General features: G+C 39.4%; 1 protein-coding gene across 5 annotated transcripts; it reads right to left on the bottom strand.

Moving 5' to 3' along the window:
• Window positions 1-17,431: 17,431 nt before the first annotated feature.
• Window positions 17,432-48,335, bottom strand: VSTM2A (V-set and transmembrane domain containing 2A). Of its 5 annotated transcripts, none has more exons than XM_032244186.1 (5): window positions 47,803-48,327; window positions 45,813-45,979; window positions 43,756-43,806; window positions 40,629-40,965; window positions 17,432-19,910 (listed from the first exon to the last, which is right to left on the bottom strand). In XM_032244186.1, the coding sequence occupies exons 1-5, from the start codon at window positions 47,879-47,881 to the stop codon at window positions 19,822-19,824; spliced, it is 723 nt and encodes a 240-aa protein (XP_032100077.1). In that variant the 5' UTR covers window positions 47,882-48,327; the 3' UTR covers window positions 17,432-19,821. The 5 variants fall into 5 exon arrangements, with proteins under 5 accessions (XP_032100077.1, XP_032100078.1, XP_032100080.1 ...); XM_032244187.1 differs by having other exon boundaries at window positions 17,432-20,032; XM_032244189.1 differs by lacking the exon at window positions 17,432-19,910 and adding an exon at window positions 20,070-20,092 and having other exon boundaries at window positions 47,803-48,326.
• Window positions 48,336-72,089: the final 23,754 nt, after the last annotated feature.

Raw genomic sequence — 72,089 nt, forward strand, 5'->3', positions numbered from 1 at the left:
AGAGTTACGTATTTTAAATTCTGATTCTACCATACTGTCTTGGTGACACTGAGTCACTAAGATTCTAGTATACTCTCTTGGTGACATTGAGTCACAGGTTCACATTACTTAACCTCTTTGAATCTAAGTTTCTTCCTTCAAGAGAGAAAATTGCAGTGACTACTTCACGTTTATGAAAATAAAATAACTTAATGTGTGTAAATATCAGAAATGTGGTTGGCACATCGTGAGTGCTTGATAATATTAGTTATCATATTTTGTGTAAAATTTCATGTTTCATATTTTTGAAAACATTTTATAATGTTGTAAACACATGTCTTTTTGCCCATCCCCATAATGCTTTGATTATAGAAACTTTGAATGGATATATGGATTATTTTTTCTTTGTTTGTCTTGGAATAAACTGAGAAGTGGTTACAAATAATTTAAGGCTTTATATATTATTACCTTTATTTAAAACATAGGAGTAGCACACATATCTGATTGGTTTTGTGATCACACAAATCCTCTTCATTAAATCCCACTGTCTTAAGTTCATTTGTTTTTCAATGTATTATGCATGAGTTTTCTCTTTTTGCAAAATAAGAACTAAAGAGAGGGCTGTATCAAGACCTACTACCCGCTTTCAGGGTAGGAGTATTGGTCTCAGCCCTCTGACATCCACCCTGGTCCTTTGTGAGTTTCATCCCCAATCTGTAGCTGTTGAACAAGCAAAGTGGCAAAGTAAGTGTCTAGGGATTCTCCTAGTTCTGCTGGACTAAAATCAGATCGTTCTTCAGTGTTATCTGGCTTATTTATTGATGTTGAAGAGATGGTGGCATCAATGAAAAACCCTAATTCCCAAATTGCTTGGACATCAAACTTCCTGTCCTCCCTGAACTCATCCTCTGATTGGGAGGGTACGTTTCTCTGCTGCCCCACAGAAGCGACAGCTCAGCCGAGGATGGCTGCTCCTTCCCCCGAGGAATAGCCACGGTAGAGCGGCAGCCCGGTGGGATGGAGCCTCCTCTGTTTTGAGTGTGCTAGACTCCCAAGGACAATTCTAAATCCAGCTTCCACGATGTCGTAATTACTATAAAACTCTTACAAATTCTAGCAATACACTTACTGTCAATCTTAGCTTTAAAAAATGAAATGAATTTTCATCAGTCTTCCTAGGCCTTATTTCGGAATTTTCTAATGAGACTTCAGTTTAATTGAAGCACAATTGGTAATCTTACTCAAAACCCAAAGGCACTGTACTTTGAGGAAGAACGTTTCTAAGAATTCTTAAACACCCTGAATCTTTTGCAAGTTTGCTGCTTCTTCTGATGTCTTGAAGGCTATTTTAATTGGTAGGTGGGAGGGCATGAATAATCATCCATTTCACACAAACCTTGGTTTCATCCCTAGTAGGGACTCTGCCATCATTTTGTTTAACATTGTTGTTCCATAGTTTGTAAAAACATTAAGCCCAAACAGCTTTCATTATTTGCCATGGCAACACAGTAAGAGGTTGAATCTGGTATTTTTAATCCCAGTGCTCCTGAGCTGTCTTTCATGTGCAGATAATAAAATGACACTTCTAATTTTTTATTAGCACTTCAGAAACTTCTTCACATACATTATCTTATTTGCTTCTTGCAGCTGCCATATGAGATAGGCAGAGCAGAACTCATAATTCCCCCTGACAGATGAGGAAATTGGGGTTCAGGGAGGTTAAGTGGCTCATCACGGCCACGCCACTTCTCTGGCGGAAGGCATCATTTTTATGGAAAGGAGTGTGGAGTAGGGGGAAGACACCGGCTTACAAAACAGTATCTTCGAATCCTGTCTTTTCCTGTCTTTTAAATTCCCTGAAATCTGTGTTTGTAAATGAGACACTTAAAATGAAACACACCAAATTACAGAAACATCTTAACTGCAAACCCCTGAAGCAATTGGAAGCTTCTGATAATGAACGTGATGAACCCGGAGTGGGTAAGTCAGGCAGGGTGGACCAGGCCAGCCAAGAGGACAGGCGGCAAGGCAGGGAGGGGTGAAATTCTGGCAATGACATGGAAAGGTAGCTTTCTTGACGATTACAGCCACGTCCCACACAGGTTTCGGTCATTGATGGTCCGCAAATAGGACGGTGGTCCCTGATGATTATAATGCAGCTGAAAAATCTCTATTTCCTAACGGCTTAGCCTTCCCAGTGTTGCAGCACACGTATTCCCCAGGCATTTGTGGTGACTCTGGTCTAAACAAACTGCTGTGCTGCCCGCCGGTCCTAGGGAAGTCCAGCAGCACGATGATGTACAGTACCTAATACTTGATCGTAATAAACGATTATGTTACTGGTTTATATATTTACTATACTATACTTTTTATTGTTATTGTCATTTTGTTTTTTTTGAGATGGAGTCTCACTTTGTTGCCCAGGCTGGAGTGCAGTGGTGTGATCTCTGCTCACCGCAACCTCTGCCTCCCAGGTTCAAGCAATTCTCCCGCCTCAGCCTCCCAAGTAGCTGGGATTACAGGCATGCGCCACCACACCCAGCTAATTTTTGCATTTTTAGTAGAGACGGGGTTTCATCATGTTGGCCAGACTGGTCTCTACTCCTGACCTCAGGTGATCCACCCGCCTGGGCCTCCCAAAGTGCTGGGATTACAGGCGTGGGCCACCACACCTGAGTATTGTTATTTTAGAATAGAGTGTACTTCTGCTTATTAAAAAAAAGTTAGCTGTAAAACAGCCTCAGGCCGGTCTTCCGGGAGGTATCTCTAGAAGAAAGCATTGCTATCATAGGCAATGACAGCCCTCTGGGTGTTATTACCCCTGAAGACTCTCCAGTGGAACAAGATATGGCAGATACTGTGGGAAAAGGTTGTAATGTCCGAAACATGAAGGTGAAAAACAGTGATATTAATGATCCCGATCCTGTGTAGGCCTAGGTTAATGCATGTGCTTCTAAGACATTAAAATTTAAGAAGTAAAAATTACAAAAAATTTAAATAGAAAAAGGTTATAGAACAAGGATATAAAAAAATGCTATGTAATATATGTATATGTATACATAAAACCTATGTAATGTGTATTTTAAGGTGTTATTATAAAAGGGTTAAAAAATTTAAGTTTGTAATGAAAAAGTAAAGTTATTATTGAAAAAGTATTTCTTTGTGAATTGAATGTGGCCTAATTACACAATGTGCAGAAAGTCTACAGCAGTGCACAGTCGTGTCCAAGGCCTTTCCATTCACTCCTGACTCAATCCTTCACTGCACAGAGCAACTTCCAGGCCTGCAAGTGGTGAGTGCCCTACGCTGCTGTACCATGTTTTATTGTTCATACTACATTTTTATTGTACCTTTTCTATGCTTAGATATGTTTATATACAAAAATACCTACGATTATGCTGTAACTACCTACAGTATTCAGGAGAGTCACATGCTGTGCAGGTTTGTCACCTAGGAGCAATGGGCTATACCATATAACCTAGGTGTATATTGGGCTGTACCAGCTAGGTTTGAGCAAAGTACATTGTTCATACAATGATGAAACGGCCCCAGGATGCATTTCTCAGAATATGTCTCCATTTAAGCGTTGCATGACTGTATTTGTGATTCTTTCCTCTGTTGAAACACTTAACCTGCCTATATAACTGATGAAAGACCTACCACGTTTTTTTGTGTTGAAGAATATGTAGACCTTATTGTTTTGGACATTGCAACCTTTTCCCATCGTATCTGCCACTTCTTGAAAAGAATTGGATAAATAGCTTTTGTTTTTTTTGTGTGTGAACAGACATTTTAAAAATAGCCGAGATGCATCATCCCGAGGCTTGAATGATGTGTTTCTGGGTTGTGTCACTAATGACAGCTTTGGGGTGTGGTCAGTAGGGTTTTTGTTGAACCAGAGAGTATCTGGTTCAGTATGGGATAGGGTGAATCCAGGTCATCGAGACTTCTAATTACCTATTTACATAATTTATGTTACAAAGGGGAGCTATTGAAAAGTGTTGAGCAAAATTACACTATGCATTCACTGGATGAGTTCATTGGTTACTAACTGGATTTAACAAACTAAGTGACTTCAAAATTTGAAACTATTTACATTATGTGGTTTGCATATTATTATAATTGTGTACCTATTTCTTAATTTGTTAGATGTTTATAATAAATATGTAAGTATTATAAAGAATATTTAGGTTAATGCCCTGTGGCAATAGTTCATGAAACCATTCAATATGTACATTCCCTACTGTATAGTTTGGGAAAACAAGACAGGACCTACAATGAATTAGAATGCATCAGCATTCATTTCGGATTCTAGTTTTGCCGAGATTAATGGTGACATCAGTAACTTCACCTCTTCTAGTTTTCCTATCAATATATTAGTATTTTGATTTTAGAGATTTTCGATGGAATTCTTCCCTGTAATGCTTTACGACTGGTCTCCTGGGGCCGTCTTTGCTGCTGACTAGTGCTAAGTTTTCTGCAATTTTATCTTTTCTTTCCCAATGCCCATACCCACTCTTCTCAATTTTTTGAGTGTCTCTTTTCTACCCTCTCCTTCCCTGAAAGAGCATAAAAGATAAAAGAGAAAGAAGCAAGGCGATCAAATTAATATGTAACCAAAAGAGGCATCATTGTCATCTAAAAGCATATAGTCATGTTTCTACAGCTAGGTATAATTTTAGAAGCTTGTATAAATCATTTTCATTCACTACCTGAAACCATGGATAATAAAATGCAAAGTTCCACCACAATAAACATCTAAAATGATGTGACAGTGCAGTTCATTCCAACTATGCTGTTGCTATAATAAAGGGAACAGGTATGTGTTAATGCTGGGAATATGAGAATGTGTGCTGTTGCTGCCAATTTAAAAATGAAGTAAGGCTCTTATTAAACATTTGATGCACTCCTGTCTTGGAATATTAAATTATTTTAGGCATGTCAGCCTCATCCATAACTGTCACTGAAGCAAACACAATCATAAAACAGATTCTTTAAGAAAAATCTGCATGAGGTTCAGGGGAAAATGAGCTTAGATTCAAGGCAACCAGTGGTGCATCTAACATGTTTTGATATTCTCAGAAATTTGAAATATAAGTCAGACACAAAAAGGTTTGACTATCTTTCTGATTCCTGAAATTCTGTGAGATGCCCAAAGGCTGGTGATGTATGCAGAGTAAGAACGCTCAGAATTCTCTCAGGCTAAACCAATGAAGTTAGGCATTTTTCACATGCAGCTCAATCCAGAAGTTTTCATTCTTTCCTTTATATTTATTTTCTTTTGCCTCCATCCTCCCTTGTTTCCTCTTTCTTTCTTTATATGCATGTATTGTATTTCTACTCCATTTCAACTCCAAGAGCCTACACTACTGCTAGAGAGATACTTTAGAGGGACTTATGAAATGTACCACTGGCTTCCACCCATAGATCTGTGATTCACATTTTCAAACCTTTGATGACATGCAGGCAGAATGAAATCTTGTAGCAAAAATTCCTAACTTAGCATCATGTAGAAAAAGTGTAAGATGTACTTTAAGGGCTCATTGCTTCCATTATAGTTTCCTTTGCAAAATCAACATAATCATAACATTTTTAGTAGCATAAGGTTTAGTGTGTATTTTGCAACTTGGTGTGTGAAGAGACAATTATTGTTTGCCTTGATTTTTAGTTGAAGATATTGACTTCATAATTACTTAGTGACATTGGCATTTGACACTAAAGACATAAAAACCATAAAAAACAATAGCAAAGTGATTGCCACAAGCCTGTCCCAGTCCTTGACCTCAATCATGCTGAGTGGTTAGAGTGTCTCACATTTTTTTTGAAACACAGTAAAGTGTGTTGACATATTTTACAGCATCAGAGTCACGTTTAAAAAAAAGATTAATAGCTTTTGTTTTTTAGAGCAGTTTTAGGTTTGCAGAAAATTGAGCAGATAGTACAGAGGGCTCTAACACATCCTCCTTCTCCTCTACTGTTTTCTCTGGTTATTACCATCGTGCACCGATATATATTTGTAAATACTGATGAACTAATATTGATATATAATTATTCATTAAAGTCTGTAGTTTACATTAGGGTTCACACTTTGTCTTGCGTAGTTCTAAAAGTGTACAATGCCATATACTCACTATTACAGTATCATATAGAATAGTTCCACTGCACCAAAGCCCCTGTGCTTCACCTCCTCATATTTCCCCTGTACACATGAATTCCTGGCAACCGCCAATCCTTGTAAGTCCCTATAGTTTTGCTTTTCCAGAATGTCATATAGTTGGAATAATATAGTAAGCATCCTTTTCAGATTGACTTATTTCATGAGTAATATGTATTTAAGGTTCTCCCATGTCTTTTTTGTGACTTGATATCACATTTCTTTTAGTTAACAGGCTTTAAAAAATTCATACGTAATATTTTCCATATATATGGGGTACATGTATTTGTTACATGCATGGAATGTGTAATGGTCAAGTCAGGATATTTGAGGTGTCCAGCTAGCACCTTGAGTAGTTATCATCTCTATGCATTGGGAATATTTCAAGTCCTCTCTTCTAGCTACTTTGAAATATGCAAGACATTCCTGCCAACTATAGCGATTCTATTTTGCTATGTAACGTTAGAACTCATATCCTTTATCTAACTGTATGTTTGTACACACTGATCAACCTCTCTTCATCGCCCCCACCCACACACCCTTTCCAACCTCTGGCATCCATCATTCTCTGTATACCCATGAGATTATCTTTTTTAGTGCCCACATCTAAGAACATGCTATATTTGCCTTTCTAGCTTATTTCACTTAACGTAATGACCTCAAGTTCCTATGTTACTGCACATCACATTATCTCCTTCTTTTTATGGAAATACTATTCCCTTGTGTATACAGACCACATTTTCTTTGTCCACTTTTTGGTCGATGGACACTTAGGGTTGATTCTTTATCTTTGCAGTTTTGAATAGTGCTGTAATACGCATGTGAGTGCAAGTATCCCTTTTGTATACTGATTTTTAGGTTCACAGTAAAACTGAGTGGAAAATCCAGAGATTTTCCATATGCCACCTGCTGCCCCACTACCAACATCCCGTACCAAATTGATGAACCTACATTGACACACTATTAGCAGCTAAAGGCCATGCTTTACATTAGGGTTCACACTTGGTGCTGTCCCTTCTGTGGGTGCTGACAAACCAGAATGTCATGTGTCCACCATGATAGTGTCCTACACAGTAGTTTGACTACACAAAAATCCCTAGTGTTTCACTTATTCATCCCAGCCTCCCCCCAACTCTTGGCAACAACTGATCTTTTTATTGTCTCCACAGTTTTGCTTTTGCCAGCATGTCATATTTGATATCAACAGTATGTGGTCTTTTTAGATTGGTGTCTTTCACTTAGTAATATGCATTTAAGTTTCTTCCATGTTTTTTCATGACTTGATAGCTCATTTCTTTTTAATGCTGAATAATATTTGATTGCTTGCAAACCACGGTTTATTCACCTACTGAAGGACACCTTGGTTGTTTCCAATTTGGGCAATCATTAATAAAGCTGCTATAAACACCTTTGTGCAGGGTTTTGTGGATGAAGTTTTCAACTCTGGTCGGTTTCTTGCAAAACAAACAACTCACCCCATATTATCTAAGGAGCATAATTGTTGGATCATATGGGACAAGTATGTTAGTTTTTTAAGAAACTGCTAAATTGCCTTCCCAAGAGGATGTACCGTGTTGCATTCCTACCTGCATTGAATGAAAATTCCTGTTGCTCCACATCTTCACAAGCATTTGGTGGTGTCAGTGTTTTGGGCTGAGATATTCTCATAGTTGTGTAGTGGATGCCACTGTTTTAATTTGGAATTCCCCAGTGGTGTATGATGCTGAGCATGCTTTCACAGGTTTTGTTGCCGTTGGCGTATTTTCTTTGGTAAGATGACTGTTCTGATGCTTTACCCATTTTTAAAATGAGTAATTTTTAAGAGGTTTTTTTTTTTGTATATTTGGGATACAACTCTTTTATCAGATATGTTTTGAAAATATTTTCTCTGCACATGTGGCTTGTTTTTACATTCTCTTCATAGTGTCTTTCACAGAACAGAAGCTTTTAATTTTAATGAAGTTAAAATTAAACATATCAATTTTTTTCTTTCAAGGAGTATGTTTTTTGTATTGCATCTAAAAACAAATTGCCAAATCCAGGGTGATTTTCCCTAAGTTTTCTTCTAAGAGTTTTATACTTATAGTTCTACAGGTCTTACACTGAGATCCACTTTGACTTATTTTTTGTGAAAGATGTAAGGTCTAGGTCTAGATTCTTTTTTTTTTTTGATAGTTGAGTGTCTGGTTATCCCAGCACCATGGGTAAAAAGACTATACTTGCTCTGAAGAATTGCCTTTACTCTTTTGTCAGAGGTCAATTGGCTATAAATGTGTGGCTCTATTTTTGAGTTCTCTTTTCCACTCCATTGATTGATGTGTCTATTTTGTTAATAGCTTTATAGTGAGTCTTGGAGTTGGGTAGTGTCGGTCCTCCACCCCTGCCCTGCTTCAGTGCTGCAGTAGGTTGAGCCATCCCTTTATAATTTGCATTATGCTTCCCCATTGTGGATTTGCCCACCATATCAGAAGAGAAACTGCATGCAGAATTACACCAAAATGGAAGTGCGGACCCTTCCATGAAGTGATCTTGTCGTCAAGAGAAACTGCAGAAGGAAATGTTTATTTTCATCTGCCTTGCGCTGGATGCTGAGCAAGTCACTTTGGGAAACCTGAGGAAAAACAGGTTAAAGTGAATGTTTCCGAATTATTCATTCTCAGGCAGGCGCTTGATAGTTTTGCTGTATGTGTGTATAAGTTCCTGGAGGCAGTCTTTCCCACCAAAAACTACCATCACATGATACAGCAATAAAAATGGCAGAATGCTGATATTTAGATAAAGTTTAAATAGATAATTCAAGCGAGAGAAAAATATCTTCACAACAATTTTTAACATTAAGGAATAAAATTAAAAGCGCTGAAAGGTTTTAGAAAAAATTGGATCAACCCTGAGATAAAATTCAGATTGTCTTCAGACATTTTCTTTATAACTCCAAATAGAGATCACATAGGCAATAAATGTCTGCAGAGTATTGAGTGGATGGAAAAAGCTCTTACTGTCTATATCCTCATTACATTTATAGTTTCAAATGTACTGGCATAGATTTCTATATTCTCTTATAATTTTCATTTGCCCTGTCTATATCACTTCTGTATTCCTTTCTTCCTATTTTAAATATTTGTTTTCTTTTGTCTGGTAACTGTATGTGTCTTTAGCCCATTTTCCAACTAGTTAGTTCTTTTCTTATTTATAATCTCCTTAATATTAGAAATAATTCACTTTTCTGTGTGTTTCCTTTTATCTTTTTTTCAAGTTGTTGTCTTTCAATATTTTACTAACAGAAATTTTATGTTTTGACATAGTTTATTACTTTCCCTTTTAATTGCTTATTTCCAGTGCTTCATGCTTAGAAGTTTTTTCCCCCACCAATTTCTAATGTCTTGATTTTCCATGTAATTGTCTAATCTTTTAGAATGTTCATGGGTTTGTGGTGAATAGGGACTATTCAACTGCCTTTTCAATCAAATCATAATTACTGATTGAATACCCCACTTTCCCAGTTCCTGTCCATCTTACCTTTATAATGTATTATTATTTAAATACACTCAAGCACTTTCTGGACCATTTGTTGTGTTTCATTCATCTTCCTGTCAATTTTTGGACCTGTACCACAATATTTTAATTATTATAGTTTCATTATCTTGGTGGTTAACTCTCCATTCATTTATCTTTAAAAATATTCTTTGGTTATTTTCCTTCATTTCTTCTGGAAGATCAAGTTTAAAGTAATTTGGCAAAATTCCAAAAAAGAAAAAAATCCACAAAAACTTGATCTTCCAGAAGAAATGAAGGAAAATAGCCAATATATCTAGGATATATTTGGAGATGCCTGACTTTGGGAAAGATAGTTATTTTTATAGAGACTCATTCTGAAACTGTGCATAATTTTCCAATAATTAATCTTCCTTTGTGCCCTCAGTATTTTGCTTTGTTTTGTTTTCTTCATTTCGGTATGGCATATTTCTTGTCACTGCTATTCTTGTTAAGTTTATGTGTGTGTGTTCTCATTGTGAATACATTTCCATGTCCGTTATGTTTTTCTAACTCAGAGGAAAATGCTGTTTTGTATATTACTAGTTTATCTTTTCTCATACTAGTCAATTACTAGCCCTAAAAAGTCAAAAAGTCAGTTTACCCTGTTGTGCTTTTCAGCAGATAATCGTATCACATTCCAATTGTAATGATTATAGCCTTTTCAGTTTTCGTTTCTCATTTCTCCTTTGTGCTTGCTAGATTATTAGATCAGTATTAAATATTAAACATTCATAGCAGGGATTCTGGTTGTTCCTAAGCTTAACAGAAGTGTTTGTAGTGTTTAAATGTTAAAAATGTGGTTTCTTGTTAGTTTTAAATAGATTTCATTTGTTTTATTGAGAAAGTATCTTTCAATTTCAAGTTTATAAGGTTATTTTAAAAGTATTTTAAACTGTATTGTCTTACCTTGTTTCATCTTATCTTACAAGGTTAGATCTTGTACTATCTTACCTTATTTCATCTTATCTTAAATGAATCTATACACATGGGCTCAATGCCTGGGGCTCCCCTACAGGGGCTGCTTCAGTTGCTGCAACCATTGAGTGACCGACTTGCTGATTGAAACCGCCGCTGGGACCCCCACAAGGCAGCATTCCCAGGATGCTCTGGTATTCTGTTGGTGAGGTTGGATTCTCTCCATCATAGAGGGAGTGGCCCTTTGCTTGGGAACACACAGGCTTTCTCCATGTGGGTTTTCCTCTCTATGGTCATGCTTTTGTCGGCAGTTTCATCCCAACATTGGCTCTGATTAATATGCTTATTGGACAGAGGACATGTGTCGAAGGACTCATGCCCAGAGGACTCACCATGCCACATCTAGCCTCCCAGAAGCAGCTAACCTGATGAAACAAATGGCCTGGTCTCGGGAAGACTTAGTTATGCCCTAGTTGGAACCAACATCCAGAAAAAAAGTGGCACTGTCCTAAAAATAGTATATGATTTGAATCAGCATGTGATATGGGATGCCGGCTTTTCCAAAGCTTGAATACATGGGTCTAGAAATCAAGGACCAAGTGGGAGTGTTTCCGCCACTGTTACACAAGACTTCTCACTCACAGATTTTTTTTTTTTTTTTTAATTTTCTTCCTTCATCAAGCTCTACTAGCTTCAGTTCCCCAGGAAGCATGCCTCTACCTGGTGAATGCAATAGTTTCATTGAACTGAAAGTGGAGATTACTCCCTGCCATTTTGAGTTTTCCATGCCACTGAATATGCTGTAGAGTATCATGACATGTAACTTATATTCTTGTGTAATTCTTCATGTTTCATCTCTTGTAAATCTTAAAGTTTTTCTTCCACTTTTTTCTTGAATTTATCACCCAGAGTTTTACTTCTGTTGCTATTATTTGTCTAATAACTTTCTCATATCTGTTCTTTAAAGTTTTTCCATTATATAGTTCATTATTTTTTTCTTTATTATTTCTTCTTATCCTGTGGTTCATTTAAATGGTAATTGTTACCTCCTTAGGTTGAGAACATAATTTATACAATTTCTTTCTTGTTTGGAAATAAAATCTTCAAGAGCATCTATTTTTCTCAAATTCAGTTTTATATGTACAAAGCATTAATTACTCTTTGTTTTAGTTTGTTCAGGCTGTTGAAAATAAGAATACCATAGGCTGGGTGACTTAACAAACACTGACTTCCCACAGTTCTGCAGACTGGGAAGTTCGCAGATTTGCTGAGGGTCTGCTTTCGGTTCATAGGTTCATAGTCGGCCGCCTTCTCACTGTCCTCACATGGTCGAAAAGAAAGAGGCAGCTCTCTGGTTCTCTTTTATAAGAGCAATAATCCCATTTAACAGACTCCACCCCTATGACCTAATTTATTTCCCAAAGGTGTCAGCTCCAAATACCCTCACTTTAGAATTACAATTTCAATTTATGAATTGATGATACATGAATATTCAGTCTGTCATGGTATTAGTATAATTGCTTTCTTTTATTTTTACTGAGGCTGAAGATTTTAATGTATTGGCTATTTTTTTTTTGAAAAATTATGATTTTCTCAAATTTTAAATTACTGAGTTATTTTTCTGTTTATCTAAATAAGATTTTTAAAATTAATATGTGAAAATGCTGATTTTTGACAATTATGTATGTTGGTGTTTTCCCCTTAGTTTTATATTTTTTGATGTTGAATCTTTGCCTACTTAAAATTTAGGTGCTGTGCTATCATTTACACTTCTCTCACTTAGATTTTATTTTGCTAGATTTTTTTCAAATTGTCCATCAATTATTCATTCATAATGCTGTAAATAGCCCTAATATGTTTATTTTCTTTACTGCCCAGTCTTCCTTTTTGTGAACATACCACTTGCTTATATATTCTACTATTAATGGTCATTTGTGTTCTTCCCAGTTGTGGATTAGTAAAATGCTTCTAAGAACAGTTTTGCATGGGAGATAGATGTGGAGTAATGGGCACCATTGTCTTGTTCCTCATTTCTGATTATAAAAGAAAATATATCCCATGTGTCACAATTAAGAATAATGTTTGCTAAAATTTTTTAGAAATACCCTTACCAGGGTAAAGATGGATGCTTTTCTATTCCTATAGTTTTCTGATCATGATTGGATATTGAACTTCATCAAATGCCTTTCCCTCATGTAATGAGATCTATGCATGCTTTTTTCTTTTATGCTGTGAATGGTTGCTGTAGTAGGAACTTTCAAGCCCGTATCTGCCTGAGCGCTTCAATATGTTCAAGCAAATCTCCAGCTGCCACCATCTGCAGTTCTCCTCCTGAAGACTGTCCTGGAAGCTGCAGAAGGCTGTTCTCTCTCTGCACAAAGCAGGCTTGAAGTGCCTGGGTGTCAACCCCCAACTTTCTTTTTTCCCTACCAGGGCCGGCACCCACAACCAATGACTGAGAGGTGTTGGTATTGATATATTTCAGCTTCTCCTCTGGCTGGGGATCACCCTGAGATGTGCATTTCATGCTGTCTGAAACCTCTGCAGGATTAAACTCTGTTTGCTTGCAGTGATAGCTAGTTTGATAACATATTCTGTTAATTTTTTTTTTAATCTTATTTTCTCCTCTTCTACTGGTGATTCCTGAAACTCCTAAATAAATTGATTAAACTCAAATTCTTGTCTTGTGTCTGTTTCTGGGGAAATCCAATATAGACTGTCGAGCATTTTATTGTTGGTTTTTCCAACTTTGGAGTCCTAGAATAAACCATGTATATTTCATGTGATATATTAGATATTGCTGGGTTTGTTTTGCCATTATTCTGTGGATGATTTTTGCAACTCCATCCATGAGTTACATTAACCTGTAATGGCATTTTCTCTCCCACTGTAATTGTCAGACCTTCTAGCAAGGTAATGCTTGCCTTATAAAATGTATTGGAGAGCATTCCTTGTCTTTCTACTGACTGCAATAGTTGGTGAAAGACTGGAATTGTTACTCCTCGAATGTTTAAAGATATCTCTGGAGCCATCCATGGCTTCATGTATTTTATAAAGTTTTTCCATCCTGTGGAGCGTGTATATAAATACAGAAAAGACTATAAGGTGCTGCTTCTTCCTGATCTTCAGATCTTATCAACAGGACATCCTAGGGGATGGTCAGACTGACTAAACTGCGGCTCAGATCTGGAAAGTCAATGCAACTTGGAGGCAAAATTATAACGTAAAGGTACTTCCACCCCTCCCAGGTAAAAAAAAACAAAAATAAATAGAAAACAGCAAAAAAACAAGCCAGGCACCTCTTTTTAAAATTATAACTGCAATAAGGTAGATAATTACCAAACTGTGGACTATAGGACAGGAGCCACGAACTGTGTTAGTTTGCTCCAGTAAGTAGACCACATGAGGACCAGCAGCAACCACTGTGCTTAGCCCAGAAGCAAGCCTCCGATGGCCCAGAGTGAGGACTCCGCTGCCCTGGGTACTACCAAAGAAAGAGGGAGATCCACGTTTCCTCCAGGGACAAGACATTGTTTTTTACTGACTATTTTGGTACAAAGGAGAAATTCCCGGGCCCATCATAAAATTATAGCGTTTACAGGACAGAGAACCAACACAGACTTTCTTCTGGCTTTAAGAAATACCTTTCGACTTGCTTCCATCTTTAGGGTATACCTTTCAACTGTATTATTAGAAGCTGCAGAAATGTTACATGTAGTATAGCGGTTACATAGTTCTTAAGGACTCTAAATATTCTATTAATCACCTGCCCCCTTAAATCTTTGACTAAGGCACCCTAGTGACCCCAAGATGTAGCATTAGTTCTGAGCCATTGTCTGATAACACAGCGAGGTGTATTTCTTTTTCTCTGATATTCTCCAAAGGGCCTCTCTTTGTGGGAGGCTGAGAGTAATACTCCCAGTACACACAAGGAGTATTATCATTGGGGCCAGTGGACTCTTCAGTGATGGTGCTCTAGGTTTATGAACTCTGCTGGTGGGTTTGGATTGGGGGTGTGACTTTATTGTGGTGGCCAAAAACTCTGCTTTCAAGAACTGGAGAACCATTCTTATGAGGTCATACAAATCAAGTGTGTCTTCAAGAAGGTGGTGCTTCTCTTTTCTCCCTAGAAACCCCATGGGCCATGCACCATTCCAACTTGCAGACTAGTGATTGCTCAGCACCGCTCCGAAGTCCTCTGCTGGCTCTCTGGGTACTGTGGACAGCATGGATGGACTCATGGGCTGCCATGCTACTCTCCGATGCATTTCTCAAGCTTTGAAGAAGGAAATGTCTTCTGGAAGACCTCATGAGTTGTCACTAGGGTTTGGGGATAACTCAAAATAGGAAGGGAGTTCAGGATGATAAACCAGAAAAGAAAGACAATAACCCAAAACAACACACAAAAACCACAGACATGAAAAGCAGCCCCACCACCTCCCAATGCCAACAAGAGTCACAGCCACTTTTAGCAGGGGACGAATAATACATTCTTTTTCTTCTTTGAAACATTTCTGACTTCCTGGCTTTTAATAACACAGTAAGAGTGTAGAATTCAAGTTATCATTTTCTGTGATATATTCTCATTTAATTATGTTTGCTACTGGTATTCTATCTTGGAATAAATACATCTGTGATTTTTATTTCAAATTGTAGATTGCAAAACCAATTTAATGTTTTGTGTCAAGCATCAACAAAAAAAGAAACAGAACAAAATAGGAAATATTATAATGCACTGCATACACAAAATAAGGGTATTGTTTTGTTTCTTTTCACATACAGTGAGATACAATAAAATACTGAACCATTCTTTAGATTTAACACAATCTGGTGGACAGTTTATATTATGCCTATTTATTTTCAGCCTCACCTTTGATTCCTATCTCAGCTGGAGCATAAAGCCAATGTATAGTTCAAGAAGAGTGCATACATGCTATTCTCTGAGCTTTAACTACCTCAAAATGGTCTATTTCTTTAACAATGAAAACATAACTAAGTATGAAATGATTTTATCACAATATTTCTCCCCTGACAACACTGTAATCCATGGTCCTCTGGGATTTATATTGTAAGATCTCATTTTTTGAATGTCTGATAATGTGTGTGTGTGTGTGTGTGTGTGTGTGTGTGTGTACAGGTGGTAGCTCCCTTCCCTCCCTTGCCTTTTTAATTACACTGCTTTGCCAGAACCTGTCTAGGAGTCAGTCTCTTCTTTCTGTCCACCTGTCCTTGCAATGTCTATACTCATGCTTTTATTTTAAATTGCATTTGGAGTTATTGCAACAAGTTCAGTGCCACCTCCACTCAAAGCGGTCCTAATCTTTCACTCTTTCCTTTTGCTCCGCAAAATGATCAGTTGTAAATTAGCACTAGAAAGTCAAATTACAGTCTCTCATGCCTCCCTGTCATGTCAATACAAAGGGGCAGCCTGGGTGGAAGACTCAATGCTGCGCCCCTAGGAGTCTTGCTAACAAGTTCATTAAACACCAGAAGAGGTGACGCTGGGGAGAGAGCCTCCGTCCTGACTTCGGAACAGTCGTTCACATTGGAATTTTCACACGCTCCTGCCCTGCCCTGCGCTCTTTCCTTGGCGTGGAGTTGTCTGAGGTGCCCTTGCCTGATAACCCTGCCTCTTGCCACTCTCTCCACATTTAATGCTCTTGTCCTCTTTCTCGTCCTTGAGCAAGCCTAGATGGACTTCGCCTCTGGGGTTTTGCACAAGTTCTTCCCTCTCCCTGGAAGGCTATGCTCCCAGATCTCTTGCCTGGCTTACTATTATTCAGATTTGCATAAATGTCACCTCCTCAGAGCAGCCTCCTCTGACCTCCTAGTCACACTCCTATATATCATCCTACTGATTTTCTTTGAATTTCTCAACACCTTACGTGTTCTTGCTTTTGAATGTTTACTGTCTGTCCCTCCCTAGATCTATGGAAGAGCCTTATCTATTTCGTTGCTGAAGCCCTGAAGTCTTCACACTCCTAAAACACTGAGTGCTCCCTTAATTAGTGAGTAGTCCTGAAAATAAAATTATCTGGGCCTTATATTTGAAATTATGTGCACACATGTTTTTTGGCTTCATAGTCTTAACTCCAAAATACAATAATCAGAGTTTTATATTTTATCTTAGACAGGTTAACTTACCTCCTACAATTATTTTTTCATATACAAACTAAATTATGTTTAATATTTTCACTTAAAAATATAAGATAAATAACAGAACCACTTCTTTGAATGGAATCTACGTATCCATTGCAAAATTCCATTACTAGTCCTGAAAATTCAACCAACATCATCTGATATCATTAGTCCAGGCTGTTTATAACAAATGACAACCATTTTTTTTTCTGAACTTAAAAATGTGTTTTCTTTGTTCTGCCCCCACACGCACCCACATGTATACCTTCTTAAATTATATTCAAGAACTTTAGGGCAAACCAGTTCAAAATTATAATTATCAGGTCTTGTTAGGTGCTCAAAATCATCTAAACATTCTTCTTTTAGTCCAGCAAATTATAATCAAATCACTTAGAATCAGTGAATTGATTGGCCTTATGAAGGACCATCTCCATAAAACAGATATGCAGAAATATACATAGAATTTCAGTGGGTTCATGAACTCCACAAAGCTTATTTACAAACCCCAATTAGCAGCTTCTGTTTTAAATAATTTTTATCTTTTTTTATTTTATCCTCATGTGTTTTCATTTACAAGCAATTTTTAAGTCTTTAAGAAAGAACAAAATCATTCAACTTAAATTCAAGTAAACAATTTTAATATTTTAGGATTCTCTCTTATGATAAACATTATATAACCTTGGAAACAAGGTTGAGAATGTCTGATAACTTATTTTTAAATCTTTATTCATATTCATAGTCATGTTTATTTACAAAGTTATAGTTCCAGAGACAAAATGTAAGGTTAAAATCTCTGAAAGGGCTCCTTAATTTGTTTTAGTTTCTGTTCCAATTTTTAAGGTTCCATATTAACTTCTTGAGTATGAGGCAAATCGTGCACCATGTTCTTTCTCAAAGTGGCCAGTGAGTTGGACTCTTGGTGGCACAGTGACAGATAAATCTTCATTATTTTGGACACTGAGAGAATGATCCTAGTGAGCTCATCCCGAACGAGCATACATCTTTGATTATGAGCATGGTAAACATCGCTGATATAGGTACAAGTCTGTATTGCTTTAGAAACGGCCAATCTCATGACCAAAATTTTGAGTAAAAGTACATCACGGGTCGATTTTTCCCAACTTGACTGAATTTAAAACAGTATACTTACTTATGTTTTAATGTATGCAATCTTTAAGGCTCAGATAAACTTAATAGATGATGTCTATCTTACCATTACTTTATGTATTTTTAAGTATTACGTTTTGAAAGAAAATACATTTCTAGGTTAATAAAATAGTGCAATCAAAACCTTTATTATATTTTTCTCATTAAAGTGAAATAATAATAAACCAATTGAATGAGAAAAATGGCAATAAAAGATTTAGCATGAAATATTATTCCTCGGGTAATGTCAAGAATATTATGAAAATATACACTTGCTTATAACTGAATCAAAGAAAATGAATGCATTTACCTTTGAAAAGCAGAGGTACTGATTGCCTTCAAGCTTCGGGTTATAGGGCCTTAGGCTGGGAGCTGATGGCCCCATATGGCTGATCTTCGGGTTTTGTAATGAGAGAAAATGGAAGAATCTCTCTGGAAGGAAAACTTAGGTCATTTATCTCTCAGGCTTATCTATTCCATAACGTATATGGAACACTTTAATAGTTCTGCCTATCTTTCTTTGCCAGAGTAGAAAACAGGTTCAAAATAAAATAGTCTGAATTATCATAAAGCCAAAAATAAGAATGGAATATTTAAAATTATAATTCAGTTAACCAGTGAAAACTGAACACATTAATCTTCTTTAGTTGAGGAACTGCCGTCATCTTTTGCATATTATATTTAGCCAACAACCAAATTTTAATTTTTAATTAGGAGACATTAAAATATAATTAGCAGCAAAGAACAGAATGACAAAGGTACGGAAATTCATAAAGGTCAAAGGAAGCAGCATTTTTAGCCATAGCAAGAAATGCTCTAACATGAATTTAGGGAATTACGGTGAGTGCTTCACCTTCCCCACATTCACCTCCAAGGCAAATTTTCTAGAAGCAACATTTCTTTTTGACAAGAGTAATAATGATAATAATACAGAAATAGCTGTCAAAACCAGTGAGTGTACATTCTTCAGAGTCAAGAGACTCTCAAACTTCAGTAAACACCACGTATAAAGGAACATAGCAAATTCCAACTTAGCACAGACATAACAAAATTAATTCAGACTAATACAATTTTGAATATGCACTTTCCAGAATGAAGCAGAGGACAACAAAGGTCGTCTGCAGCTGTCAGACCTGTGGAAGTGAAACAATGTGTTACAAAATCCACGCAGTATATGAATCATCAAGGAAAAACAAATGCTTTGTCAAAATAGGTTGGTCAGTGGCCCAACACATAGATATTCTTAAGTATATATTTATATATATAATGATAAAAATCAGCTTGCATGAGGGTAGCAGTACATCTACTTTGAAGTTATAGCACAGATACTATAAGCAATTTACAGAATTTGTCAGGTTTGCATATACAGGAATTGCAAAATGAATTAAAATACATTGAAATATAGAACACTCAAAATGTATTTCTATAAACCTCTTAGGATTGACGGAGATTGGCCATAACCAGCACTTGCCACCATTGAATAAGAACTGTAATCAAGGAAAAGAAGAAAAATCCAAGAAAAAAGTGGAAAAAAAAAAAAAAATTCTCCTGTCATTCCTGATTTAAGGTCATGTCCTTTTTGTTGACTTGCAGTGTTGATAGTTTGTTCTTGCCCCTGAAAGGGGGTTTTGTTTGATGATAGTTTCTGTTCTGTAGCCTTTTGATCTCTGTTTGCTTCCTGAAGATACTGGGTCCTTTAGTAGGAAATCAGTGGTATCCATAGTAAATATTCCCTATCCCGATGACATTCGGGCCAACCCTTGAGCAGTCAGTGAGTGACTTTAGTCGCCGAAAGAAAAGGGAAAAAAATAGATCTTGCTATTAGAAAATGTCCTATCACTTCACACTAATTCTCTTAAAATAAAAGATCAGTGTTTTGCCAAAGAAAATATCAACAAAGCGTGTGATAGCCTCTTCATTTATGCTTCCGAAGCAGGCGCTCCTTGTGTAGTGAATTAAAGTACAGTGGGTGCAGGGTGGTGCTTGGAGTTTAGGGTCAACTTTGCTGTCCGCTCCGTAGATTTTACAGGCCATTTGCTCTTTGCTTTAAGAAGAGAAAGTGATATTGGAAAAAAGTCAGCACTTTAGATTAAAGCAAAGCACCCTTCACAAAGCCACAAACAAGAAGCAGGACAGAAAGTCCATGGCTTGTAGCTATCCTCGCACCTGCGGAAGAAGTTATAAGATATTCGCTCATCTTGAAGATTTCCAACGCTCCTTATTAGGCTGTTTTAAACACATACACATATATATTTAATTAGCTCGCCAGCTTGGCTCTGGTGCTCATGAATGTCTTGGCATGCACTGCAAACAACAACACATACAAAGGATTTCAGTCCCAGGAAGTTGGTGTTGTTTTGTCTGTTTTCAAACAATGCTATCCCACGGCTGGGAACACTGAGAGGGGTAAATCCAGGTACTTTTCCCCCAAGTAATTCCTTGAGGATCATTCCCTAAAGTCATCTGGTTCTTCCTATATTGGTACCTAAAAACACATCCCTGTTTTTCCGACTGCATGACCATAAATCCACAGGGGATATGACACAACCTGAAAACAGCAGGCTTCTCAATGAGGGGGGAGCTTGTTCAAGGGTGGGTGCATTTGGGCATTTACTTTTAGAGTGAGGATTTTTTTTTTTTAATCCTTGAAATATGGGAGACAGTTAGTGCTACTGGAAACTCCTGAAAGAGCTCCAAGACTATCTCAGGGAAGAAACTGTAGTTTTGCATTTTTTTCTTCATAGATTTTATTCAATAAGCTGCTAGCTACAATTGACATACTGTGTACCTTTATCAGTAAAGAACAAAAATGTGATGAGGATCAAAGCATTTTCTTCTTTCATTTTTAACAGGAGAAAGCTTAAATGTGTTTGAAGGGGGTAAGCGTGGGAAAATGTAACCTTTTCAATACTTCATCTAAATCATGTTTGGGTCCACATTGACAATGACGAAAATTGTGGCAGAACCCCTTGTTCTCTAAAAGTCACTGTATGTAGCATAAATATTTGGCTCTTCCAAGGTAGCCTTTTAATAAGCCTTTACATTACTGTATTTCTGCTAGGTTACTTTGCCTTACTGGTAGGTAGGCTATATATTTACCAAAATACAGTATCTCCTTACAGAAATCTAGTGACTGGAGGAAGACCCAGAGGTTAGTAATGGGGCTCTGTAGAGTAATCCTCTATTCAGGGTGAGTGACAAGTTTCAAAAAATGCAAAAGTGATAGTTCAGTCCACGTGCAGTTCTAAGTACAGAGATCATGCAAGGAAAATGCACACAATCTATGTAGAACCACATATGTGGTTCTATGTAGAATCAGAGCTGTCCAAAATTAAACATGTATTCTCACTATCTTTTGAAGAGAAATTCTTTGACAGGGATTCATTTGATCAAAAAAAAAAAAAAAGAAAGAAAAATAAATTATTAAATGCTTCCCTAAATAGGCAATAGTCCTCAATTTCACACAAAGTATGTCTGGTATCAAATACAAGTTTTAAAATATTAATACAACTTGGTAAAATAATTCACTCTTTAAAAAGTATTTTGTGAAATAATGGTTTTCTTTTCATCATGGGTATTGCAGATTGGCTCGGATTTGTTGAAACTGCACCACAATTTATGTCGTCCCTTTCTTAATTAATCAACCCTTCATAGGACAGGCCTGACCCCATTAGCCTAATGAGATATTAAAGAATCAGCTGCTTCATTTTGACCCAGCATTCCCTCTCATACTATATCCAGCATGTGCAAGTTAAAGTGTAATTTACATGAGTATTGTAACTAAAAAGAAACCCAATTACACAGTGTAAAGAATATTTTGAAGCTACTAAAATTTTGAACTTCCATCAGATATGTAATATACTATTGCAGAATGGTACTTTTGTTTTCAGATTGTAATCATTCAGCTACTCTAGGTGCATGCATTTACTAGCATATTTTTAATTAAATACAATTTATTTTGCCAGAAAAAATTACAAAGATTTTTCCTATGTAGTAAATTCTAAAGCAAATCTGTGTTGTCATCAAATCACTGATTGTTTTTCTCCTTTCTGTTTTTTATTTATGTCTTGAATGAAAACATATGTACTTCTTTATCTTTGCAGGCCTAAAGCCTTTTAGAAGTGAAATCTGAGAATCTAAAATGCTATAATTTCTCCTGTGTAATTTTAACAAATAATCATCACAGTCATTTTCATTCGGATTTATATTAATTGCATAATGGCATTACTGCTTAGCAAACAGGTTATGGTTTGTTGTATGGAAATATTAGCTTTGATGTAACAAGTCCACCTTGGCTACTCTGTGCTCATTTTACAGGTAGAAATGCTTGATTTTGTGAAATACTCAGAGCCGGGATTGCCGTCAGGATCCCTGAGTTCTGATTTCCTCTGCTGCCACTCACTTTGAGATCTTAAATGAGATACGTTTCCCCCATTAGTCCTCCAATGAGCATAATAACTGTGTAGAATTGTTTTATACTTGTCATATTATTAGTATGCCAGGTATTGTGTTGTGAAAGGATTTCCTACTTTGTTTTATTTGGTTTCTTTCGTTCTCTGCTGAAGCCAAGCAGAGTAATCTGTTATTCCCTTAACACAATCACACATATAAGCAACAATTGCCCTCAGATAATGGCCTGTCCATTTCTCTGTTCCTAGCAGCTAGTTGTAATCTCCCTCTCCTCTGAACTTCAGCAGTATTTTCTTTTGCTAGTTCTTTACCAGGCCTACATGGTGTGTAACTCATATCATATTTGTATCTTATTTCACTGATGATGCTATTATCTCATAATAGCAAGGGGTAAAACTTTTTTTGCAATTTAAAAAATTACTTTCAATGTGTAAAATAAGGTCTCGAGAGTTTTAAAACTTTACCCCCAAGACAAAATACTCTGTGAAGAAGAAAGGAAGATGCTATTATCTAAATTATGTGAAGAAAATTTACAGGCAGCGGGCCTAGATGAAGGGGGTGTAATAGGACTTAGAGGTTTCTCTTGGACACAGAATGCCACTTCATTACGTCCTTCGATATCTATTTAATTATGACGCCTTTCATTGGCTTCGTTTTTATGCTTAAAGATTTTCATATCGCTCTCGCGAGTATAATTCCCCGTCTTTGCAAGGCAGAGGAGGTGTCTTCTCCATTTTGTAAATGGGAGCGTCTAAGAAGTCTTAGAAGTCTAAGCAAGGCAGAAGCTTGGCTTCCATTTCTCACCCCTTTCGCTTCCTCATGCAACTGTGGTGTGGGCCTCGCCTCCCCTGAGATGCAGCAGGCAAGCATTTCTCAAGAGAGCGTGACAAATGAAAGCCTGGCCAAGGAGAAATGTGAAAAAGCCTTCCAGATATTGATTTCACTATTGTTATGATTTCAGGGAATAACAGAAATTCCATATATTTCATTACAAAAAGGAAGCAACATTAAAACAATCCAAACATACAGCCTCAGCAGTCAGGTGGAAACGGTGGCTGTCCTCCCCTCCAGCGGACCGCCTGTTGCCGGCCAGAGAGGGCCACTGCCTGGAGAGGCCAGGGCCTGCTTGGCGTCACTGCCACTTCTGGATGGAGAGTCTGCAGCACCAGCTCCCGTGCCCGCCCCTCCCCCCCCGTGCCCCTCTCCTGTGTCTGCCAGGTGGAAGTGCCCAGCTGCCTTTCAGCACCTTCCTTTTCGGTTTACACGTCCGTCTGTGCTACCATTGCTTCCCTGCGTCTCGCAGTCACCAGGCTGGGAGACAGCAGGCATGCTGACCAGTGCTGCCTCCCTCCGCGTGCCCACACTGTGCCCTTTGCAACGGCTGAAACTATTGCGGACCTGCCAGGTGCCAGGCAACATGCAGTAGGCACTGTGCCTCCATCATCTTAGTTAATCTTCACAACAACCCTGTGTGGCAAATATGCAGATCAGGAACACGTAACCCAGCAACGTGAAGTAACTCATCCTAACAGAGAGTGATGCAAAGACACAGAAATGAAGAAACAGCAACGGAATGCATTGGCACCAAGCAGAGATCTGCTGCGTTTTGAACCCCCCTGAGGCAAGCAGCCTGCTCCAATACCTCGCGTTTGTTAAATCAAGATGTGCAGCTATCATTTGAATGTATATTCATCTTTTCAGAGGAAGTGCAGCGCACATAACACAGTTCACATATAACATACTTCATACCTGATATAAAACTTAACTTTTCCCCAATGCTGCACTGATAAATATTGGATATGAAAACATTATCAGGCTCTTGGTTTTTCTAAGCATTAGTAAAACATAAAACTTGTTTATCCTTTGTAATGCACCAAATGTCTTATGATATAACAATATTTTGAAGTTTTCACAGCATAGACTTTGACAGCTTACAAAGGTTCTTCTGAATTCATTTAAATATTCATTTAATACCTGGCTTGAATATTATTCTAACATTCCTTCTTCTTTCCAAAAACCTCTTTTCCAAGCTTTTTGTTCAAATTTGGTAGTCTGGGCCCAAGAAAGGTGTCGTTGATGGGTCAAAGTGCCATCATCAGTTTTGTGACAGGCAGGGAATGAGAACTGGAGCTCTGGGCTCTAGGAAAGATCCCAGGAGGGGATGTGGGTATTTAATTCAAAGTGCAGGGTGGAGAAAACTAAATAAACAACTTATTCCAAGTACATTTGACCCGTTCTCCAAATACCCACTTTCTCTTGGCTTTGAGTATTTTCTGATGGGTTAATGTCCTACGTAAATACAACTCTACTTGGCTTATATATGGGGCATGTTCAGCATTTCCAGAGCATCGGTCTGCAGCATTAGGCATGATTCCTGATTGCTTTTTCTCTTCCTTCTCTTCCTGTTTGGGCATCTAATGGAATCAAAAGGAGCAAGAAAAAAGAAAAAAAGAAAACTATTTTCTCCCCCACCCACAACCTCACTGTGGCTACAAGGTCTGAGTCCAGAATCCTCATTTTATAAAAGTGAGTATTAGTAAGGCTCACAGCAACACACCTAAAAATGGAAGTTCTCCTATAGTAAAAGTAGCAAGAGTCACATACTTTTCTTTCTGTGAAGAAGTCCAGCTTATGAAGAACTGAGTGTCCATTACAGCTCTTCGAGCAGACGGGCCCCTTCAACATATTTCTCTTTTATTACAGATGCCAGCTTCAGAAAAGAAAATCGCTGTGTGAGAAAAACTGCGCTAGCTTCTAATGCAATGTTTATTCAAGTTTGCACATACTAAATCACTATTTAAGGGGAAAGGTCAAATAACAGAATGATTTTATCCCATAATTTTTTGAGAAGAATATCTTTTTATTAGAATGCTTATGTGTCCAGTGCCAATTTCTTCCAGAAATCTGGTTTTTAAAAGAAATGTGCTTCACTTTGACCTAATACATTAATTCCCTATTTAATGTGCCCCGTCATGCTGGTAGCAGCTGTTTACATTTCCTTTCTTGCTTTCCTTCAGTCAGCAAATTTACAGCTCTGTTCTAGTTATGAGGGCTCTTACTATAGCTAAGGGAGAGTGAGCTTGTCCATGAACTCAGGTCTACAGGACAGGGCGCATGGGTGCCACTCCATTCACCAGAGACCCTTCCTGACTCCCCTGCTGCTTCGAACCCTGCTCTGCAGCTGTTGGGCCTTTCTACCTCCACAGCTACTGAAGAGTGGACACCCGTAAGCAACATCACTGCCTTCCTCCTTCCAGGGCCACGGCACATCTGAAAACAGCACATTTTCGTGGGAGCACACCCATCTGAGTCAGAACTGATCTTGTGCAGATGGGATGATGGTTATGACAGAACTACTAATAACTTTGAACTCCTATGATTTCTTTACCTCTGGCTATGATCCCAGGAGGTAACCATCATCATTTTACTGAGAAGAAACTGAAACTAAAGGGGCTTATGGATTATGTAACTTGTTGGAGTTTATTCAACTAGTAGGTGGTGAAGCTGAGACTCAAATCCGGTCTGTGCTTGACTCTAGAGCTCAGATGGTACAAATAAATTTGTATCATAATTTAATCTGGCAAGTCTTTATATCTGAAACCTTTATACTTTCCCAATTCTGCCTATGAAAAATACATAGTGATATAAATGGCTTTGGCAAAATGCAAAGGAAAACAATATAAATTGGTGGAAAAGCAAAAAGAATGCTTTCCAAGAATGAAATTCGAATACCACATATATTTAACAACTGCTTTAATGCATAAATAAGAATGATTGATAATTAACACTACATTTACTGGCATATAAACAAATGTTGCTAAAATGCTGGAAACTATTCAGTCACAGAGTTTAAAAATGCTTCCTGCCTGTCTGCTTTCATTATTCATTAGCATTCTCTTTATTCATCGTGCATAGGTAGTTATTAATCAAGGATTTATTTGAATGATCGCAAATTCCACATTAGGGATTTCACATGTGGTTTTGTTGCCCTGATCATGAATGGTGCTGAATTTGACTAAGGGTTTCAGAAAGTGCATTCAAATAGGGGAATGTAATAGAGACGACTGGCACCCACGTGCCCTGGCGTCCTTTCAGCAGCTGTGCCCCCAGAGCCCTTCCCCGCCACAGTGAGGACAGCTTGCCCTGAATTAGGAGGCCGACAGAAGGGCACGGCAGCTAGCATTATTGACCACTAACGGAAAAGGGCAGAGAAAAGCGTTTGCATAACTCGTGAGATGAGAAAACAGGGGAAGGTTTGGCTGAACCTTTGAGAAATCGCTCACCAGTTGGTGAAATAAAGAAGTCTCTCTCCTCATCCACACCCTCTTTGCATGTTGCTATAGACTCCCATCGCCAATACTGTCAGAGAGAAACCTCTCATCAAAGCAGGAAAAACATCTCCTATTTTTAAAGAAATGGCAACTGAGGAACTCAGAGTGGAAAAGTAGAAGAAAAAGAAAGGGAAGGAAAGACACATAGCTGCAAATATGAGATTTCAATTCCCACATATCTTCTTATGTAAAGTGAAAAATAAAGACACAGCCATGATTTATAAATACAGAAACAAAAAACTAGATTTTATGGTTCATGAATGTCTGACTTTGAGAAAGGAATTATCGGCGGACCTAATGTCAATAGGACCTACAAAAGCATAAATCATATGGCTTCAGAAGACACACCTGTTTTAACACAAGAAAAATGTCTTAAGATTTTACCCATGTTTTTTCCAAGTTTGAGCTAATGGCTTCATCGTTTTCCTTAATCTAGCTATTGCAAATTTTCTGAATTAGAATGATTTATTAATTATCTTCATTAGTAGAAGCTGTCTTCTTGGCTATCTGCATGAAGTAATTAGAAATATTTGAAGCAAGACTTTAAAAATTCATATCTCATTTATCAAGATATACAAATAAAAAGACAGAAGTCAGTCACTGCTGGGATTTGTTCATCAAACTTCCCAGGCATAATTTGTCATTAAATGTTATTTTAAATAAATTATCATCACGAGTGTACAATGAAGGATGGTCCAAGGGCTGTTTTTAAATTTTTTCTGACCATGCACATAGGCAGTCTGAGCTTGTTTTCTTAAACGTTCACTAAATTACATTAAAATTCATGTATATTCTTAGCAGTGGTATTATCTTCAGAAGTCTTTCTCACTATACATAAACCAAAATGTAATTTTCTATCCCTAAACAGTTAACTCAAAGTACATGCTAAACACAGTGGGAGGTGCTGCAACAACACTCAAAGTATCAAGACACAATTCCTATCTTCACAGCCCTTACAATATTTTCAGATACTCTGAAACACAGTAAGCTTTTAAATTCTAAAGTTTTTTTTTCTAATTAGTGGTTGCTTAACCCCTAAATGTAGGATTTTTCGAATTAACTATTTACAATGCTAGAAGTTAGAAAATTGACTTCATGGCATAAGAATTTGTTTAATCAGAAAAAATAAAGATAAAAGACTATATACATGGCTGAAGAACAAACTCCTCAAGGTGTGTCTGTGATAGAAGCCATCAAAATCAACCAAGAAAAACACTGATCTCAAAACAGGGCCCTTCACTGCAGGGCCTTTACATTTTAAAATTTGAAGCATCTCACTGCATTATTTCACTTCATTAAAATGTTTGTCTGTGAAGATAATAGTACAATTGCTTCACTTAAATTCATCTTTTAAATTTTCTCTACAGCTTCATGGAATAAGAAATCAAGAATAAGAAACTCCTAGATTTCACTATTCGCCTTTATTCAAGCACTGTTCCACCTATATCAGGTATGTTTTATACCTATAGGATTCTGAATTCATGCAAAAATGCTCTCTCAGAGTCTGTTTTGAAGCAGTCGCATTAAGTAAAACATCCTCGTTTATAAATCATCCTGTGTCCTGATTTCCCGTGATACTCCCCATGACAATGCATTACTCCTCACTTTGATCTCTCTTGGAATTGGAGGTTGTGTGAGTCATCTCATTGAAAGGAAAAGTGATTGCATGATATTTATTTACTTGTACGGGTTTATTTAATCAATATAAATTCATTAAGATCACACCTATCTGCTTAGAAAAACAAGACTAACTTGATGGTCAGATTCCCCACTCAGCCTCCAGAAAATAAGATATAATAAAATACAATGTTCCTAATTTCAATGCTACTAGAAATTTCTGAGTACACTATTTTTACAGCAGTACTTTAGGTACATATATGTACATGTGTAGATGTTTTTAAGATTTTGTCATAAACTCTATAGTTATACACCATTATTTTATTTTACTTCTATTTGTTGAAATATTTTGAGAGTGATCCAAGCTGGCTGATCACTAGCAGCTCAGGATTGTAGCTCCCAGTGAAAGCGCAGAGAACGAGAGGATGCCACACTTTCAGATGAATTTTTGTTGCTCACGCACCAGGAGATTCCCAGCGGAGGAGCCCCATGGGTCGCCAGCACGACTCTTGTGGCTGGCAAGGCGGTTTTCCTGCTGCCTTGGTGCAGCAGTTCTTGTGCAGGGTCAGAAAAGCACCATCAATCATAACGCCGCTGTTTTGGCCGGTGCAGTGGGCTGCTCAGATTTTAGCTGGGAATCAACAAGTTGGACGTCCACTCAGAAACCCAATTATAAAGACGGTAATTATAAAGACCACAGATGTATAAATCTATAAAGAAGGGAAGAAAACAGCCTAAAAAGGCTGAGAATACCCAAAATCAGAACGCCTCTTCCTCTACAGGGGATCACAGTTCCTCATCAGCAACGGAACAAGGCCTGATGGAGAAAGACTGTGTTCCATTAACAGAAGCAGGCTTCAAAAGGTGGTTGATAAGAAACTTCTATGAATTAAAAAAACTTGTTCTAACCCAATGCAAAGAAACTAAGAACTTTAAAAAAAGGTTTGACGAAATGTTAACAAAAAACACAATTTAGAGAGGATTATAAGTGAATTAATGGAGCTGAAAAACACAACACGAGAACTTCACGAAGTATGCACAAATTTTAACAACCGAATCGATCAAGCAGAAGAAAAGAGATCAGAAGTCGAAGACCAACTTAATGAAATAAAATGAGAAGACAAGATTAGAGAAAAAAGGATAAAAAGGAACGAGCAAAGTCTCCAAAAAATATGGGACTATGTGAAAAGACCTAACTACGCTTGATAGGTGTACCTGAATGTGACGAAGAGAATCAATCCAAACTGGACAATATGCTTCAGGATATTATTCAGGAAAACTTTCCCAACCTAGCAAGGCAGGACAATATTTAACTCCAGGTAATACAGAGAACACCACAAAGATATTCTTCAAGAAGACCAACCTCAAGGCACATAATCGCCAGATTCACCAGGGTTGAAATGAAAGAGAAAATACTGAGGGCAGCCAGAGAGAAAGGCCAGGTTACCCCTAAAAGGAAGCCTATCAGACTCACAGCAGATCTCTCAGCAGAAACCCTACAAGCTAGAAGAGAGTGGGGGCCAATATTCAACGTCCTTAAAGAAAAGAACTTTCAGCCCAGAATTCTACATCCAGCCAAACTAAGCTTCATAAGCGAAGGAAAAATAAAATCTTTTGTGAACAAGCAAGCACTCAGAGATTTCATCACCACCAGGCCTGCTTTACAAGAGCTTCTGAAAGAACCACTACACATAGAAAGGAACAACCAGTAACAGCCTTTCTAAAAAATACCAAAAAGTAAAAAGCATCAACATAATCAAGAATTTACATCAACTAATAGGCAAAACAGCCAGCTAATATTAAATGGCAGTATTAAACTCACATATATTATTATTAATTCTAAATTTAAATCGACTAAATCCCCCAATCCAAAGACACAGACAGGCAAAAAAAGCCAAAACCCATCGGTATGCTGCATCCAGACCTGTCTCACATGCAAGGATACACAAAGACTCAAAACAAAGGGATGGAGAAAGATTTACCAGCCAAATGGAGAGAAAAATAAATAAATAAATAAAAAGCAGGAGTTGCTTTAAAGCAACAAAGATCAAAAGAAGCAAAGAAGGATATTACATAATGATAAAAGGATCAATGCAACAAGAAGAGCTAAAGATCCTAAATATATACGCACCCAGTACAGGAATACCCAGATATATAAGACTTATAAAGAGACTTAGACTCCCACACAATAATAGCGGGAGTCTTCAACATAAATATTAGACAGATCAATGAGACAGAAAATTAACAACGATATCTAGGATTTGAACTCAGATCCAGAACAAGTAAACTTAATTAACATTTATAGAACTCTCCACTTTAAATACACAAAATATACACTCTTATCAGTACCACATCACATCTATTTACAGGTTTCAGTGAAATATTGGTTGGCTGCTTGTTTGTTATTTTCTTCCTTCATTTTTTTTTTCATGTCTCTATTATCAAACTAAATTATAGGCATACGCATTTTTAGACTGCATTCTAGCCCAGGCAATAAAGCAACACCCCCGTTCTCTCTCCCTCTTCCTCTTTCTCTTTCTTCCTCTCCTTCATTCTTTTTTTTCTTTCTTTTTTTTTTTTTAGAAAAAAAAAAAGAAATATTTTATGTGTTTGCTAATTTATTTTCTCTTGCATAAGACAACTATTTACGGTTATTTAATAGGAAAAAATTTAAATTTTCTTTTTCTGTTTATAATCGAGTAATACATTATCATTGTACAAATGTTATAAACAAGTAAAACAATAAAAAATTAGAAAGCATAGCTTACTTATATTGACTTCTGCTGGACATTTTCATTTATTTTTTTCTTTCATTTTTCTATGCGCATGGCTCAGACTGATTTAAAGTTCTGTTTGCTATATTTTTTCACTTTAAAATTTTGTATCTTGTATCTTTTCTTGTGATATTATGTACTGAGTCCTTTCTAATGTCACTAAACATTCTTTGAGAACATGATTCTAGAAGCTGCTTAGTGTTCACTGCATGCTTTAACACATTCACTAGTAACTTTCCTTTTGGTTGTCTGTGTATTTCCAAGTGTATGAAAAACTCTGTAATAAGCATTGCAATTCATGATTCACTTTGATGTCCTTGGAATTACCTCCCAAAAGTATAATTTTGGGAACATACGGGCTGCACAATCTAAAGCCTTGTGACTACTCTTCCCTGACAAATTTTCCTTCACAAGGGAAGTACTGATTCACTATGCTGGTGACAATGTAGCAGAATGTCTGATTCACTGTAACCTTTATGATGCTTGTTGATTTAGAAAATTTTTGCCAATATTATATTTGTCAAAAATCTTTTTAAATGACAAGGGGTTTTGACTGGGACTGCATCAAATCTATAAATACTTCTGAAAAGCCTGACATACTTGCAATTCTGAGATGGGTCATCCAAAAACATAGCATTGTAACTTATTTATTCAAACCCAAACTGTCTCAACGAAGTGTTTTAATGGTCTTCATATTCATGCTACTTGTTACCATCCTTTATAAAAAATGATTATATGTTTTCTGTCTTTTACTTGTTGCTCCTATTGAGGACTGAATATTATTCCCCAAATATTTTCTATTTTGGTATTGTAGTTATGTAGAAGATTGACCTAAGTTTATACTTTTAACTTAATTCTATTCATATGATATAATCACTTTTAATATCTCTAAGTGATTAGGAATGGTTTACATAATCACAGCATCTGTAAACACTGACAATTACTATTTTCCTAAGTGGCAGACACAAACATTTCCTTGTTTGATGCTTTACTTTTTAGTTACATTTTAGTTAATTAAATTTTAAAATTATAGTTCAAATATTTTCACTTGCAAATTATTTTGTAACTTTTAAATTTCACAGCCTCAAGTATTTTATTTTATACTAATTTTCCTATATTTGATTTTTCTTTTCTGCTTAGCTCTTTCATTGGCGTTGATTTGGATACATGTTGTAAATGGTAATCATATGTCTCCTTTTGGCATTATTAAATAAATCCTTCTTTAATTATTACATTTTTAATTCATTAGATATTATAATTTTAGAGCTTTCCAGGCTTGTTTTATTTTCTTAAATCTCTATTCCTATTTCTGTTTCTTTATTATCCTCTTAAATAATAGCTATTTAGTAGCATATTTTCATATCTGGTAGGTAAAGAGGTAGAGAACTAGGCATTGCTGAGCTCACTCACGTGCTAGGTTTATTCTGCTGGATTTTTGAAATCCATTATCTCATTTAATGTTAAAAACGACCCTTGGCAGATAAGTATTACCATATCAGTTTTATACATAAGACTTTGAACTTCAGAGAGATTTTGTGAGCAGCTCACTCAAAGTAACAAGCTGGTAGATAGCAAATCTAGAAATCAAATCTCTATCTACCTGGTAACATAAACTATAACATTTTCATTATTGATTTATATTCCTATTTTATTTTTGCCTCTTTTTAAGGCTTTCAATAATATTCTAACTTGTTTGCATTTTCAGATGTATTGCTAATTACTTTGTGACTTTAAAAACTCAGAATACTTTTTTTGAAAGCTTGAATTTAATTAAGAGGAACAACCAGTTTGTATAATCATGGCTTCAGAATACCTGTTATTCAGGTTGCAGTTTAAATTCTTAAAAATCCTTTGGAATTTTACAATGAAGATCTAGTTAGATCCTTGGGCAAGACAGCTGGTGGCTAATATGTTGTGCTTATTTAGAGGGAAATTTATCATCAATTAATGGCATTGTGATAGAAGACAAAAGCTCTGAAATTAAAAACCATAAAACATAAGCCAGAAATGAGGCTCTAGTCGTCCTTCCTTAACCCATCACGTCCTCACACCCAGCAAAGAAAATACTTGCCCAGAAGAACCAGGTGGTAAAGACCATTACCTCCAATCATTTCATTGCTGATAACTGTATATAAGCATATGCAATAATAGTAATATTATTACAGCAAGTAGTCATCATTTATAAAGGGATTATTAAGTGCCAGTCTTCACGTGTTCATAATTTATTTTAATTGCCAAAATCCTGTTAAGATTGTAGTATAGTTCTCATTTAAGAATTGAGGAAACAGGCTGGGTGCAGTGGCTCATGCCTGTATTACCAACACTTTGGGAGGCCGAGGCGGGTGGATCACTTGAGGTCAGGAGTTCAAGACCAGCGTGGCCAACATAGTGAAACCCTGCCTCTACTAAAAATACAAAACTTAGCTGGGCGTGGTGGTGTGCACACGTAATCCCAGCTGCTTGGGAGGCTAAGGCAGGAGAATTGCTTGAACTTAGGAGGCAGAGGTTGTAGTGAGCTGGGATTGTACCACTGCACTCTAGCCTGGGCAACAGAGCAAAACTCCATCTCAAAAAAAAAAAAAAGAAATGAGGAACCAGGCATACAGTGCTATGAGTGATGAAGCTGAGATGCGAAGCAGCCTTCCTCCACTGCTGTGTGCTAGTGCCTCTACCAATGAGTAGGCAGAGGCAGAGGCAGAAGGTCTGAGGAGTGTGTCCCTGCTCATCTACGCCCCTCCACTGCTCAGATGAAGATACTGATCCAGCCTATCAGTGGCAGAAGTGGTCCTTGGAAGAAGGAGCTATTGACCTTCCTTGCTCTTTTAGGATATGCATTACCATGACCAACAGAGTGAAGCCTTTCTAGCAATTTCTCAACACTTTGGCCATCTATCCAGGAAGCTCCTCCTCTGGTAGCTTCCTGAAGTCACAGACATCACAGAATCACTTGAGACCAGAGCTTAGAACGTTGGCAAATTCTGTTTCATGTCTCCTTATTACAGAGGAACTAGTAGTCACAAGCAAGGCTTCGTGTGGCCAGTTACGAATGGAAAAGCCCGTCCAGCCTACAGCGAGGCCTTGATATTACAGGCCCAAATAGTTTCTGAACTTCCATGAGTAAAATTAAATATGGTTTGCAGGAGAAGTTAACCACTATAGACTCTTAACCTACATAATTATGGTTCAAACATAACCCTAGCAGATTCCTTGGCCTGTGTTATCCAAATCATTGCCGCAAATCTATTTTTCACCTTATTCATAGACACTTGATTTACGTTGTTGCCATTTATACAATAGAATGACAATGATCAAACTAATTTAACCTGTGTAAGCAGCCACGCTGGATCGTTTAAGTGGAAATCAGCAGTACTATCTGAATTACATGACTGACTCTACCTCAAAGCAGTGCACCATTTACCCACATATTAAATGAGACAAACAATGTACCTGAAAAGCTCTCAGCCCCTCATCTCCCTCTTTGCACCAGCTTTGACATCCTGTGTTAAGATCAATCCTGCTGAATACGGCCACTCTGGGCTCCCGGCAGCTGTTACGCAGCTGCCTCTCAACAGTCAGGTTCACGTCATGGGGAATGCACAACAATCGTTATTTCAGAGTTCAGAGAATCAGCATTCCTACTGAGCTACTACAGACTCCACTCATGGAGACACAAGTACCACCTTCGCCACGGCCAGTTTCCTTACAAATACCAGCTGCTGATCACAGGAGTGAACAGCTTCACAAAAGTTCATCCCAACACTGGAAACAATAAGAGCAGCAGAACAGAGCCTCTAAGAAAAGTATTTTGTAGCAGGACGCAGATACACATACAGATATATGTCTCATAGTAAACGATAAGAAGAAAATTTTTTTACCCCCTCAAAGCTTTAAAAAGCTAATGATTCTTTTAACTTTGGCAACATAGCATGCTTATTTCTGGTTCTACACTCAGGTATGCTGATTCTGTAGGTGCTGGGTGGAGTCCTGGAATATGAAATTTTAACAAGCTCCCTGATGAGTCTGGCAAAGGGAGACTACACTACTCACTTTGAGAAACACTGTTTGGGAGTCTTGATCGGTTCTAGAACAGTGGCAAAATTATCTAATTAAGAAAACATAATTATACACACACAAAAAAATAACATGAGCCCCACTTGTTTAGGGCACACAGAAGTATTGCAAATACAAGTTATAATATTTGTAGTCAAGAAGTTATAGTTAGGGAGATCAAGGTCCTGGTGTGCTGGACAGTAAGAAGTTTTCCAGAATGTGTGACTTTGAGAACTAAAGGCACAACAATACCATTCAAAGGAAGTATAAACAAACTGCTGAGAACTTGATGCGCAAACAACCAATTCTAAGATATTAGGAGAAAGCTTTAAGCTTGCATTTGAGTAGGAAGTCAGCAAACAGGAAAAGACACATGCACAGGAAACAACATTTGCAGAGCCATAGAGGTAACAAACTGACGGCAAACATTCAGTCAGTACCAAATGGAAGGACTAAATGAGATCGGGAACTCAGAAGAAGCAGGGCTGGAAGTTAGAACACAAACACTAATGTTGGCACCTTGAAAATAGTAACCATTTCTGCTCTGTTGTCCTTTGTATTAGAGTTGAAACGAGAACTTCCGACTGGAATAGATGAGGAAAGCGAAGAGGGCCTGTGTTGACAATGAAACCAGTATTGCTTAGAACAGAAAAGACAGATTCTCGAGGATGTTTTAGGGAGACACTTGCTACGACAATTCAGTGCGGCAACTAACGGAAGGGATGAGAACATTTTCCATGCTTCCTCAAGACAGATCACTGTGAGGACGCTATTAAAAGAGCTTGGGAACACAGCAGGAAGAACATTTCTTTTTTGGCGAGAAAGCCAAGATAAATTCAGTTTTGAGTAGTTGAGTATTGGGGGTCTGATCTGGATACCAATCGTGAAACAAATCTCACTACAACCTAGTGCCTTAAAATGACAGATCATCCTCTGTCTCTGTTCTGCGTGTTTTCTGTGCTTAGGTGGGCAGTGAGTGCAATGACACAGCCACGGGAGCTGCGGATGGAGGAAGGCTGGAGTGACCCGATGCCCAAGGCCGCTTCCTGGCTTGCACGCCTAGGGTCCTGGCTGGGCTTCACTCAGTAAGGTGACTGCACTGCTTCCACGGTGGCTGGCCTCCAGGAAGGCTCAGCAGGTGCTGTTAAGGACAGGTCTAGCCTCGGTAAAGCATAGGTCTAGAATTGGGACAGCTCACTGCATACTTCATTGGGCACATACACAGCGTGGTCACAGGCCAGCCAGGCTTTGCTCAGGGGAAGGAAAACAGGCTTCAAGGGGCGGGATGGAGACAAGTGTGCAGACATCCTTCCTCCTCCGCAGTTCTTGCAGGATGTACGTGGAGATGCTTTGGGGACAAGAGTGAACGTGAGTCTGGATCTACAGAAATGAGGCAGAGGTACAAAGGTGAATGGAACAATTTTCGAAGAAAATTGAGCAGTAAAACCATGGAAATGAATGAGAAGATCAGGGAGCTGACAATAAGAAAAGAACTATACTTAACAGAGGAATTTAGTGGGGGAGGCCAACAAAGGGGAGTGGAATGCGGGGAGCCAGTAAATAAGGGCCCAGCCTGCAAAGAGAAGAGAGGCAAGAGTATCAGGAAGGAGTGATCAAGGGAGAAAGGCTGCCTAGAGACGGGGAAGGCGAGATGTGAGCGGGTGGGGAACTGGAAGCAGGAGGCACCAGTGACTTAATGACAGCCTCAGGAGTGTGACTGACCTGGGCAATTGACCTATTGGAGCCAGCAGGCAGCTCTGCACACCAGGGGCCGACCCACGGCCAGCATGGGGGAGGAGGAGCAGGAAGCTGCTTATAGTTGTGTGCCCTTGGGAAGGTGGGGAGGGGTCGATAGAAAAAAATGAAGACAGAGAGAATGAAGGAAGGACTGGCAGAGGTGGTCTGTGGAGGAAATGTTTGGCTTCTGGAAGGATTGGAGACGCCAGATAAGACAGGAAGAAGCAAGTAGAGAATGCCTTCATATATTGGGGCATTTGGGGGCATGGTGGAGGGCTGCTGAGTCCTGTGCTATCTGTGAAGAGGGACCTAAACCGCTCTATCCTGGTCAGGATCCTGGGACTTCCACAGCCAGCTGTGCTTGGCGCCACCCTCCTCTCGGAAAGGCCTTTCTTTACCATATTTGCTTGTAAGAACTCTCCCTAGCCCCCAAGCCCCTTCTTCCAGGGTGCCCTCCCTGACTCCTCCAGCAAGAAGCAGGAATTCACCTTCTCAGAACATCTATAGAACATTGCTTCTGCTTCCAACTCCATGTATTGCTTTCCGGATACATTACATTTAATGGCATCTCTTCCTAAGCTTTTTGCAAATAGAGCAAAAAGAAACAGGGCAGAGGGGAGTAGGTTTGATGTCATCTAAGTTGGACGTGGTGCACAAAACTGGAGAGTATTCAGAAGCCAAGTTTTGTTTATCTGTTTGCCTAACTGTTTTGCTTCAATATTTTAATTGTTGATTACAAAATGGAGGTAGAATTCAAATAATTTCACAAGTTAAGGATTTATAAAGATAAAGAAGAAACAACTTCAAGAGGGAGGGGAAGTCACATGCTCAAAAACTGCCAAAAAATATCTGGAAAAAGTATGGGACTAGCCATGTTAAATAACAGGTAACTTTATCTTGTGATAGGTAGATGGGTCATAGACTGTCTTTCTCATCTTCTTCTATTGATGTAAATCTCTGCTCTAGAAAAACTGCTTAAATTAATTGTATAGAAACTTGAAGATTTTACATAAAATTATTTTCAGCTAATACGTTCTCCTTTGCGGAAACAGAAATTGACAGAAAAATAGCATGAATTAAGAGGTGAGTGTTTCGGTCTAAATAATTTAGTCAACTAAGTCAAAGATTATGACAAAAATAAAGAGCCAAACAGGCCAGCTCTCTGTGACAGAGGTTGATATCACAGTGTCCCATACACCATGGATGAAGGATGCCTCTTTGTAACAGACAATAAAAGATGAAAGGCTGGTACACTACAGCCATTGGCTTGGAAAAGCAAGATTTTGATTTTTGTGCCTTCACCACATCTTGTCTTTCATAGAATAATGATAGAATGTACAAATATTTTGTTTTCTTGCAAACTGAAATACAAATCCTTTGAGGAGAAGTGCGTCTTCCATGTTTGTGTCCCTATGCCTATATGAGAGTTCCTGGGAGGGATGGAAGGTGAATAAATGAATGGATAAATGAAGCATGGGTATTAAAATAAACTTTATTTGAATAAAATCTGAAAATTGTAAGGCAAAAATCATAAATCAGAATGTGGGTATTACAGTGAATATAATATATAAATATCCACCCCAGATACTGAATTATATATAATAATTGTGCAAGTATAGGAACCTACACAGAAATAAAGTGAGCAGCTAGACTGCCACAGCCTCTGAAATACAAGTTAGAAAATGTTGACAGAAGTGTATAAAAATATTATCCAGTGTTCACTGGTTGGAAACACTGAAACTAAATATTTTGAGATATTTCAGGTTACTCTTTGGTGTAAGCAGATATTTTTAGTGAACAGGACTTTTCATGAATACAGACTTCATGAGTCATTTTTTTTCTCTCTTTCTACCTTTAACTCCAGAAAAAGCCATTTTGTATCTAAGGCTGGCAATGGGATGAGAACAGTAATGTTTTTGTGAAAATTGTTAGAGGAGACCCAGAGTTCATCATTTAGCACTAATCACAGTGCTAAGAGAAATGAAAATCAAATAGATGTTTTTAGATTGCATTATTAAACTTCAAAAGCTAACAAAATATTCTAGAAAGAGATAAAACATTTCACTCTACCCTTGGAATTCTTCGCTTGGAATAGGTGATCTGTCTGATTTTATTATGCAGAACAGATCGATGACATCGAACTTGGAACAGTCCACATAGGATAATAATTGCATTTCCATGATTTGGAGTTCTTGCAAATTAGGCTGTAAATTGTCTGCCTAGGCTACTCTGTAATCTTGCACGTAGTGTCTAACTTCTTTTGTGATAATGTGAAGAGAGGGGAAAATCACTCCAAAGACATTAAATAAATCTTCCTCAAATAATGGTCACAAAGTTGTAACCATCATTTGGTTTCCATGACATTTAGCATATACCGGTGTGTTTGTGTGTATGGATACACACACATATGCTCCAGCTATATTCCTTTGTCCTTTGACTTGGGAAACAGAAAAGATGATAAAGAAAAAAATTAGACAAATCCACACACATTGGGCTTCAGAGGGGCTAAGCCAATCTATTCATCAGACCGACATAAATTACAATGACCAAGGCTTGTCAGGAGAGTTGCTTAGCTACCTGCTAAGGCAGGGCAAACTCAGAGAACCCTAATCCAAGTGCCCTCCCTACAAATCTACACATCACATCCATTAGGAAGTAAAGCATTAAGAGAACACCTATTTTGGCATACAGTATTTTAAAAGCATTGTTCACAAGCAAGGACTTAAGGATACATACCTATGTGTATTTCTTCATATATATTTATATATATATTTGATATATGTATTTATATATATTTAATATATATAAAGTATACATATTTGATTAGGATGATTTCTGAGTTGTGTGTGTGTGTGTGTGTGTGTTCAGGATGATATGAGATGAGATCTCAGAAATCATCCTAGTGAAGTAATCAGACGTTTTAATTTAATGGCTGAAGAGAACTTAAGTATCAGCAATATAATTTTCCCTTACTGATGTTGGCATCCATACGTCTTCAGTGATAAAATATAAAGGGAAAAACCTAAAGAAGGATTAAGTAGGTATGTTTGTGTTCCCTTCATCCCATGTCATGTGATTGAGGAAATCAGATGACCTCGGGGTTGTGCAGGGCACTGCTCATTCCAGAAGCCTTTATCCCATATCCCATATCAAGGTTAAAACGTCCATGCATTTCCATTGGCTGAATGACCGCATATATTAATGCCATTCAGAACAGCTTTAACTTGCACAGCTGCCTTCAGAATCCTATGACTAAGCTTCTAAATTGGCCTGGAAGGCGCATTCACCGGAGTTGCCTTATCTCTGCACCGCTTACTGCCTTCCACCTCCCCCCCAACTTATCATCATCTCAGGCAGCTGAGGTTTCTCCTTCAAAATCAAAAGCCCTTGGAGAAGTCCTGCTTAAAGCTGTGGGTTGCTGAAAATGCATGATATGGCATGACTCTCTCATTTACATTTTGATTAAGTGAAAGCCTCTTAATTTGGGTCATTATCGATACATAAATCTGTAGAGAAAATGAACATGCATTTGTAATGTAACCAACATTACATGATTTATTGTTCTTATAATGTGTAAATACAGAAAGGAAAAAATAGCAGAGTCCAGCTCTCAGATGCCCTGGAAACGAAGCACCACTAGGGGACTCACCGGGTGCACCTACATGCTCTGAGGTCTGAGTGGATCGCTGCTGGCTCGGGGCTCACCTCACACAATCACCTGCATTGGGCTAGGTCTCTGATTTTAAAAACCATCATTCACATATCTGTCTACTGCATACGGCTGACCTTTCTGTGGAGGGTTTGTGAGTGGTAAAATAAAAGGCTCAAAATGGGTTTCCATACCTGATTGTGGACTTTGTTTGGGGATTTTGGCTACCGCTTGAGGACTGGAGGTGGAGTGCGTTCGCTGGTTGGCAGAGCCATGGATGCTGCTGGGCACGGCTGCGGAGACGTTCTTGCGAGGCTTCATGTCCTGCAGCCACATGGGCGAGGCTTCGAAGGCCTGCATCCTGCGGGCATGGCTGTTGGCGTTGACTTTCAGATAGGCCTGGGCCTTGTGTTCCTGAAGCTCCCCGTAGTTGGCATCAGTCACCCTGCACTCGTATAAGCCCTCATCCTTTTTCCTCACTTTGGAAATCTGAAGCTTGTGGGAGATGTCATTGCCTTGGACTTTCACTGTCTGAAAAATTGCAGGCGAAAAGAAACAAAGTGCTACATCAAATGCTTTTGTTCCCCTTTTTTACCCTGAACTTGCTAATGCTGGAAAGGTAAACGGTCTTAACGGCCCCACAGCCATAGTGAGGAGCTTTATATTTTCTTAATGTCACATCTGAAGGCCTTAGTTACCCTATTCCACCAACCACTGCACTTGCAGACTCGGGCTAATTAGTTCAATGCAGTGAGTGCCAGATTCCGTCAGCCTGCGGCCCCCACTGTCCACATGCCAGGAGCTGCTCTGTCATTTTTCCATCACGGGATTGGCCTCTGCCTGCTTAACTCAGTTCAATGAAGCACAAGCCAATAAGGCCCACTCTATAGGTGAAACAACCTCTTGTTTTCCCTGTGGTCTATAAACGAATCCCTCAACTCTCAGACATCACAAAAATATTCTGTTGGTCACGAGTTTGAGTGAGAATGCATTTGTATTCCCACACTGGGATGACTACTAAAGGTGCTGTTAAGACACTCGGGTATTAATATTCTTCTTCTTACATTTTAGATGCAGTCTTGCCTCTACTCATGGGGTGGCAGGGATTGGGGCACAGCTTCACATCACCTGAAGTCTTGTTGCTCAAAGTGTGTATCCCATGCCATTATTGGCACTTTACGCCATCAGGACCTGGGATGCCATCGATAAAACACTGGCTTGATTTTTAAAACTGAAATCAGCCTTCTTATTTCTGCTAAGTTTATCAGATTAACCACAAGATCATATATCTGATATATATGTTAGATGTAATATATGATTTTATATTATATATAATGTATTATATATGTAAGCATCTTTATCAGAACAGTTAGCTTTGATAAATAATCATATGTTCTTCATAACTGAGACATGACTGGTTTCATAAGACATTTGGGATTCAAGAATTTGGTTGATTTTGAAAGATACAGGAAAGAAGTGAAGGAGGCCAAAAGTTATTTTTTCTGCTAATGACCACCACCCTTTCAAAGGGTCATAAATTGTTAGGAAAATCTGAGAGATACTCATCTGTTTTTACATATAGGGGTATATATACAAATAATTTCCAACATTTGAACCATATGTATTTATGCGTATATAAAATTACATATAAATATGCTAATACTATAAAAATGGAAACTAATACTTCCATGTTTATTTTCGGTTAAATCTCCTAATAAAGTTTGAGGTAGTTAGAGTTGATTACCCCATTTTATAGTCGAGTAAACTGAGGCTTGGGGTGTTTGGGTCACTGATTTCCAACACTGAGTGTACATTAAAATAATCTGGGGTGCTACTGAAAATACTTCCATGTGGTGTAATGCAGAAACATTAAGTCTGCATCTCTAGAGGGCAGAGCTTATGTCAGTATTTCATAAAAGCTCTCTCGGGAATTCAAAGTTAGTAACTACTGGTTGAGAACATATGTTCAAGGTGACACAGTGGATAAACAGGGAACAAACTACTTTCTGCCTCAGTCTGTGTCTAGAACTCTCTTCCACTCATTAACTTTTATGCACCGTTGCCATAGGTAGTACTGTCAACAGCTGTATGCAGAATCATGTTTCTCATTGTATGCATCCAGAGGTCAGGGTGTGTGAGGCTGTTTTTGTCAGCGGTCTTTAAATGATAGGGAGATGGGTGAACGGTGAAGGTGGAATAGTCACCAAGAAATCTATCTAATTATATATGGATGTGAAAAACAAAATATTTAAGAAAAAGCTAGATTTTACCAATAAAGCTTGTCTAATATTGTAGGAAAACAAGTTTCTGTGATATAAGAATAATTATTCTAAAAAGTCAGAAATTTTATGAGTTATAAATCAGAGTTTATGGTTGATATTTCATCTTTGTTATTATTTCTTCCATATTGAGGTTACACATTTAGATCACAGAACCGGATTCTGTGTAAATGGATTCTCTGTAAATATATTTGTACAATTTTAGTTATGTAGTTAACTCCAATCTACCACTTTATGCGTTTGTAAGACCTTTAAATACATTTTCTTTTCAAATGTTGGTCATTGGGATTTTAGATTCCTAAAAACAAATAACAGTAATATGTTTACACTTAACAGATTTCCGCCTTTTGTATTTCATACCTATTTCGTTTCTATTTATCAAATGATGCAGTATTATTAACTGAGGCTGTGTGGCTTCACTTGAGGTACAGTAAAAAAAAACAAGATTTTCATTTTTTAAAAGCACACTTAGTAAAAGTAACAAGCAATAGCGTAGAACTGTAAGTTTACATTTTCAATAGGTCCGTAGGTCCTGTAATATGGTTTTACATTTATATTGCCTTTTGGCATTATATGATTTTGAATAACAGCACTGGAAATACATTCCATGCGTTAAAATGACATTCAAAACTGAGTTGCTTAATTTCATCACAATTTCCGTATCCTGTTGGATACTTTATATTTTCTTCCCTAGAAATATTTTCGTATGTTAGTGTTTTACTTTCTATTAAAGGATAATTATTTCCTTAATTTTGGGTAGATATTGGCATTGTATTTATTCTTACTGTTAGGCAAGTCACAAAAAGCAAGGGAAGAAAGTGTCACACAACCTCTCCGGATAGCAAACAATTGTGTAGAATGTTGAGCTACCGACGTGACACAATTTTATTTAGGGACTCTAAACGTGCTTCCGTTTGTCTGTATCTAGTGAGGCCAGCCTGGGCCCCGGCCGCCCTGCAGCGCGGGCAGCGCCTTCTGGGGACAGGGAGGGGCCGCGCGTCCCGGGCCGGGTCTGGGGCCCCCGGGGCGCCCCCGCACTCACGCTGATCTTCGTCCCGTCGCTGTCCGGGTCTCTGTCGGGCAAGAGCTCCACCTGCCGGCGAGGAGCGAAAGCTCAGTCCCGCGGAGGCCGCCCGCCCGCCCGCGCGCCCGCGCGCCCGACACAGCGTTGGCCGCCCCGGCGGGACCGTCAGGGGGACCCGGGGTCCGGGGAGGGACCCGCCCGCGCTCCCGACACAACGTTGGCCGCCCCGGCGGGACCGTCAGGGGGACCCGGGGTCCGGGGAGGGACCCGCCCGCGCTCCCGACACAACGTTGGCCGCCCCGGCGGGACCGTCAGGGGGATCCGGGGTCCGGGGAGGGACCCGCCCGCGCTCCCGACACAGCGTTGGTCGCCCCGGCGGGACCGTCAGGGGGACCCGGGGTCCGGGGAGCGACCCGTCCGCGCGCCCACCCCCGTCCAGGCCCCAGCCGCGCCGCTCCCGCGCCCCCACGTGGTCCCCGCGTGGTCCCTGCCGCGGAGAAGCTGCGCTCGGGAGGCGGGGCCGGGAGCCGCGGCGGGACTGGGTGTTCTTCGCGGGCTGCCGGGTGCGAACGCGGGCCCGGGGGCGGCGCGGGGGTGGGTGGCGGGGCCGGGGCGGCCGGCGTGCGTGAGGGTGAAGAGCCCGGAGCACATTCCGCGCCTGGTGCGGGCCGCCCTCCCCCCCCCCCCCGCCCAGTCTTCCACGGGCCCCCCCCGCCCCCGCCCCACGGTCTTCCTTGTCGTCCCCTCCTCTTCTCCCCGCTCCTCCCCTCACCGCGCTCTCTCCCGTCCTCCCAGTCCCCTCCGCGCGCTCCGCGCTCCCCTAGTCCCTGCTCTCCTCACTTGGCTTGCTCCTCTCTCCCCTCCCTCCCCCTTCTCTATTCCTCCTCTCTCCCCTCCCTCCCCCTTCTCTCTCTATTCCTCCTCTCTCCCCTCCCTCCCTCTTTTCCTCTTTCCCCTCTCTCACTTCTCTCTCCCTCTCAATCCCCTTTCTCTCCCTCGCCCTCTCCCTTCCTTTCTCCCTCCTGCTCCCTCTCTTCCTCCCGGCTTCTCCCTCCCATTCTCTCTCTCTCCTTCTCTCCCACCCCCTTCTCCCTCCTCTTCCCTGTCTCCCCTCTCCTTCTCCCTTTCCCACTCCAGTTCTCCCTCCCCTCCTTCCCCCTCTCCTCCTCACCCCTCCCTCTTTCCCCCTTGCGTTTCTTCCTCTCTTCTCCTTTCTCTTTACCTTCCCTCTCTCCGCTTTATCCCTTCCCTTTCTCCTTCTTTCCCCTTCACTCTCTCTTCCCCTCTCGCCTCCTCCTTCCCTCTTTTCCACCCCCTTCCCCCTCTCCTTCCCTCTCTCCCCCTTCTCCCTCTCCCCCATCCTTCTCCCCTTCCCACTCCAGTTCTTTCTTCCCTCCTCCTCTCCTTCCTTTCTCTCTCTCCCTCCACCCATTCCCTCTCCCCTTTCTTTCTCCTTCTCTCTCCCTCTCCTGGTCTCCCACTTCCTTCTCTCCCTCCTCCCTTCCCCCCTTCTCCCCCCTCCTCCCCTCTTCGCCCTCCTTTACTTCTTCTCCCTCTCTCCCAGTCTCCCCCCACCCCATCCCACGGAACTGTTAGAGGTGGAGGTGAGAGGAGCTGGCCGCCCTGGTCCTCTGGGCGTTCAGTCCGGGGGCTGGAGTCCCCTATAGTGCCTGGTGCCCCGAGAAGGGAGTGGGGGTGGGACGGGGGGGTGGAGGCCGCCCATCGATTCCCCTCCCCATCTCTGCGTCCGGAAACTGGGCTCGCGGACGTCCCGGCACGTGGCAGCGCGGTAGGAGCAAGGCGGGCATCTTCCTGAGAACCAGAACTTAGGGGAAGAGGCGCTTCCCAGTTTAACTGGAGGAGACTGGGCAGCAGGACTTCCTTCTGGGTTTTAACTTAGCGTCCCCGGGACAAATTCTCGCTCCCTCCCTGGAAGCCCTGGGGGTCGCTCGCTCCCACAGAACCGGGCGGGTCCCCAGGGGTGCCCTCGCAGCACCTCGGCCCCCAGTCCCGTGCTGGACACCCCTAGGACCGGGCAAGCGAAGGGGAGACGCGGGGTCTGCGGGATCCGCTACCTGCGCGCCGGCCCCCTCGGCCCCGGGTTCCAGGTCTTGCGGGCCCCTCAGGAACCACCACTGGATCTCCAGGTACACCGAGGCGGAGCCGCTCTGGAAGGCGCAGGACATCTCCACATTCTGCCCCTCGGTCGCCGTCACGTTCCGCGGAAACTCGGTAAATTTTGCTGCAAAACAGAAAGGCATCCTTTTGGAATATCCACACCCCTCTTGCCAGCGTCTCTTTCCTTGAGAGCTCGCCACATTTTCCCTGAACTTAAATAGCAACAAAAGCCCTCACTGACATCCTCGGCTTAGTCTGGCTCCCCGAGGCCCATTCCTTTGCCTCTTTCCTGTCTAACTTTTGGTGTTATACCTAAATCACTATGTCGTTGATCAAATCCAGCTAATGGAAAGGTTAACAAGCTTGCCAATAACTCTCTTAGCCAAGAGCCCCGCAGGTAGATCCAAATACCTTTTGTCAAATTGTAGAATTCCGCAAAATTTACGAGAGATTCAGTGAGATACAATTTAGACAATCTGTCAAGTTGATAAATGAGGAGAGCCTCTTGCCTCTAAGTTTCTAAACAATCTACGACCAACTGGATGTTTCATGTAACAGAGTGGATCATGATTATCTGTCAAAATGCACATTCCTGATTCATCAAAAACAGTTATTAGCAACACCAGCGAAACGCACCTGCATCAGTGAAGCAAGTTGCACACTTTATAAACTGTGTATGTTTCCAAATTAACCTGTATTTTTCCCATCAAGTCACTGTATTTTGAATTGCCACACATCTTAAGATGTAAGGATCACACATCCAGGCTTAGCTCACATTAAATATTATTTAGAAGTCACTATGGAAATGTTTCTCAGCCTTTTCATTACCAATCTTGACACTGCTAGTTTGCCAGATTCATGGAACCGTGGTGAAACTCACAAACATATAATGTTTCTTTCCTCCGAAAGGCATTTCTTGAACATGAAATACTGTTATCTTGTTACCAACAGGGTTGTTCTTATCTTCTCTAAGGGACACTTTGCAAAGAGCTGATGGTTCCCTAAAAGTAGTCCTGGAAAGATTTGTTGCCAATGGAAGTGCACAACCACAATGCACACGTATGGAGAGGAGGGCTGTGGGGACTGCAGAAATGATTTGGGGTGGCTGCACTCCCCCCCTCCCCACCCCGCCTTTTAAAGAGAGACATGGTCTCTTTTCAACAATTTATGAAATCTTAAAAATGATCTCTAGTGAAATGAAACTACATTTATACCGAAAACAGGGAAGCTATTAAGGAGACGTTCTGATCTGAAAACGACTTTTCTGTCGTAGCTGGCAGAAGAAGGGGTATGGCATTTCTGCTTGCAGCAGTGATGCAGTCTTCTGGCAGCAGAGATGTGATCTGTTCATGGTGCTGAAACCACCGCCGCAGCCTGCGAAGTCCTGAACAATCGGGTTCGCCAGGCTGCTGCTGCTTGTCATGCAAGTTGTGCCTTTTTATGGGTCCTCAGAGGAGCCTGTCCTTTGATAAACACACATACAAAAGGAGTCACACGGACCTAGAAAAGGGAAACTCTAAGCCCAGTCTGCCTACACAAGGAAGAGAGACTGGCAATGGAGGGTCCCCATATCCAGCCCCGTGTTTGTTTGCGCTGATTATGTATGCATGAGTGGCTACCCTGTGCATGCACACAGATAGAAAGTACAGACAGACACACACACACGCGCACACACACACACACACACACACACGACCCTGTGTTTGTGCTCAGTGGGAGCCCACCTCATTGTCAGGCACCAGCTAGATTTTCTCTCCAGCCTACCTTGTCTACAGTTTAATAAACTTTAAAGAAAATCGTCAAACAGAACGCTGTTTATACAGCCTTAGCCCACTGGTATTTGCTAGGAAGCTTATTACATCCGCCTGCCCATTCTTTTTGAGTGTAGGAAACGCACACACACACACGCGCAAGCAAATGTATATTTGCCATTGAGCACAGACTTACCTTGAGAAGAAAGCCCTTGCTGTACACATAAAACGGAAAAGAAAACAAATCCAACATACGCCAAAAAGATCCCCATCATTCCAAAAAGGGAGGGGGGTCACATCAGTGTGGCCAGCCGCCGAAAAGCCCCGGAAGAAAGGCGTGCGAGTGGGTGGCAGGCTCTGCTCAGAGCCCCGGGCGCGCCGCTGCGCGCATGCTGCCGCCGCCTCGGCGAGGGTGCTGCGGGAGAAGGGCCGCGGTTCCGGAGGCTCCGAACCCCCGGCTGGGGCTCGGCGAGGCTCCCGGCGCCGCGCGGGCTGGGATCGCGCGGAAGGAAGGAGCGCGGCGCCGCCTGGCTGCTGCCTCCAGTACCTGGCAGCCCGTCCCACGTCAGCCCGCCGCTCCGGCTGGCGTGATCACCGCCCTCCCTCGGCGCGGAGCCGGCTCGGGAAGTGGGGAGTGGGCAAGGGGCGGGCGGAGGACCTCGCCGGGCTCGCCGCGCCGCAACTTTTCCCTCTAATGGCTGCGATGATGCCTTTAACTCTGTGCGCGCTGGACAGCGCCCCGCCCGGGAGCCCGCGCAGGGCGGCCGCGGAGGGCGCAGGGCTCGGCGGCGCGGCGGAGGGGGCTTTCCGCGCCGCTCCGCTGGCCCAGCTGGTGTGTTTCAGCCGCGGCGGACCGGGTCGCCGGAGCCGAGGAGGACGGCACGGCGGGGGCTCGGAGCGCGAGGCCGCGGGACGGAGCTGGGCATTCCCGAGGACCGGGGCGCTGGGACGGGGGAGAGCGGCCCTGGAGGGAAACGCCGCGTAACCAGTTACAACTGCCCCAGCCCGGAGCATCGCGGCGACGATGTCACGCGAATGTCTCGCTCAGCAGCCTTCAGTGCAAGCAGCTCGTGCAGGAGCCATGTCGCTCCAGCTGGCAGACGGAAAACAGAGAAAGTCCACAAAGTCACGTATTGAGGGAATTTTCTCGAAAGAAAAGCCCACCATGCTCTATTTACTTAAAAAAATTGCATGCCTCCTGCCTTCTTTTCCTTCCTCTTCCTTGTATTCTGGAGTGGGGGAGGGGTTTTAAATACCGTTAAGGTCTTCGTTATGTGGTTTGTTTTGTTTATTTGCTTTTCTTTTGCATAGCACAATAATTATGTAATGTTCTCTGGAACTAAGTGAATAAAGAATATTATTTTCGACACACAAAACATATTACAGTAAGTTTCAGAATGTGGAACAAATCTACTTATCTGCCTTGGTGAACATTTGAGATGCATATGCTATTTTTTTTATTAAGAACTGAAATAACAATGTATATTCTGTTAAAAACTCTATCTATCCTTATGCGCCCCAACTATTAGTGGGCTTAAATCTTTTTAACAAAATTAATAGCATTTGCCATCTAAGACGAGTACACGTTTTTTATTCCCATTATTATTTCTATGCAACTATACCACAAATTTTCAGTATTAGCTAGAAACAGGAATTAGTCTTAACAATGCTATCAGGGAGCCAATGCAGTGTATGTATTTTCATTTTACAGATAAAGAATGTGTAGTTGGCTAATGCCTTTACTAGCCAGAAAAAAAACAAAACAAAACCCTGTAACATAGCTGTTGCATTTTAAATCACTTATCTTCTATTGCTGAATGCAGCAATAACTTAAAGCTCAGAAAACTAACGACACAATAACTTCATAACAATATTATTTATTTTCTGAAAATATATTTTTCACTGTGAGTAGGGACAGAATATGAGATTTGGAGACAATCATGGGAGATATTTTACATCTGTTCATGTTTAGGCCAACCAGACTGTGTATCCTCCTTATATTTAGCAAACAATTTTGAAGTTTATCATTCTAAGAAAAGAAATCTCTTTATGTTCAAACATTCACGGACAATTAGTTCAGAGCACAGAAACATAATCCTAGTTAATAATACCTGAACCATACTAAACATCACTTGGAAAACAAACAGCAGAACCTTGTATATGCTCTATATGTTATGCCTAAGAGGATGTTTTCAATGTGCTCACACGATTTTGGCTTAATTTCAACCTTTAGCATAAACATGGATATAATATGTCATGGAAATGACCTGACTTCAAGGTTATCTGCTGTTAAAGCAGTTCTCAATAAAAAGGGCATTCATTTTAAGTAAGAGGAGTTCTAAATTAATTTAGCAAAGCATTTCAACTTATAAAGAAGAACTTGATCCCTCTAACTATAAAAGTACAATAAAAATAAGCTTAAAAGTGTGCAAAATAAAGCGTGTGAAAGCTTTTATAGTACAGATATACCATTGAATTACTTTAAAAGACAGTTATAAGCATTTAAGCTATAAAGGAAACGAAGAAAGGAGGGAAGAAAGAAAGGAAGAAGAAAGATAAAATTGGAAAAGCCTTTTGTTCTGCTTATGAAAAGTGCCTAATATATATTTTAGTTTTGCCAATGTAGACCAACACTTTCCCTTAAATATCTGTTGTATCATCTCAAGGACTGTAAATAGTGCTAATAAACATATATGCATTATCTTCTGTAGGCTATTTGCATTGTTAAAGACAAACTGTCTCTATGTTAATAGTTTGAAATGAGAAAATTTAATTAAGAAGTAAATATATACCGTATATTACATGACACAATTCTGAGACTAAGTCCAACTTTTTTTATAAGTCCTTGTAAAGCGCTATACTCTCCTACAAGAGTGGAAGTAAATTATCAGGAAAGACAATTTATCTGTATCCAAATCTAGGAGAAATATTTCCCGCCCACTTCTCTTTTAACAAAATGATTGCTGATGCCTGATCCTATTAAAAAAACTGCAAATCTCTTCTTGAAAAATACCTATTGATAGTGCTCCAAAAATAAAATTCTCCCATCTCACTTTTTGATTGTTTTCCTTCCCTTTTAATTAGCTTTTGGTCATTATTTTGCTTCTTAAAAATTCGGACATTTCCGCCACTAAAACCTAAAATAGGAATGTTTATCTGAATATGCTCTTTCCTCGGGCATGATACAATCTGTCGGAGATCATTCCTTTGTGTCCCCGTGGTATCTTATTTAGATTACATTTATTCATTTTTTACATCTTCAAACTTGGTTAACTTACTCTTCAAACACTGTTTCTTTGTGATGCCTGCAGTCTTCTATGTAAACTTTCAGAGCCATTGATCCACGTAAGAGCTAACCTGGAGAAGGGGAGGGACTTTCTGTTTTGTGGCTATGTCCTTTTCTCCTAAGGTCTTGGGGACATTTTTTCATCTTGAAGTTGAGGGAGATCTCCTTACTTCACTTCCACAGGTTCATGAGAGAATGGCTTTCCACATCCCACTTTCAAAATCTGTCCTAAGTTGAGGCGTAAGTGCCAAATGTAAACTTTAAAATTTTTTCATAAGTAACCAGAAGATACAAAATTAGATATTTCCTTTAGAAATAACTTTTAAAATAGCCATCTAAAGAATTGGAAGACAATCCTCACTGGGTTAGATGTGCTGTTCCTGTCCATGCCCTTCGATGTTGAAGCAATATAAAAAAATCCACAAAGAAATTTTATTTCAGTTGGAGAAAATAAGAGTGCAGGAGAAAGCCGCTAACTCATACTAACCAGAGATGAGCTTTTCAAATTTGCTTTCCTCTGAATTATACCAGCCAGTGCTTTGGCCTGCTGGATTTACCAGTCTCTCCATGTAGCAATTTCAAAAACGTGAGAGAATCCCTCATGTGATAGTGATGGAAGAAGCAACATGAATAATCCCTCTTTCCACATGTGTATAATGTCTTCACAGCATGTGTGAATTTCAGAATCAGAACAGAGTTTAATAAGCAACTAATACAAACCACTCATTCTGCATATAAGGAACCCGTTATAACCAGTCACTTGTGTCACAGAAGCAAATCAATACTTTATTTCTTCCAGATCCTAAGACCTAAAATGCTTTAAAGGTAGGGTAAAACATTAAGTATCTTGAGGTAAGTAAATAAAAGTTGCTGTTTACTAAGAAAAAAATACCACACAAAACAAAATTAATTGCACCCAAACTCTTCCCTAGACACTGATAAACAAGTCTCTTAGGGTTCCAGACTCTCGGATAGTCCCCTCATCTCAACACAACTTGTGGTTTTCTCAGAGCTTGTGTTTCATAAACAATTTGTAGAGAGAGAATCGCTGCTGTCCACTGGAAGTGTCAAACATTTTAAAGAGGCAGGTGACCTATATGGATGCTAACTGCCCATTACATGGCTACTGTTGAGCTTAACCTTCCAGGTGGTGTTTCTCCCTTTATTGCCTCCTTTTAAATATGACTACAATGTAAATTACTTACATCTGGCTTTCATTCTGCGGAACTCGATGAAACTTTGTCATTGAAGTTCACAAAGTTAGACCTCAAATTATTCATGAGGTCATGTTATGTCATTTTAAATCTTAACGTCTGGCCTAGAGGCGACCTCCAGGAAAGGCAAAGGGGAGCCTCAACATCACAATCTGCTTAGATGCCCTCTACAAAGCTCGTGGCCACTTACGTTCATTTTTTTTTCTCTTAGGAGAAATTAAAATGGGCTCATGATCAAAACTAAGCTGTGCCTGTCAATTTCTTCATTAGCAGCACAGTTAGCGTCGATACTACGTGTCCATCCTTTTGTGAAAACAATCTTCAAGTAGAGGGCACCAGGTAAGGAAAGCTGAGGCTATTGTGGCTGAATCTACTGTCTCAGGAACGCTTCTTCCTGCTTCAGAATTACACTGCAGTTAAACCTTAGGATTTGTGATATTTAATAATTTCAATATATGTGTTTCTCATTAAAAATTCTGTTATGGATTTTTAGCATGAATAACCAAGTAACCGCCTTCATATCTATTTTTGTGCAGCAGATAATTATTTAGGGAAAGAAGACAAAACTATGAGAAAAGCCGCCATTTTTGATAAAGTCTATAATTTCTAAGTTTGTCTATGGCTATATACAGTTTGAATGTATGTAAATAATCTCCCAAAATAATGCTTTTGAAAATCTTTCAAGAAACCAAACAAGTTATAAACATTTAGCTAGTCTTACACTTTTTTTTTTTTTTTTTTTTGGGACGGAGTTTCGCTCTTGTTACCCAGGCTGGAGTGCAATGGCGCGATCTCGGCTCACCGCAACCTCTGCCTCCTGGGTTCAGGCAATTCTCCTGCCTCAGCCTCCTGAGTAGCTGGGATTACAGGTGTGCCCCACCATGCCCAGCTAATGTTTTGTATTTTTAGTAGAGACGGGGTTTCACCATGTTGACCAGGATGTTCTCGATCTCTTGACCTCGTGATCCACCCGCCTTGGCCTCCCAAAGTGCTGGGATTACAGGCTTGAGCCACCGCGCCCGGCCGTCTTACACTTTTAAATATGCACATTCCCAACTAAAAATGGTTTCTGAGTTCTACCAATGGGGATTCAAATTTCCTCTCAGTATTTATTGTCTATATGTTCTTAAGCAAGTGACTTACACTTCCTAGACCTCACCCACTTTTCCTGTAAATAGCAGTTCCTGTTTCATATTTTGTGCAGATACAGTGAGATAATGCATGCAAATTCTTGATCACAGTGTCAGTGTATAGTAGTGTTCAATAAATTCTAACTAACTTTTATCATCATTTATCATTGTCTGTGACGCATGAACCTGAGGCTTCGCAAAATTAAGATGGAATGGAAAGGGAAGCCTCATTGAACCTTCTAGTGATATTTTTAGGAGAATGCATGGGAATCTTCTGAGCTTCTCCTGAGGCAAACTGTGGTAAGTATACTCTGCGGGTATTGAGGAATTAAGAACTAACATTGGAAAGAAAAATGAATCAGTTCAAAACAAGTAGACTACATAAAGAATACACTAGGGCCTTGAGACTGTATTTATGAGATATGTGTGAGAAGAAGGGCCAGGCAACAGTCTGGAGTTCTATATTTGATTCAGCAGTGTTCTGCCAGAGTTATTTTGGGAAAAGGACTTTGATATGACTCCAGTAGGCATGGAGCTTCCACCCATCCGAAAGTAAACTGAGCCAGATATGTTATTCAGTGGCGATTAAGTGATTCTTTATGATAATAAACTTGACTGGAGTTAATCGGGTCACAGTAGGAAGGGCTCAGTGACTTAGGTAAGGAATCCTAGTCATCACAAAGCCCTGTGTAGTGCCCTAGGCTCTTAGAAGCCTGAGAATTAGGGGACCATCATGGAAATCCTAAGTTGGTTAAAAATATGACACTGCCAGAATGGTCTTGGGTCATGTCAACTGCCCCATCGTAATTATTAATAGCACACACTTTTATTCTACTTTCAAAAGCTGTGCCCTTTGGATGGTAAATGATGTAGCTACCCTAGCTAAAGAGTAATATGAAGACCTTAGATCTGATATCAAGTTAAGAATCATGACTGGGTAACTGGGAAGGTGCAAGATCAAAGATCATTTAAGAGTCTTATAAATGGTCAGAATTTAGTTGGGAGGTTATTTGAGGTTAGATAAAAGAAAATTTTGATCCCAAGTCAGAGTGTTCTAAATTCGGAGAGTAGGAGTCAGCTCACATTTTCTTTGGAGATACCCATAGGTCCTGTGGGAGCAACCCCAATGGCTGGGCTGAATCATCAATTAGTCTTGGTAATTGCTAAGACTGGGCAAACACACTTTAGATTTAAGGAAACATGGGTACAGGAAACTATACTTTGGAAACTGCACTGCAGCTTAAGAAGGAGGAAAAAATTGATAAAGTAAGTCTTCAAAATTTCCTGGGATTTGTGCTGTATTTGGAGGGCTTGGTTACTAATTGTAAAAATCGTGTTTGCTGCTCCATAGTGAGAGTGGTTAATGTGTGTGTTGTGTGCATGTGTGCACGTGCACGGGCATGGTGTGCTGTGACAGTGAATTTCAGGGATGTGATAGAACTGGGGAGAAGGGAGTCAATGTAGAATTAAAGGGAAAACTGTAGCTGGCACTAATTTAATTGCAATCTTTTATCCAGACAACATGACTCGACCACATGTGCTAGATATCACCATTCTCCAAGTAAGATATCCCAGCCTTCTGGACTCTATGGGGCCCTCTCTTCCCATTCTGCTCCAGACCTTCTCCATCAGTTCTCTCCATTGCACCATAGAGTTCTCTCTTCTTCTTCTTCTTCTTTTTTTTTTTTTTTTGAGATGAAGTCTCACTCTGTGGTGCAGTGGCACGAACTCAGCTCACTGCAACCTCTGCCTCTCAGATTCAAGTGATTCTCCTCCCTCAACCTCCTGAGTAGCTGGGACTACAGGCATGTGCCACAATGCCTGGCTAATTTTTGTATTTGTATTTATTTATTTATTTTAGTAGAGATAGGGTTTCGCCATGCTGGCCAGGATGATCTTGAACTCCTGACCTCAGATGACCCACCTGCTTCGGCCTCCCAAAGTGCTGGGATTACAGGCCTGAGCCACCATGCCCAGCCTAGAGTTATCTCTTCTAAGATTAAAGACTTTGGGAAACTCTCCGTGTCTTCTCTGTCTTCAGTAAATTCTCTCTCAATCTCTCTCTCTCTCTCTCATACACACTCTCTCTCTCTCTCTCTCTCTCTCTCTCTGTTCTTAATAGAGATACACTCTCTGGATGATACTACATGCCTAGGATCTTTGGTCATGGATGGAGACCACCCACTCCAAATAACTAAAGGTTAGGGCTTCCAACCTGACTTCTCCACCTTGAATGTCCATTTGAGACTCACGTCCTTCAACTTAGACCGTATACGTCTATTCTTATTCATCACAGACTCTTTCCTTAGATTTGTGGCTTTATCTCATCATCTCTAACCTGTGATTTGTCCTCATCACTTAGTTACTTCAACCTTTAGTTGGATGATGCTGTAAAAATTCTGCCATCTCAGATCTGTGGTTTTATAGAAAATAAACATATGTTCATCCTGCTCTAACCACACACTTCCATTGTCTCATAACAAACTTTGCTATTTCCTAGGACTATTACACATTGGAAATAATAAATTTAGACCCCAAGTCGTACCAAAACATTTTACCCTTTCATTTCCTGTATTCAATTACACCCAAGACATTAGGAGGTCAACAGTTTCACAAACTTCATCCCAGTTTCTCTTTTGACATTTCTACCTGTATCATTTTACCCCTTTCTTCATTTCTTTCCCCCTCGAGCTTAGATTCAAAGTGCTATTAGTTCAACCAGTCTTGGCCTCACTCTTTATGTCAGAAGACCAGTATAAGGATTCTGCAGGCTTCTGAGTACTTGTATCCTAACATTCATTTAGAAACAAAGAAAGCAAGCACAGGATTGGTCCACAGGCCCACCACATATACGGTTTTATTTATGACCTAATCTCTATCATCCTCCAATCTGGCGAACAATGATGGCATTTCAGCTCCTCACGCATTGGTGTGTTGAGGGACTTCTTCGAGGGGTCCCAGATATTCCTCCAATCAAGGTTTTTTTGTGGTGAATTACAATCTGTTGGTATTGGAGGAATAATGATCCCATATTTGAGACACAAATTGTAATTAACTCAAAACAATAAAACTTCCTGACACTACGGCCTTGAGACTGTATTCATGAAATGTACATGAGAAGGGGAACAAGGCAACAGGCTGGAATTCTATATTTGATTAAGCTCTGTTCTAGCACAGTTTTAGTGGAAAGGGGCTTTGGTATGACCCTAGTATGTATAGAGGTCCTATGTGTCTGAGGACGTGGTGAGCGGAATTTTTTTATTTTGTAATGACCTAAGTCATGTTTCTGTTGACCAGATCTAAAGTCTTTCATGTTGCTTCCCAGTTGTATATATTGGATAATACTACATATCAGTTGTTACCTATTTCGTTTCTAGGGCCATCATGATTAATGGGCCACAGCAGAGATCCATACAGATTAAAACCCCTGGATGGCCATGGCATTATTTGGCTGCCATGAAGAAGTCGTCCCTATGAAAAAAGGAGCCCATTGCAGTGGTGCACTACAGAAGGCTGACTCCACAGAGCTGGCTTGATGGAAGCTAGTGATGCTTCCCTGGTACTTGGTAATGTCTTAGCAAATGGGGTGTCTTCTGAGCCCTCCCAGGGAATAGTGGGAAAATAAATGTGTTTTGCATAATAAACACATACAGCATTCCTATTTTCCTGAATCTTTGATATCTTTCTCCATATTATACTATGGAAGTTTATCATTGTAACTTCCTTGAATGTAAGCCATCTTTAACAAGTTTCAATTACCAGCCAAGCAAACACTTAGAGCCATTTTTGACTTCTAATGCTAGTATGGTAAATCTTGAATCTCATTTAGTGAACTACTTTAAGAAATTAATGAAAATGTAATTAAATTATCCATTTGTGACTATTATTTAAAATTTCTTAACACAAAAAATATAAGAATTGTTTTAATATTAAGAAAGACATCTATTATATATCAAAATCCAATATCGTAATGGCAAAATGTTGATGTGTGTCTCTGAGTTTGGGACTTAGAAAAATATGCCCACAACCTTCAGTATCATTCAACATTGTATTGGAGGTACTAGCTAAGAGCACATTAAATCAAGAATAATGAATAAAATATATAAGAATCAAAAAGTTGAAATAAAACATAATATTTGCAGTGGATATGATTATATATGTAGAAAATCTAAAGATAAATTGTCTGAATTTATACATACATTTTGAAAAACTGTTGCATATAAGGTCAGTGTATCAAACCAATTTTATATCCATATTCTAGCAACAAAGATTGACTATTAAAATGGTTGAAAAAGACACACTTTAGAAGAGAATAAAATTACCAAACACCTATGAATAAATCTAATAAAGAAGTGCAGGATCTCTATATAGAAAACTATTAATGTGTTGAGAGAAACACAAGAATGACTAAATAAAATAAAGGTATTTTCATCTTCATTGACTGGAAGACACATGAGTTTATGTGTTTATGCAGTCCAAAAAAATCTCAAGAGGTCGTTTGTGATGACTGACAAGCTATTTTATATTTCTTCTGGAAATTTTTGAGGATAAAGAATAGCAAAGATTTTTTTTTAAATAAGAGATATTACCTTAGTCAATTTGAGCTGTTATAATGGAATACCATCAGGCTGGGTGGCTTACAAAAATTGGAAATTTATTCCCCACAACTCTGGAGACTGGGAAATCCAAGATGAAGGTGCTGTCAGATGGTGAGGGTGCACTTTCTGGTTCATAGATTATTGTCTTCTTACTGTGTCTCTACCTGAATATACATGGTAAAAAAGCTCTCTGGGGTCTCTTTTAAAAAGACAGCAATTCCATTCATGAGGTGTTCATTTTCATAACCCAGTCATATTCCAAAGGGCCCACTTCCAAATGCCATCATATTGGGGATTAGACTGTAACATATGAATTTTGGAGGAGACACAAATATTCAGACTATAGCAGTTATGAAGTCTTAATCTACTAGTTATCAAGACAATATAAAGAATTGTAAGGACATTGTCATATTAGCATGAGGTTAGAGAAATGGACAAATGATATCAAAAGAGAGACAAATGATATAGAAAAAGAGACATCTGACTGCTCTATTTGGACTTTTATATATAAAAAAGATGAGATTTGAGGTAAATAGTCAAAGGAAGATATTTTCTTTTTTTTCCCATTTATTTATTTTATTGCATTTTAGGTTTTGGGGTACATGTGAAGAACATGCAAAATTGTTTCATAGGTACACACGTGGCAGTGTGATTTGCTGCCTTCCTCCCCATCACCTGCATCTGGCATTTCTCCCCTTGCTATATCTCCCCAGCTCCCCACCCCCCACCGTCCCTCCCCTATTTCCCCCAACTGACCCCAGTGTGTAGTGCTCCCCTCCCTGTGTCCATGTGTTCTCATTGTTCAATACCCGCCTATGAGTGAGAACATGCGGTGTTTGATCTTCTGCTCTTCTGTCAGTTTGCTGAGAATGATGGTTTCCAGGTTCATTTCTATAAATGATGGTTGGTCATTTAGAAGGCTGCATGGACACAAAGGAAAATATGATTCCTAATTTGAAACTCTGTTCAGAAAAAATATATAGGCTGATTATAATCTAAATGAGAACACCAAAGCATTAACATTCCTAGACAATAATATAGAGGAAAACACTCTTGATTTTGGTATACAGCAGTATTGCTTAAATGGAGTTAAAAAAAAAAAACACCCATAAAGGAAAAAATTGACAAACTGGACTCCATTAAAATTAAGAAGTTCTCTTCACCAAAGGACATCATTAATTAAGAATGAAAAAATGTAGAGGAGAATAGAAAAGCTCGTGTTCAGAATATGTTAAAAATTTCCATAGATCAATAAGAAAAGGCATACTTTTCGAAAATCAGCAAAACACTTTACATTTACTCCACAAAAGAGAATGTCTAAAAGGTGAATAAATACATGAAGACATTTCATCTCTTTGGTAGCAACTCCAATGTACATGAAATCACAGTGAGATAGTATGCTCCTATTAGAATAGCCAAATTTAGAAGATTATTGTTTTCCAGTATTTACCTGGATGTGAAGCAATATAGGAAGGCTAATGCAATTTGGTGGGAATACCACCAAATTAGTACTAGCACTCTGGAACGCAGTTTAACATATCTGCTAAGTGTAAGATGTACTTACACTATGAACTCTACTTCCATTCCTAGGTATATACGCAATAGGTATTTGTGTAGCTGTACACTAAGAAACTTACATAAGAATATCACAATAATTCACTGGCATAATCCACGATGATTACTTTTAAGAAGTCAAAACTGTAAATAATCCTGATGTCTATCTATGGCAGAATAGGTTAATAAGTTGTGGCATATTCATATAATTAAATATCAGGCATCAAAGAAAATTAACAAGTATAGCCATAGACAACAAAATTGATAAATCTTATAAACATATCAAACACAGGAGGTTAGACACAGAGAGCACATACTCTACGATTCCATTCAATCAAATTGTAAAACGAGGTAGAGCTATACTATGGTGATAGAAATAAATACTGGAAAAGTGAAAGGGATGTCATGTGGATAGATGTCCAATGGGTCTCATCACATTCTATTTCTTGACCTGGGAACTGGTTATATGAGTGTTCTCTGTGTTGATTTGTTGATCTGGACATTTATATTTTCTGCAGTTTTCTTTAATAACAAATAACAAGAAATTCAAAGCCATTACCATTAAACTGATGTCATGAAACATTCATTCTTAGTAGTCTCAAATGGGCCCTCGATGTTGCTTGTAGCTCTATTATTTTAATAGCAATAATTATAAATATATCAACTCTATTATTTTCATAGTAATAATCATAAATCTATTAATCCCTTACTTGGTTCACTGCACACTCGCCACAGTTACTATTTCATACTCTTGCCAGGTTCCTCTTCCTTCACCCTCAAGAGTTCTCCGTTATGTGATATAAAGACACCCACTACTACTGCTCTAAATATGCAATAGACGCTATGGGAGGAAAGCTCCTCCAGCTGTCTGTCACCAAACACACAAACTTACCTGCAGGGGCGAAGCTAGTATTACAAGATGACTGATTTATTAGCAAGAATTAAATTATGTTCAGAGTGATGAAACCTCCCAAATAACACCGTAAACAAGATTGAACTTCATCTACCTGTCACACAACGTCTGGAGGTCAGAGATACAGGGCTTTTCTGACACTCTGCTCTTTGAAATCTGAGAGAGGCTGAATGTGGTCCTCGTCTTTGTGGTTCAATGTGGCCACATTTACATTCCAGACAGCATGCTCCGAGAAAAGGCAGGGCGAAGGACCAGCGTGCAGATGAGCACAGGACTTGAGACGGCTGCTGCAGCTTCCCCAGGGCTGGTTTCCAACTTTTCTGAGTTTCTATGAGTCACCAACACAGATGCTGTTGGCGTCGCCTTATTCACTGGATGGTCCTCATGGGCAGGATTCAGGCTGTTCTCTGATGGTTTTCTCTTTTATAATATAGCCATTTTCCATTCACTACTTTATCCAGCGTAATCTGGATTGAGCCAACACAAAATTCACTGAAACTTATTTCACCAAGGTGACTAAAAACGTTCTTGCAAAATAAACCAGTGGACATTTTTCATGTCTTATCTAATTGGACCTGTCAACATAATTTAACACTGATGGCCAACTCATGCATCTAAAACTTTATTTTCCCTTGATTTTTAATCATCACAATCTTCTGTTCTTTTCCTATGTCCATGGCTGCCCCTAGTACGTTTTCCCAATACCCTCTTTTTCTACCCTTCGTTCTATGCTAGTACTTTGAAGAACTATGTCCTATGCTGTATTCTTTCTTTTCATTCTTTACCCAAGCCTTAACAATCTCAGCCATTTCAGTTTCAGTTACGTCACTGAGAATCTCCAAGCATACATCTTTAATTCAAAACTTCTCTTCTAAGATCTAGGACCATCTGACTATTGAAAATATTCAGTTTAATATTTTCCAGGCACATCATACTCAACATGCCCAGGACTTATCTTGTGATCTTCCCAAATCTGTACTTATTTTGCTGTTTACTAACTCAGCAGTGGCATTCTATTGCAAATCATTCTGCAATTAAGAGAGCTTCAACTCATCTTGCGTTCTTTTTTCCCCCATTTCCAATGAATTGACAAGTCCTGTTGATTTATCCTGTCATTACTATTTGAATTTCAACACTTAGCATCAGCACCCGGCTACCTAGATTACCACACAACCTTTGAATGTGATTTTCTATCTTTCCTGTTGCTTTACTCCATATCTTTTCCACCCTGCAGTAATAAGGAGCTTCCAGAACTGTGAATCGAATACTATCTCTCTTTCAACATCATCACTGGAATAATTGCTGTAACATTTTGGGGTGCCATTCCTGCCTAGCTCTTTAGCTTTACCCCTTGCCATTGACACATTTAATTTCATCTTTATTTTTTTATCTGGTAAAAAAAGAACCTATGCTTTGTCAGCACAAAAGACATTTTCTCTCCCAGAACAATGTTTCTACCTCCACTTCTCCGACTTCTAGTTTTCACCTGGATTGCTCTGAATCAACATAAAGATAACACTTGAGGCCGGGCGCGGTGGCTCAAGCCTGTAATCCCAGCACTTTGCGAGGCCGAGGCGGGTGGATCACGAGGTCAAGAGATCGAGACCATCCTGGTCAACATGGTGAAACCCCGTCTCTACTAAAAATACAAAAAATTAGCTGGGCATGGTGGTGCGTGCCTGTAATCCCAGCTACTCAGGAGGCTGAGGCAGGAGAATTGCCTGAACCCAGGAGGCGGAGGTTGCGGTGAGCCGAGATCGCGCCATTGCACTCCAGCCTGGGTAACATGGGTGAAACTCCGTCTCAAAAAAAAAAAAAAAAAAAGATAACACTTGAATATCACTTCAAAAACTCTTCCTGACCCCTCTGTGTCATAGGACACCAATTCTATGCTTCCAATCACCTGCATTTCTTTTATAAAACTTGTCATACTCTGTGATAATTGCTTTTAATATTCTATTTTTCATTACAGACTATTAGCTCTGTGTGTTCAGAATTTGAGTTACTTTGCTCAAAATTTTTCCATTGGTACACAGTTTAGTGTCTGTCAGAAAAAAAACCTGTCTCTGAGGAGTAGTGAATACGGCACAACAAAAAATGAATAACTAGAAACTGTATGTACTTTTGTTCAATGCCAAGACTATTGCTAAGATGAACAATTGCTTATTTAATAATGAAACTGGTCTAAATCTATTATTCTTGCATCAAAAGCTTTTAGAATATTTTTCACATCTGTGGTTAAAAATACATGAAGACACAAAGTCACAAAGACAACCTAATTGAGAAAGGATAGTATTTTCAACAAATGTTTGTTGTTTGCAACTAGAACTCTGTATAATCAATAATGTATTTAGATGTATGCATTACACTATTCAGAAAAATTATCTCAAAAGAGTAATAGATATAAATGTAAAATTCAAAACTATAAAACCTCCAGAAGAAAACATGAGAAAATTAATGAGGTCTTGGGTTTTAGAATTAATTTTCAGATACAACACCAATTCATAAAAGAAAAAAGTTTGTTACACTTTGTTAAAATGAAAAAAATTTATTTTGTAAAAGACATTGTTAAGAGAATAGATAGGCAAGCTTTAGACTGACGGACACTATTTGAGAATCATATATTTAATAAAGAACTTGTATCCACAAGTAGAGAAAACTCTTAAATTTTAATCACAAGGAAATAACCGAATGAAACATGGGAAGGCATCTGAACAGAAAACTCGCACTAAAGAGGATACACATATTGCAAATAAGCATATGAAAAGATGCTAAACATTATTTGCCATCTGGGAAATGCAAACTAAAATAATAATGAGATATTGCTAAACCTATTAGAATGGCTAAAATCCAAAAACCTGACAATATCAGTTGCTGGTGCAGATGCAAGGAAACCGAAAATCTCATCCATTGCTTCTAGAACTGCAATATGGTACAGGCCCATTGGAAGACAGTTTGGCAGCTCATATTACAGCTAAAATGTTGTCTTTCTTATGATTCTTATAGCCGTGTTCTTAGGTATTTACCCAATTCATTTGAAAGTGTTTGCCCACACAAAACCAGAAAGCAAAAGTGCTGTCGGAAACTTTATTCATAATAGCTGGAAGAACTAAAATGTCCTTTAATAGCTGAATGGATAAATAAACTGCAGCAACCAAACAATGGCATACTCCTCAGTGGAAAAAAGGATGAAGTGTTAATTTATACAACAATATGGAATCTTAAATGCCTATTGTTAAATAAATAAAGTCAGTCTGAAATGGCTACATACTGTATGATTTCAGTTATATGACTTTTTGTAAACTTAACAGTGGTTACTACAGTTCAGAGGGGGTGGGAAGGTGGAACACGTGAACATGAGGATTGTTTTAGGGGCCAGGCATGCTGGCTCATGCATGTAACCCTAGCACTTTGAGAGGCCAAGTTGGGCAGATCACCTGAGGTCAGGAGTTCAAGACCAGACAGGTCAACATGGTGAAATCTGTCTCTACTAAAAATAAAAATAAAAAAAATTAGCCAGGCCTGGGGGCACACACCTGTAATCCCAGCTACTAAGGAGGCTGAGGCAGGAGAATCATCCGACTGCAAAATGGGGGTTGCAGTGAGCTGAGGTCGCATCATGGCACTCCAGCCTGGACCATGGAGCAAGACTCTATCTCAAAAAAATAAAATAAAAAAATAATTTATTTAGGGTGGTGAAACTATTCTGTATTACATTATAATTTGCGTAACTGAAGTTCGGTCTTTATGCTATAAAGTTCTATGGGTTTTCAAAGATACACTATTTTACGTATTCATACGATGGATATTTTATGTATTCATATGTATTCATATGATGAATACATAAAGTAGTGTATCTTTGAAAACCCATAGAACTTTACAGCATAAAGACCAAACTTCAGTTATGCAAATTTAAAAATATTAATTATGAGTTTAGTGATCCCAGGATGGAATGCAGACTATGACAAAAGATTTTAACTCTACTGCAAATGTTGGAAACGACCTCACTGAATGGGGTGAAGAATAGGTGCCAACCTAAGTAAATTTAGAAATAAGCAATCTATAGGATTAAAAAGAGGAAATATGCACAAGGACTGCCTTCAGCTAAAAAGTTGAAAAAATTGTTTCCATGGGAGTTAATAATTATGAAACCACCACATATATACTAGAATTAAACAATTAAATAAATGGAAAGAAGATGTTTGGAAGCTAGGTTTTGCACTATTAGAGTGGAAAATTACAAATATGCAAGACAGAAAGTTAGAATGATCCATGTGATAATGGACTACAGTTGGAGGCATCCAATGGATTTATGTTTAAATTAGGATAAATACAGTTGATTACATATAGAAATAAGTATCTATGTATATATGTGTGTGTGTAGAAATGGTTAGTGTATAGTTATATGTCTTTGCTTTGCAGTTGAGAAACCCTAGCTGCAAAAGTAACACAGTAGCAATGACACAGTTACCTCTCAGAAGTTATTTTCTAATGCCATTTTAAATAAAATTAACAAGGGCTTCTTGGACAATTTCTAGGACTCGATCGTTGGAATTCACTAGGAAAAATTACAGATTGTAATCTCAAACCTTTTGGAAGGCCAAAAGGTTTTATTGGGACAGTCTGAAGGCAGCCACCTCATTTACATCAGCATAGGAAAGAGAGAAGATAAGAGGCTTTCCCAGTTTACTCCACATCCCTCTGTCTCTGTTTACTCATGTAAATTTTGTGCTGGATGGTCATCTCAGGGGGAGATCACAGGGAAATTATCCCTTAGTAGTGTTTACTCTGGGCCTGGAACCTAAAGCTTTTATCACTTGTAAAACCGTTCTATTAACCATGTTAATTGTCCACAAGTATGTTGACTTAGAAACTCTGTTGTAAAATCTTGGCTGAATAAAGTGTGGACAGACAGGGAGTCTTGGTTGATCGGTTGCACTTTGCCCTCTGAAAGCAGCTGACAATCATCCCTAGCCCACTTGAATCACTGTAACAGTGTGAGAGTGCATTTATTCATCCGTTGTTGAGTCAGGGTCTGCAGGCCAGACTTCCGCAGGTGGTGGTCAACATCTCACTAGAGCAAAAAATACACAATTAAGGCTGGAGCATCTTGTAGTATCAGCAGAGAGTGAAGAAGTGCTTAAAACATGAAGACATGTTAAAGAGACACAGGAGCTAACTGAAATAATTCTCGGTAGCCAAAATTGAAAAAAAATAACAAAATTAGCCAAACGGTATTGTGTTATTAACCTAAGTATAAAATAGATGTATTTGATTTCATACTTTCATAGATTTTTGAGATGGGGTGATGAGAATATCTTCATACTTCTGTGGTCTTCTTCCACTAAGTCCATAATCTAAGACTAATCATGAGAAAATCATCATATTAATGTGTACTGAAAGACATTTTACAATTGTCTGACATTAGTATTCAAAACTGTCAAGGTAACAAAAAATAAGGAAGGTCTGAAAAATTACCACAACCTAAGAAAATATGATGAATGAATTCATTGTGGCATACTGAATTGGATCCTGGAAGAAAAATGAAATTAGTTAAAAACCAAGGAACTCTGAATAAAATATAACTGTACCGAAAGATTATTTATCAACATGTGCTGATTAAGTATAACCAAATAATTATATTAATGTAAGACGTTAACAGTAAGATAACTAGGTGTGGGGTATATATATGAACTCTCTGCATTAACTTTGCATATTTTCTATAAATCTAAATCTGTTCCAAAATTAAAAATGTTTATTGAAAAATACACAAAGAGTCACGTAAGCAAGATGGTGGAATGGCAGTCTTTATCATTTGTCCCCTCAAAGTAAATCATTTTGAAATGCCATCCATGCATGAAAATATCTTCATAAGAGCAAAGAATTCCAGTGAGTGACTACAGCGTCTGGGCGGAGCTCAGAAACGAGGAGAGACACATTGAAGAGGGCAGGAAGCACAGATTCACATTCTTTATGTCACCTCTCCGTTAAGACCACAAAGCCACAGCACAGAGATCCCTCCATGAATGAGAAGGATAGTCAAGTGAGTTCCCAACTTCACTGTAGACCCTGGCAGCAGGCCAGCCTCCATGGATCTAAGTTCCCGGACTGCCCTTGTAGACCTAGGCTCTAGGCTTTTCCTGGCATCAGGCTAGCCCCTAAAGAACCATGCATTAGGCACACCCTGTACCATGCTGGCCCCTAATCTAGACTCAAGGACTGCCACAGCTCCTGCCCAATTCTCATAGACCCAGGCTGCAGCCTGGTTCCAGGGACCCAGGCCCTCCTCTGTTCCCACAGAATTAGGCTTCAGAACTTCCCTTTCAGATCCAGGCACCAGGCCCCCCACAGAGAGCTCTGGCACCAGATACTTCCTCACGGAGTCAGGATCTAGGCCTGCACCCACAGACTTAGGCTCCAGGTCTGCCCTCAGGCCAATGCCACCTTTCCCTCCACGCAGGAGTCAGGAAGACTTACTCAAGAGCTATCTTCTCCAGCAAGCTCAACCATAGGCTCACTAATCAGCCTGCCAGGAATCTCTGGATTGACGGACTACTAGAGGGTTTTCCATGACAAAGTCTGTTGTAAATACTGGAAGAGGCACCTATGTATTTAAATATACAGGAACTGGCACAAAGACACAATGATAATAAATAAACAGGGAAACATGACACCACTAAAGGATCAAAGCAGGGCTTCTGGTGGATCATGGCCAAAAGGAGGCGGGACTAGATTGCACCTCTGACTCGGACGGACAGAGCACTGTGTGGAGGCTCGCATCATGAAATTTTGCTGCACAACTGCAGGAATACATCGTCAAACCTGAGAGGAACCACAGATCCCCTGAAGGAAGCGGATTGCTCCTGCAGGACCTGGGAGACACTCCAAATACTCTAAGTGCCCAAACTGAGGAAGGGGAAAGGGGAGACTGTTCACCCTGGAAGACACATCCCCACTGGGGAAACTGAAGACCTGGATTATGGGAGAAGACTCTGGCCCTACCTGGAGCTGAGTCAATTTCAAGAGCCAAGTGAAACACAGGGGTAGAGGAAGCAATGGGAAAAGCCCTGGGAGCTCTCTGGGCTCCCTAGCAAGCTGTTTTTGCCTGGCTTCACAGGGTCCTTTATGAGGACCATCAGAGGCACTGGAAAAAAGCTACAGGGAGAAGAAAATTTCCAGCTGAACTTTGTGACAATTTAAATGGATTGAGAAGACTTCTGGCCAGAATTTGGGTGAGGGTGTAAATGTGGTATGCAGACTCTACTGGTGGGAAAAGAAGGAAAGTCACAGTGGGAGGAGTCTGGCCTCGGGCAAGTTCTCAGTCCTGCTCGCCCATTGCCTGGAAACAGACTTGGTGCTGTTGCGGGGAGCACCGTGGGAGCGAGACAGCCCTTTGGATTGTTTGAAAGCTAGGTGAGGCCTGTGGCTGCCAGCTTTCTTCCACTGCCCTGACAACCTGCATGATGCAGTAGAGGCAGCCGTAATCCTCCAAGGAGCATAACTTCATTGACCTGGGAACCTGACCCCCATGCCCCACAGCAGCTGCAGCAAGATCTGCCCAAGGACAGTCTGAGTGTAGACATGCCTAAGCCTGCCCCCACCTGATAGCCCTTCCCTACCCACTCTGGTAACTGAAGACAAAAGGCATATAATCTTGGGAGTTCTATGGCCCTGCCAATCACCTGTTCCTCCCCATACTACCACAGCTGATGCTCTCGGGAAAGTGCTACCTCCTGGCAGGAGGCCAACCAGCGCAAAAATAGTGCATTAAACCACCAAAGCTAAGAGCCTGGCAGAGTCCATTTTACCCTCCTGTCACCTCCACTGGAACAGATGCTGGTATCCACAGCTGAGAGACTCATAGAGGGTTCACATCACAGGACTCTGTGCAGACAAGCCCCAGTACCAGCCTGGAGCTGCATAGACTTGCTGGGTGGCTAGATCTAGAAGAGAGATAACAATCACTACAGCTCGGATCTCAAAAAGCCACATCCATAGGAAAAGGAGGAGAGTACTCCATCAAGAGAACACCCTTTGGGACAAAACAATCTGAACAACAGCCTTCAGCCCTAGACCACCTCTCTGACAGAGCCTACCTAAATAAAAAGGAACCAGAAAACAAACTCTGGTAATATGACAAAACAAGTTTCTTTAACACCTCCAGAAAATTGCACTAGTTCATCAGCGATGGACCCAAACCAAGAAGAAATTCCTGATTTTTCAAAAAAAACAGTTCAGGAGGTTAGTTATTAAGCTAATCAGGAAGGCACCAAAGAAAGGCAAAGCCCAATGTAAGGAAATCCAAAAAATGATACAAGAATTGAAAAGAGAAATATTCAAGGAAATAGATAGCATAAATAAAAAAACATTAAAAGCTTCAGGACACAGTGAACACACCTATAGAAATGCAAAATGCTCTGGAAAGTCTCAGTAATAGAATTGCCTAAGTAGAAGAAAAAAATTCAGAGCTCAAAGACAAGGTCTTTGAATTAACCTGATCCAACAAAGACAAACAAAAAAGCATATGAAAATATGAACAAAATCTCCAAGAAGTCTGGGATTATGTTCAATGACCAAACCTGAGAATAATTAGTGTTCCTGAGGAAAAAGAGAAATCTTAGAGTTTGGAAAACACATTTGGGAAAATAATCAAGGAAAACCCGATCTTGCTAGAGACCAAGATTTCCAAATACAAGAAACACAAAGAACACCTGTGAAATTCATCACAAGAAGATCATTGCCTAGATATATTGCCATCAGGCTATCTGAAGTTAAGACGAAGGAAAGAATCTTATGAGCCATGAGACAAAACCACTAGGGAACCTATAAAAGAAAACCTATCAGACTAACAGCAGATTTATCAGTAGAAACCCTGGAAGCTAGAAGGGATAGGGACCCTATCCTCAGCCTCCTCAAACAAAACAATTATCAGCCAATAATTTTGTATGCAGTGAAAGTAAGCTTCATATAGAAAGGAAAGATACAGTCTTTTTCAGACAAACAAATACTGAGAGAATTCACCACTACTAAGCCACTACTACAAGAAGTGCTAAAAGGAGCTCTAAATCTTGAAACAAGTCTTGGAAACACATCAAAACAAACTCTTTAAAGCATAAATCTCACAGGACCTATAAAAGAAAAAAAAAAAAACCCAAAGAACAACAACAAAAAAAACCAAAGTATATAGGCAACAAACAGCACAACAATGGAATGATACCTCACATCTCAATACTAACATTGAATGTAAATGGCCTACATGGACCGAGGGAGGGGAGCATCATACACTGGGGTCTGATGGGGGAAAATAGGGGAGGGACAGTGGGGGGTGGGGTGTTGGGGAGAGATAGCATGGGAGAAATGCCAGATATAGGTGAAGGGGAGGAAGGCAGCAAATCACACTGCCATGTGTGTACCTATGCAACAATCTTGCATGTTCTTCACATGTAACCAAAAAAAAAAAGACACAGAGTAGCAGAATGAAAAAGAATTCACCAGTGAACTATCTGCTGCCTTCAAGAGACTCACCTAACATATAAAGACTTGCATAAACTTAAGGTAAATGTGTGGTGTGTATGGGGGGGAGACATTTCATGCAAATGGACACCAAAAGTGAGCAAGAGTAGCTATTCTCATATCAGATAAAAGAAACTTTAAAGCAATAGCAGTGAAGAAAAAAGACATCATATAATGATAAAAAGGCCTTGTCCAATAGGAAAATATCACAGTCCCAAACATATATGCACCTAATAATAGAACTCCCAAATTTATAAAACAATTACTACTAGACCTAAGAAATGAGATAGCAATAATAGTGGGGGACTTCAATACTTCACTGACAGCACTAGACAGGTCATCAAGACAGAAAGTCAACAAAGAAACAATGGATTTAAACTATCCTGGAACAAATGGGCTTAACAGATATATATATATATATATATATATATATACACAACATTCCGTTCAACAACGACAGAATATACATTCTATTCAACAATGCATGGAACTTTCTCCAAGATAGATCATATGACAGGCTACAAAACAAGCCTCAATAAATGTAAGTAAATTGAAATTATGGCAAGCACTCTCTCAGACCATAGTGGAATAAAACTGGAAATTAACTCCAAAAGGAACCTTCAAATCCATGCAAATACAAGGAAATTAAATAATCTGCTTCTGAATGAGCATTGGATCAAACACGAAATCAAGATGGACATAAAAAAATTCTTCAAACTGAACAACAATAGTGACACACCTGTCAAAACCTCTGGGACACAGCAAAGGCAGTGCTAAGAGGAAAGTTAATAGCCCTAAATTCCTACATCGAAAAGTTTGAAAGAGCACAAACAGACAATCTAAGGTCACACCTCAAGAAACTAGGGAAGCAAGAAAAATCAAACCCAAACCCAGCAGAAGAAATGAAATAACCACAATCAGAGCAGAGCTAAATGAATTCGAAACAAAAAATACAAAATATAAATAAAATAAAAAGCTGATTATTTGAAAATATACAATTGATAGACCATTAGCAAGACTAACCAAGTAAAGAGGAGAGAAAATCCAAATAAGCTCAATAAGAAATGAAATGGGAGATATTACAACTGACATCACAGAAATACAAATGTTCATTCAAATTTACTGTGAATACATTTATGCACATAAACTAGAAAATTGTATCCCAGATAAACACAGATGCTAAAACCCTGAACAAAATACTAACTGAATCCAACAACAGATCAAAAACACAATTCACTATGACCAAATGGGTTTTATATCAGGGATGCAAGGATGGTTTAACAGATGCAAATCAATAAAGGTGATATACCACGTAAACAGAATTAAAAACAAAAATCACCTGATCATCTCAATAGATGCAGAAAAAGCATTCAATAAAATCCAGAATTGCTTTATGATTAAAACTCTCAGCAAAATTGGCATACAAGGGACATACCTTAATGTAATAGAAGCCAACTATGACAAATCCACAGCCAACATAATACTCAATAAGAAAAGGTTGAAAGCATTCCCTCTGCGAACTAGAACAAAACAAGGATGCCCACTCTTACCACTTCTCTTCAACACAGTACTGGAAGTCCTAGTCATAGCAATCAGGCAAAAGAAAGAAAGGGCATCAGAATTGGTAAAGACGAAGTCAAACTCACTGTTTGCTGATGATATGATTGTTTACCTTGAAAACCCTAAGGACTTCTCCAGAAAGCTCCCAGAACTGATAAAAGAATTCAGCAAAGTTTCCAGATACGAGATGAATGTACACGAATCAGTAGCTCGTCTCTACACCAACAATGACCAAGTGGAGAATCAAATCAAGAACTCAGCCTTTTACAATAGCTGCAAAAAAAAATTATGTAAAAAAAAAGCTTCGGAATATACCTAATCAAGGAATCAAAAGACCTCTACAAGGAAAACTACAAAACAGTGTTGAAAGAAATCATAGATGACACAAACAAATGGAAACACATCCCATGCTCATGGATGGGTAGAATCAATATTGTGAAGATGACTATACTGCCAAAAGCAATCTTCAAATTCAATGCAATTCCTATCAAAATAACACCATCATTCTTTACAGAATTAAAAAAGGCAATTCTAAAACTCATATGGAACCAAAAAAGAGTCCACATAGCCAAAGCAAGTCTAAGCAAAAAGAACAAATCTGGAGGCAGCACACTATCTGATTTCAAACTATGCTATAAAGCCATAGTCACCAAAACAGTGTGATACTGGTATGAAAATAGACCCTTAGACCATTGGAACAGAGAAGAGAGAACCC

This window comes from Sapajus apella, unplaced genomic scaffold (assembly GCF_009761245.1).
Source record: "Sapajus apella isolate SASKATOON/1434 unplaced genomic scaffold, GSC_monkey_1.0 scaffold54, whole genome shotgun sequence".
Taxonomy (NCBI): domain Eukaryota; kingdom Metazoa; phylum Chordata; class Mammalia; order Primates; family Cebidae; genus Sapajus; species Sapajus apella.

Bases quoted from the DNA above. Each gene is read 5' to 3' on its own strand.
- VSTM2A (XM_032244185.1), bottom strand. From the start codon at position 47,881: ATGATGGGGATCTTTTTGGCGTATGTTGGATTTGTTTTCTTTTCCGTT. The intron at 45,980-47,802 runs GTAAGTCTGTGC...TCTGTTTTGCAG, and splicing joins GCAAGGGCTTTCTTCTCAAG to CAAAATTTACCGAGTTTCCG. The intron at 40,966-43,755 runs GTGAGTGCGGGG...GCAATTTTTCAG, and splicing joins GCGACGGGACGAAGATCAGC to ACAGTGAAAGTCCAAGGCAA.